The sequence below is a fragment of the Salvelinus fontinalis genome, chromosome 18, assembly GCF_029448725.1.
Source record: "Salvelinus fontinalis isolate EN_2023a chromosome 18, ASM2944872v1, whole genome shotgun sequence".
NCBI lineage: Eukaryota > Metazoa > Chordata > Actinopteri > Salmoniformes > Salmonidae > Salvelinus > Salvelinus fontinalis.
The window spans coordinates 20,791,015-20,863,103 of record NC_074682.1 but is presented as its reverse complement, the minus strand read 5'-3'; the positions used below and the strand labels follow the sequence as shown (position 1 = coordinate 20,863,103).

Sequence of the window (72,089 nt, the reverse complement as noted above, 5' to 3'; positions counted from 1 at the left end):
GCAGTCTTGCAGCGTCACTACAGCCTGGGGTTTGATCCCTGGCTGTGTCATTACCGGCCGTGACTGGGAGTCCCATAGGGCGGCGCACAATTGGTCCAGCATCATCCGGGTTAGGGAAGGGTTTGGCCGGGGGGCTTTACTTGGCTCATCACGCTTTAGCGATTCCTTGTGGTGTGCCTGACTTTGGTCATCAGTTGAACATTGTTTCCTCCGACACATTAGTGCGGCTGGCTTCCGGGTTAAGCGAGTGGGTGTTAAGAAGCGCGGTTTGGCGGGTCATGTTTTTGAGGACACATGACTCGACCTTCGCCTCTCCTGAGCCTGTTGTGGAGTTGCAGCGATGAGACAAGATCGTAATCATGAAATTGGGGAGAAAAAGGAGTGTAAAACGTACAAAAAAGACATAAACAAAATAGAAAAGGAGCATTGGCCCAATGTGGGCGGCCTACAGTACATACAAGAGGGACATTATTTTCTGTATTTGGCCCACATCGTACCAATGTGGGCATGTTTGCTGGGAAAAGATGGTCTTATTTAGGCAAAGTGAGGGCCGCTCTCACCAGAGCATCATCGGACTGAGCTGGTTGTCAGTGCAGGCAATCTCAACGCTGGCGTTACAGGGAAGACATCCTCATCCCTCATGTTGTACCCTTCCTGCAGGCTCATCCTGACGTGACCCTCCAACATGACAATGCCACCAGCCATACTGCTCGTTCTGTGCGTGATTTCCTGCCAGACAGGAATGTCAGTGTTCTGCCATGGCCAGCGAAGAGCCCGGATCTCAATCCCATTGAGCAAGTCTGGGACCTGTTGGATCGGAGGGTGAGGGCTAGGGCCATTCCCCCCAGAAATGTCCGGGAACTTGCAGGTGCCTTGGTGGAAGAGTGGGTTAACGTGGTCCCGTGTAGCTCAGTTGGTAGAGCATGGCGCTTGCAACGCCAGGGTTGTGGGTTCGTTTCCCACGGGGGGCCAGTACAAAAAAGTAATAATGTATGTACTTGTAAGTCACTCTGGATAAGAGCGTCTGCTAAATTACTTAAATGTAAATGTTAACATCTCACAGCAAGAACTGTGAAATCTGGTGCAGTCCATGAGGAGGAGATGCACTGCAGTACTTAATGCAGCTTGTGGCCACACCAGATACTGACTGTAAGTTTTGATTTTGACCACCCCCTTTGTTCAGGGACACATTATTCCATTTCTGTTAGTCACATGTCTGTGGAACTTGTTCATGTCGCAGTTGTTGAATCTTGTTCTGTTCATACAAATGTTTACACATGTTAAGTTTGCTGAAAATAAACGCAGTTGACAGTGAGAGGACGTTTCTTGTTTTGCTGAGTTTATATAGGTCCTGGATGAAAGGAACCTCAGTCCCGGTGATGTACTGGGCCACACGCACTACCCTCTGTAGCGCCATGCGGTCAGATGCCGAACACTTGCCGTACCAGGCGGTGATGGAACTGGTCAGGATGCTGTCGATGGTGCATCTGTAAAACTTTTTGAGGATCTGAGGACCCATGCTAAATCTTTTCAGTCTCCTGAGGGGGAAAAGGTGTTGTCGTGCCCTCTTCACGACTGTCTCTGTGTGTTTGGACCGTAATAGTTTGTTGGTGATGTGGACATCAAGGAACTTGAAACTCTCGACCCGCTCCACTACAGCCCAGTCGATGTTAATGGGGGCCTGTTCGGTTTGCCTTGTCCTGTTGTCCACGGCCAGCTCCGTGGTCAGCTCCTTTATCTTGCTCACATTGAGAGAGAGATCTCCTCCCTATAGGTTGTCTCGTTGTTGTCGGTGATCAGGCCTGCCACTGTTGTGTTATTATCAAACTTAATGATGGTGTTGGAGTCGTGTTCGTCCACGCAGTCGTGGGTGAACAGGGAGTACTAAGCACACACCCCTGAGGGGCCCCAGTGTTGAGGATCAGCGTGGCAGACGTGTTGTTGCCTCCCCTTTTCACCTGGGGGCGGATTCTCAGGAAGTCCAGGATCCAGTTGCAGAGGGAGGTGTTTAGTCCCAGGGTCCTTAGCTTAGTGATAAGCTTTGTGGGCACTATGGTGTTGAACAGTGTGCTGTAGTCAATGAACAACATTCTCACACAGGTATTTATTTTGTCCAGGTGGGAAAGGGCAGTGTGGAGTGCGATTGAGATGCGTCATCTGTGGATCTGTTGGGGTGGTATGAGAACTGTAGTGGGTTTAGGGTATCCAGGAGGAGGCTGTTGATGTGAGCCATGACCAAGAATTTCAAAGCACTACATGGCTACTGACGTGAGTGCTACGGGGCGGAAATCATTTAGGCAGGTTACCTTTGCTTCCTTGGGCACAGGGACTATGGTGGTCTGCTTGAAACATGTACACTACCCTTCAAAAATTTGGGGTCACTAAGAAATGTCCTTGTTTTTTTAAAGAAAAGCACAAACAATTCGGTGGTGAATGTATTACAGACTCGGTCAGGGAGAGGTTGAAAACATCAGTGAAGACACTTGCCAGTTGGTCCACGCATGCTTTGAGTAAACGTCCTGGTAATCCATCTGGCCCCGCGGCTTTGTGAATGTTGACCTGTTTAAAGGTCTTGCTCACATCGGCTACCAAGAGCGTTATCACACAGTCGTCCAGAACAGATGGTTCTCTCATCCACGCTTCAGTGTTTCTTGCCTCGATGCTAGCATGAAAGGCATTTAGCTTGTCTGGTAGGCTCACGTCACTGGGCATCTCGCGTCTGGGTTTCCCTTTGTAGTCTGTAACAATTTTCAAGCCCTACCACATCCGACGAGCGTCAGAGCCTGTGTAGTAGGATTCAATCTTAATCTGGTATTGACGCTTTGCTTATTTGATGGTTTGTCTGAGGGCATAACGGAATTTCTTATAAACGGACGAATTAGTGTCCTGCTCCCTGAAAGCGGCAGCTCTAGCCTTTAGCTCGATGTGGATGTTGCCTGTAATCCATGGCATCTGGTTGGGATATGTACATACTGTCCCTGTGGGGATGACGTCATCGATGCACTTACTGATGAAGCCGATGACTGAGGTGATATACTCCTCAATGCCATTGGATGAATCCCGGAACATATTCCAGTCTGTGCTAGCAAAACAGTCCTGTATTGTAGCATCCTCATCTGACCACTTCCATATTGAGCGAGTCACTGGTAGTTCCTGCTTCAGTTTTTGCTTGTAAGCAGGAATCAGGAGGATAGAGTTATGGTCAAATGGAGGGCGGGGGAGAGCTTTGTATGCATCTCTGTGTGTTGAGTAAAGGTGGTCTAGAGTTTTTCTGGTTGCACATGTGACATGCTGGAAGAAATGAGGTAAAACTGATTTATGTTTGCCTGCATTAAAGTCTCCGGCTACTAGGAGTGTCGCATATGGATGAGCATTTTCTTGTTTGCTTATGGCCTTATACTGCTGGTTGAGTGCGGTCATAGTGCCAGCATCGGTTTGTGGTGGTAAATAGACGGTTACGAATAATATAGATGAGAACTCTCTTGGTAGATAGTGTTGTGTACAGTTTATCTAACTCAGGCAAGCAATACCTCGAGACTTCTTCAATATTAGACACCAGCTGTTATTGACAAATAGACACACACCCCCGCCCCTCGTTTTACCAGACGTAGCTTCTCTACCCTGCCGGTGCAAAAATGTGTCGTTCTGCATCTGAACAAGGCAGTTAACCCGCTGTTCCCCGGTAAGCCATCATTGTAAATAAGAATTTGCTCTTAACTGACTTTCCTATTTAAATAAAATAAATATCTTGGGGGCAGCAGCATGCTGTGGGTATGTTATTAAACGGGAAGACTAGTCAGGATCGAGGGAAAGATGAAGGGAGCTAAGTACAGAGAGATCCTTCATGAAAACCTGCTCCAGAGAGCTCAGAACCTCAGACTGGGGGCGAAGGTTCACCTTCCAACAGGACAACGGCTCTAAGCAAACAGCCAAGACAACGCAGGAGTGGCTTCGGGACAAGTCTCTGAATGTCCTTGAGTGACCCAGCCAGAGCCTTGATTTGAACTCGATCGAACATCTCTGGAGAGATCTGAAAATAGCCGTGCAGCAACGCTCCCCATCCAACCTGACAGAGCTTGATAGGATCTGCATAGGAGAATGGGAGAAACTCCCCAAATACAGGTGTGCCAAGTTTGTAACGTCATACCCAACTAGACCTGAGGCTGTAATAGCTGCCAAAGGTGCTTCAACAAAGTACTGAGTAAAGTGTATGAGTACTTACAGTACGTATATGTGATGTTTCCATTTAAAAATGTTCATAAATTTGCTAAAATTTCTACAAATCTGTTTTTGCTTTATCATTATGAAGTATCGTATGTAGATTAAATGTTCAATCAATTTGAGAAGAAGGCTGTAGCAGAACAAAATGTGGAATAAAAATAAATGGGTCTGATTACTTTCCGAATGCACTGAATTATACTAAAAGGAGTGTCCCCGATAAACGTCCAGAATAATATAAAATGCTCTGAGACAAGGTTGCAACAAACGATGGGGAATAATGGCCTGCCTGCTCGTCGTTCTGCAGCTTGCCTGCCAATGCATGTTTTTCCCAACCCACGTTTAAACATCTTAATGGGACCTTGCCCGCCCTCCCATTTGATAGATGCCAAATACATTTGATTGACAACCAAGGGTGGGTTCATACATTGACTGCAGTGTGTCACAGGGCGCTCTGGGTCGTTAATAAATTCAGACCTTTGTCAGATAGTCTGTTTGTAATTTCAGAGCGCACACTACACTATTGAACGTGCTGGTTGAGGAGTAGGGTTGATCCGAGCGTCTTTCACAAAGGTAGTCAAGCACCCAAGCTAACTGGCTAAAGTTGTCTCGCTTGCTAACTACTTCTAGACACAAATGAGAGAACACCTCAAATCAAATCTTATTGGTCACATACACATGGTTAGCAAATGTTTTTGTGAGTGTAGTGAAATGCTTGTGCTTCTCGTTCCGACAGTGCAGCAATATCTAACAAGTAATATCTAACAATTCCACAACAAATACCTAATACATACAAATCTAAGTAAAGGAATAAGAATATATAAATATAAATATATAGATGAGCAATGTCAGAGCGGCATATGCTAAGATGCAAAAGATAGTATAGAATACAGTATATACATATGAGATGAGTAATGCAAGATATGTAAACATTATTAAAGTGGCATTATTAAAGTGACTAGTGTTCCATTTATTAAAGTGGCCAATGATTTCAAGTCTGTACGTAGGAAGCAGCCTCTCTGTGCTAGTGATGGCTGTTTAACAGTCTGATGGCCTTGGGATAGAAGCTGTTTTTCAGTCTCTCTGTCCCAGCTTTGATGCACCTGTACTGACCGGTGGTGCAGTTGCCATACCAGGCGGTGATACAGCCCGGCAGGATGCTCTCTGACCATTTTACTCACCCTAGCAGAGCTGGTTAGGCTGTTTACTTGTTATCTAGAACGTAATTATACAACGGGTGGGTCTAATTCTGAATGCTGATTGGTTAAAAGTGTATTCCAGCCAGTGTCTATTCGACAAGTTACCACCGGCTAAATCTATGATGTTAAAATGCCTATTTACCCTGTTCCATCTGACTGCGCAATCCACTGTCTCATCATCCCAGGCAGGGATGTACACACTTGATCTCCACTATAAAAAGCATCTAGACATTATCTCACATTTCTTTAAGACTAACATTTAGTTTTCAACAGCAGATATTTATATAGACCTTGCTGTCTGTCTCTGAAATTTGCAGCATTGTTTCAATATTCAAATTCGATCTCCAACTGTCCCATGGTAATGAATGTGTAGGGGTCGGGAGTCGCGACGAGAGAGAGGCAGGCAGTCTTTTCTCAGCCAGTCAAAATCATGAATCAGCTGGCATATCTTTATATTTTAAATTGTATATAAGGCTGCTGCCCTTTATACAGTACCAGTCAAACGTTTGGACATACCTACTCATTCAAGGGATTTTCTTTATTTTTAATATTTTCTACATTGTAAAATAATAGTGAAGACGTCAAAACTATGAAATAACACCTATGGATTCATGTAGTAACCAGAAAAGTGATAAACAAATCAAAATCAATTTTATATTTGAGATTCTTCAAAGAAGCCACCCGTTGATTAAGGCAGCCCCCCGCACCTCTCTAATTCAGAGGGGTTTGGATAAATGCGGAAGACACATTTCAGTTGAATACATTCAGTTGGACAACTGACTAGGTATCCCCTTTGCCCTTTCCCTTTGCCTTGATGACAGCTTTGCACACTCTTGGTATTCTCTCAACCAGATTCATGATGTAGTCTCCCAGAGGAAGGCCCTAAAAATTGTCAAAGACTCCAGCCACCCAAGTCATAGACTGTTCTCTCTGCTACCGCATGGCAAGTGGTACCAGAGCGCGAAGTCTGGGACCAAAAGGCTCCTTATCAGCTTCTACCCCCAAGGCATAAGAGAGCTGAACAGTTAATAAAATGGCTACAAGGACTATTTACATTGACCCCCTTATTTTATTATTTATTGTTATTTTTTGCACTGACTCTCTTGCACAGGCTTGATGTACACTCACTGGACTCTGACCACTCACTCGCCTTTCAAAGTGTGTTGCATTATGGGTAAAAGTATTGTCTGACTTTCGACTATATGTCGACTGCATGAACTTTACAAAAATCATGCTGTTTTTGATGAAATCACCTTAAAGCTTTAGTTGCTTTTCACCACCTGCACCATGCAGCCATCACCTGAATTGTGGGAGGCATTGTTAGTCAAACAATCATTAGGGTGTTTTTGTTTGACCCACCCGAACTTGGCCAAAGACGTGACTGAAACATGAACCAACTTTGCTGCGATTGTAAAGCTACAAATGAAAGTGACATTTGAGAGAGATCTAACCAATTAATTGTTCACACGTTATGTTTTCAGTTTGTGAGTATGTGAAATGCGAGTATAGAAACGTTTATTTAGACATATATAAAGAAAAACTTATATAAACAATAGCAGCTATGTTGATCACAGATGCAACACCCCGACTTCACTCACTGACTTTCGTCTACAGTCGGCTTTGTTAGGCTTACAGCTCGAACACACCCACAGTTAGGGCTACGGCTAGATTCAATCAGATCCGCTTGAGCCAACATCCGAATAGCAGTTGTTTTGGTGGTGTCTGAGGTGGAACTGCATTAGAGCTGTCAAATCCACAAGTGGCTCCCGGCATTACACCTAAAGCAGACATTGCCATTTGCTGCACGGAGTTACATTAACAGAAATCCCATGCAGCCTTGTTCACAAGTTTGAACACTGGAATGAGAGATGTAATGTACACCTCGATTAAGATGATAGAAATCCTCATTATTTAGTTTGAATGATTTTTACATTTGAGCATAAATATTTCTATATAGCCTACACATTATCGTTCTGAACTACTAACGCAAGTGGAGCTTCGTGACAATAATCACAAGAGCAGCTGCTCACAGATTTCTCACCTCCAATGCAGTTCCACCACCAACACCGCTTGATCTGATTGAATCTAGGCCCTAGACTTTTGCTCAGCAGTCTACACAAAGTCGGTCACCGCCTTCCAAACTGTGTTGCACTGGGGGAAAAAATTGTCCATCTTGTGTCTACATGACAACTACATGAACTTTACAAAAGTTTTGACTGCAGTTGACTGCAAGTTTCTGCTGTTGCTCTACATTAACCTTTCACGAGTATCTACCCCGGGTCCGGGAGCACCCCCACCCCCCCCCCACACTGAGTAGCATCGCTAGCATAGCGTCACAATTAAATAGTAGCATCTAAATATCATTAAATCACAAGTCCAAGACACCTAATGAAAGATACAGATCTTGTGAATAAAGCCACCTTTTCAGATTTTTTTTATGTTTTACAGGGAAGACAAAATATGTAAATCTATTAGCTAACCACGTTAGCAAAAGACACCACTTTTCTAACTCCATCAGTTTCTTACTCCATCAGGTGCTATCACCAATTCGGCTAAACTAAGATATTGATAGCCACTAACCAAGAAAAAACCTCATCAGATGACAGTCTGATAACATATTTATGGTATAGGATAGGTTTTGTTAGAAAAATGTGCATATTTCAGGTAGATATCATAGTTTACAATTGCACCCACCGTCACAAATGGACTAGAATAAATACATAGAGCAACGTGTTTACCTAATTACTAATCATCAAACATTTCGTAAAAATAAACAGCATACACTAATCGAAAGACACAGATCCTGTGAATACAGACAATATTTCAGATTTTCTAAGTGTCTTACAGCGAAAACACAATAAATCGTTATATTAGCATAGCACATGTGCAAACATTACCCCAGCATTGATTCTAGCCAAAGAGAGCGATAACGTAAACATCGCCAAAATATATACATTTTTTCACTAACCTTCTCAGAATTCTTCCGATGACACTCCTGTAACATCATATTACAACATACATATACAGTTTGTTCGAAAATGTGCATATTTAGCCACCAAAATCATGGTTAGACAATGACAAAAGTTGCCCAGCTGGTCAGACAATGTCGTGCGCCATATTAGACAGTGATCTAGTCGTGTACATAAATACTCATAAACGTGACTAAAAAATATAGGGTGGACAGCGATTGATAGACAATTTAATTCTTAATACAATCGCTGATTTACATTTTTTTAATTATCCTTACTTTTCAATACAGTTTGCGCCAAGCGAAGCTACGTCTAATAAGATGGCGTCATAAGCATTAACATTTTTCGACAGAAACACGATTTATCATAATAAATTGTTCCTACTTTGAGCTGTTCTTCCATCAGAATCTTGGGCAAAGAATCCTTTCTTGGGTCTAATCGTCTTTTGGTCGAAAGCTGTCCTCTTGCCATGTGGAAATGCCAACTGCGTTCGGCATGAACTGGAAACCTGCCCGGCTCTTCAAAAAGTCTCAGAAATAAATGTCCCAAAATGCGCACTAAACGGATATAAATTGCTATAAAACGGTTTAAATTAACTACCTTATGATGTTTTTAACTCCTATAACGAGTAAAAACATGACCTGAGAAATATTACTGGCTCCACTAATGCTTGGAAAAAGAACGGGTCGGTGTCCACCGTGCGTCCGGCGCAGCTGGAAAGGAGTTCCTACCTACACGTGTTTTTGTTTTATAGTGGCTGTGATTGGGCAATCGATACCATTCAAAGCGTCATCACGTAAAGGCATCCAGGGCAAGACGTAAGCAGTGTCCGTATCCTTATAGCATTCACAGTGGCCTTTAAACTGACTCCAGATCAGGGGCCAAAATGTGTGAAATCTGACTCCATGTCAGGGAAATTGCTGTAGAATGAGTTCTGTTCCACTCAGAGACAAAATTCCAACGGCTATAGAAACTAGAGACTGTTTTCTATCCAATAATAGTAATAATATGTATATTGTACGATAAAGTAGGAGAGTAGGAAGCCGTTTAATCTGAAATGTAAATATGCTAATGAGTAAACAGCACCCCCTGTAGTCGCAAGAAGTTAACTTCCTCCTCAGCCAGCGCCAGCATTGTGGAAGGCTCTATATAAAAAAAAAATTGTAGCCCCTTTTCTCCCCAATTTTCATGGTATCCAATCGCGTAATTACTATCTTGTCTCATCGCTACAACTCCCGTACGGGCTCGGGAGAGACGAAGGTCGAAAGCCATGCGTCCTCCGAAGCACAACCCAACCAAGCCGCACTGCTTCTTAACACAGAGCGCCTCCAACCCAGAAGCCAGCCGCACCAATGTGTCGGAGGAAACACCGTGCACCTGGCCCCCTCGGTTAGCGCGCACTGCGCCCGGCCCGCCACAGGAGTCGCTGGAACGCGATGAGACAAGGACCTAACCCGGACGACGCTATGCCAATTGTGCGTCGCCCCACGGACCTCCCGGTCGCGGCCGGCTGCGACAGAGGCTGGGAGCGAACCCAGAGACTCTGTTGGCGCAGCTAGCACTGCGATGCAGTGCCCTAGACCACTGCGCCACCCAGGAGGCCTATATAGGGTGTTTTTGTTTGACCCACGCGAGCTTGACCAAGACTTGACTGAAACGGGAACCAGCTTTGCCGCGATTCATGTGTAGACTTCAATCTACAAATTAATGTGATGTGTGAAGCTCGCTCAACAATTGAATTCATAGTACAATGTACACACATATATTAAGAGTTTGTGAGTGTGTAATATGGGAGTTTCAACATTAAAACGAAAACACTTTTATAAACAACGGCAATGTTGCATTTTTCCTGATGCAGATGCACCTCCCCCGACATTACTCTTCGACTCTCGTCTGCAGTCGGTTGCTTCAGTCTTACCACTCAAACGAGCCCAATGTTTGTGGTGCATAGGAGACCTTGGTTTGAACCCAGTCAGTCACATTGATCCATTGGTTTTTCTGGAGCCATAACAAAATAAAGTTTACTTTTGCTTTGTGACATTGAGCATGAAAAGATCCTGCAGGACAATAAGATTACTTAGAAAACAAATGTGCTACGGTCCATATTACTATCTAGCTCATGGGATTTTTATTTTATTTTTATTTAACCTTTATTTAACTAGGCAAGTCAGTTAAGAACAAATTCTTATTTACAAGGATTAATACCCTACTCACTAAAGCAGAGGGCTAACAATAGCTCCAGCAGTTTACATTCTAGAAAATCAAGGTACGTTTTGTCTGTCCTGTTGGTTTTTCTGGTGTTCCTTTTTTCTCAGACCTCCATTCTTACAACCCCTCTCCCATTCCTTTCCCAAGCCCAGCTCTCGACTTGATCAATTTTCCGACTCGCTGGAGCGTTTCTTCTCCCACGGTATAGCTGACAGACCTCCATACTTCCCTGCCTGGCTTCTCCTAACAACATCTCACCAGGGACAGGTAGGAACAGTGTCAGAACACAGTGTCTGGTGTCCATACTGTAGTTCTCCCTGATAGCCTTGTATGGACCAGCCCAGCCACCCCTTGTCAACATGCTTTCACTGAGTTGCTAGAGCTGGGGAGGACAATGGACAGGTGCAGATAGAATTAGATTCACATGCAGTTTCTCTCTCCTAGTAGGAAAATGAATTTCTACTGTGAAAAAGTGATCTCTTACATGCATGGAATGAAGATTACATGCATGTATTGTTTTGGATAGTAATTCTATCTAATCAGTAATCTGTGAGGTTCCTTTCTGGGCCATGGTTCTAAGCATGGTTTCATATTTTGCCTGAGGTTTCATATTTTACCTGAGGAGGGAAGCAGAATCTTGATATACACAGATAGTTCAGATTTACAAATTTGTCAAAAAGGCCCTTTGTCTTCCCAGGTGTACAGATGGTGCATTCTATATTGCACAGCTTACATAGCTGTTTCCATTGATCTCTTCATGTGAAATAATATTGCGTCACACTTAATAGCACATCTTTTCATTTCCCCAATCTATGTTGGTAATGTCTTGGACAGCAAGTATACAAAAGATATCGAACAACAATTGATTAAAATATGCATTTATTGAGATATTTACACAGACATTTCTAAAGTAGGCCTGCCTATATATTTCTAAATCAGTAAGTTGGATATTTAAATACAGGTAATACAGGTCAGGGATAATTCCCTATAATATTTGACTTGGGAGTAGGCACATTACAAAGAAATATTGTAAAATTAGTTGTAAATGGTAAAAGCATTTTGTTTGCAAATCTTCAAGAAGTACATTGTCAAAATATTATACAAATATTTTGCATTGCTCCACATAATATAATTTAGTATATCAACTTCAATTACTTCTCATAGTTCAAGTTTTACCACTCTTAACTGTCAAAGTAGGAAATATTTCCTTTGGACAATTCATGGCTTATAAAGAACTGTACCTATGCAGTTTAAGATCTATGATTCTACGAAGATAACTTGCAAAATAAATGAAGTACTGAGCACCATTCTTACGAAGCACCAATATGAAGGTAGGCAATTATATGATTCTTTAACTAATATAACAAGTGTTAGCGGTTTTTTGTTAAAAATCAAGAAATACTGTGTAACAAATTTTAGGAAGATTCACAAATCATAAATCAAATGGTTTGACAAAGCAGAGAGACCTTGGAATTCTATATTTCCAGTAGTTAAAGTTCTTATAATTCCACCCATCCCAAAAGATAATGATTAATAAAGTGGAATATTTGGCCTTGCATTTTGTCATTCGTTATAGATAAGACCCATGCATCTAATGTCTGTCTGCTGCAGCTCTCCTGGCGTTGGCCTGATGATGCTACAGTATATCCCAGGACTACATCCCTGAGCCTTCCTCCACCGTAGCCTCACTACCAGGACTCTGAAAATAAGAACCAGAAATAAGAACATGTTATGGGCTGTGTGCACCTTGTTTTCCATAAAAACGTGGAAAACTTGGAACTTACCGAGTTCACCCCTGCCCCAGTGCCGCCATTCAACAGCATCTTTGAACTGTCCTTCTGCGAATTCAGAAAGTTATGTAATCCTCACAAATTGTGATACACATAGATGGCTTTATGGTTTTACAAAATATAAAGTATTGCATATTATTTATGTCTGTTGGTGAGTTAGTCAGAGTTGTTCAAGTTCAGGACTAGTAACAGTTCTCATTCTAGAAATGTGATATTTCAAGTTGGTGCAAATGAAACTGATGTCAGGGTCAACGTCCTGACCTGTCTTTGTTCTCTTGTATGTTAGAGTGCAGTAGTGGTAGATGTACCACTGCCCTGGAGGATCAACTTACAGAGCCGTGTTTCTCAGTCTGTGGCCCGTATATAGTGATACAATATTTTTTTTCAGGAGAGACCCAGTTAGCTGAAACAGATTTAATCAGTTCTAGCTTTGATTTAGCCATCCTAAAAGGAGGAACACTGTAGCATGAATTTGAGTAAGACTATAATATTGGGTGACCCATATTTACTGTCTATACTCCAGTGTGTCTGCCAGCCTGAACTCACGTAGTGTGAGTTGGCCTCCAGTAGCTCCTCAGCTTCACTGTCCTCCATACTGCAGCCTGCAGGGAAACATTCTGCAGCACGCTTCTCTCTTACTGGTCTTAGGAAGTCAGCCGCTGTGGATTTCCTCAGCAGAGCTACAAAAACAACAATATTTGCACCAACACACAGTACTTAATGTACATAGGAATAATGTCCCAAGTAACTAAAAAATCTGTCAAATGTAGTACCGGATGACAATAGTGATAATAGTGATAGAACCAAGTCAAATAATATCAAATCAAATATGAGCCCATTTTTACTCCATATATTTGTTTTTCTTTTCTTTTGTCCTTGCAACACCATCACTTTGATATGGATCACCAACTCTGAGTCTTACAGAGAGACAGATGTTAAAATAACTTACTTGTATAGCCATTATAAGGTGCATTGAAACCCTCATGTGGCAATTAAATTACAAATTCCATTATTTGTTCATGAAACACCTGCAACTGAGCTGTTTTCAGTTTAGGGGTTTAAAGATACTTATAATGCAGATACTATATGGACTCTTACCTGCTTCACAGATGTAGGTCATGTGCACCATAGCCAGCAGTGGCACAGCAATATCCATACACAGCCTCATTGCCTCTCAACAAGCAAAGTGCAATGCCCCTAAAAGCCCTAGCTCTTTGTATGTTACCTGAGAAAACACCACGCCCCCCCAAGCACCTCAACAACATCGTTCATCGTGTGTGTGTGTGTGTGTGAGCATGTATATGTGTGTGTCTGTGTAGACTCTAGACAGGTGGAACAAGGCCAAAGAGGGTGCTCTATTTCTAAGCATTTACTTGTGGATGTGCCACGGGCAGCTTAATTTCAGGTCAAATTAGCTTGTTCAATAAGGAAAAATATATAAACAATCACACATTACTGCACTAGTCAAACTGAAGAGCAGACACAAATGTAACTAACATGGTGTGTATCCATGTAAATCCCCATCGCTACAACAGTTATGACACAGACTAGTTGTAAGTAACATATTTCCGTCTTTGCATTTAAAAAGTAGAACTTGCTTATCTGGCTGAACATATCGGTAGTTATCGGTTTCTATAGTATAATCTAAAACAGGATACTTCCACTGCTGTATTTAGCCGCTTTGTAAAGAATAGCAAATTCTATTACTCAGCTATTACTCAGGAGTCAGGACTGAATGTGGGCACTTTCATTGTAGGTCTTCCGTTCGCTGTACCCTCCAGTTCAGGTTCACCAAGGCAACATTGAAACAATTTGGCTCCTGTGTAGCGGAGCACTACAAATCGGATCCTGAAGATTCTTTAGGATTAAGCACACAGGAGGGTGATAGTGGTATGAGGACAAAGAGTCTTCTTGTGATGCAGAGTGTCGCATTACTCTACCCCCATAATTATGGGGCCAAAGAATTTAGTGAGGGCACAAGGGACTATGTCTAATGGTGTCTCGCAATGCTGAGCAAAACACCTAGAGTCGATGTCCTCACCCCCGCGGAAATATAATTAGCATAATTGTAAAAAATCACCATAAAAATTATTTTCAAATGAGATATTCTGTCTGTATTACTCATAGCCATCAAGTATTCTTAGGTCAGGGACTGATTCTGAATCATTCTCTCGTGCATTTCACTATTCTCTCAGGGCAAAAATCCTACTCATGAAACCATTCCATTGAATACCTTCGAGAATTTGTATGGTTGGTCAAAGTTGGGATATTACATTGAGGGCTCAAACCCAAACAAAAATGTCACAGATGGACACATCTTTAGAATTTCAGTGACAATGTACTTTGTACTGCCACAATCTTCCTATCTTAATGAAGGCTTAGCAGAGTTGCCACTCACTCTCTCCCAGGCTTGTTTACCTGTTCAGGTGTCACCGGTCCAGAATTCCAGCCTTGACGATGTTGCTCAGCATCTTACTTTCTGGTTTGTAACATTCCATGGGAAGTGGCACTGTAGTGAGTGCCTTGTGTTCTGGTTGTTGGGCACAAGAGACAGCTTCCTGGCTCTGCCTAAATGGACCCAATAGGGACATTAAACTTGATACCCTGTTGCGAACTTACTGATGGAACTTTGTTTTCTAGAACTTTCAGCCATGATGGTAGAAGGCTGGATCAGTGGTGTGTTTCTCTCTCTAATGTAGCTCACCAAATATTCATCTCTTCTTCAACAGCATTCAATAAACTACCAATGAGTCTAGACATTCTCCATCCAAATGAATGGTCACAGTAATACTAACAATGCAGTGTTTGTCCTTTATTTATTTTCTTAGAAAGAAAAGCAATCTTACTTAAGCTCTTTGTACCTCCCTTCTCAGATATGTAGTAATTTGAAGTTTTATTGTTATTCATAACAATCATTGTGCTATTGTAAAAGCTATTGAAATAATCATACATTAATAGAGTCATACTTTTATGCAATGAAGAGACTGAAAAATAAATGGGAAGTAATGTCTTCATGTTTATACCATTAAACATTGTAAGTGGCTTCAGTAGTCAGTAAAGGCAGAGAACAATATGTGGTGCAAAAAACACAAAAATACAAATATACACAATCAGGATAAAAACAAATTCAAACTTAATCATTGGATTTTAAAAAGACAGGATTTAAAAAATGACTAATTCATAATTGATCACTAAAATTCATATTCAGATACATAATTTCATTTTCTAAAGTGCCTTATTTAAATAAAATTATTCAACTGATTGCATTTAATTGTGTATCGCTACATAATACTATTTAAAAAGAGATGGGAGAATATCTACCTTGTCTCACACCTTTAGCACAAAACATAAATATAACTTTCCAAAACATGTAAATGTTACGAAAAAAAAGGTGAGATGTGGTTGGAGGTAATATAAATATCTGTGCCTCTTGTGTCTCTTCAACATCACACCAACACTCACATTCACCTACATACAGTACTCTATATGATGCCCAGGTGACATTAAATGATTGATAGTATACAGTTTCATAATGATAGCTTTTCTTGTTTTTAACTTTTTGATTAGGATGACATGCAACTAGGAAGGCACTGTTAGGGATAGAAACTTTCTCTGTGAGAGATTTCACATTGAGATGCGTGACCTTAAATTGCATGAGAAGATTATGAGTGTGCCATGAAGTTAATTGGATTGTTTCCTGTTAACAATCTGTATTGATTGTATGTGCAGGTACAGTGTGCTTCTTATACTGTATCCTAGAGAATGACTCTTGGATATACACAGCTTAAAATGAAAAGTAACCACTGCTCTGACACACTGTAGAAGAACACCCACCATGGCTTTATTTCTAGAGTCAATTCAATACGGAACACTATGTCCACTAGTGAATAGCTGCTCCCCTCTTTGACCCTCACACTCATGCCAGTTTCTCTGGATTGAGATGTCACAGCTATAGTTTGGCCTATGCTACTGACTGTAACACTAGTCCAATGCAGAGTCAACCTTCCTTCTCTGTCTCTCTCTCTGTGTCTCTGCTCTGAGTAGGATTGTGAAGGCATTGTGTCATGGCTTGTCGACCAGTCCCTGTAACAGGTAGAAGTTCCTTGCTGTTGTCTGAGTTGTGCAGTCAGAGCAACACAACACAGCACTTCTTTGTCCATTCACACTTATAATACACACATGTGTGCAAACTCCAGCAGATTCCAACTAAATTGTATACCTGGACCGATTTGTCTCTACACCTCTTTCTCTCCATTACTGTGAAAGGACGTCCGTCTCAAGTTCTCCTTGACCTTGACAAACTCTGGGGCTTTCACTGTCTCCTCTTGTTTTTCCTGCTCCTTCTCCAATTGAATCAGAAACAAAAGGGAGTTTATTCAAACAATTTGTGACTGATGCCTTTGTAAAATGTTCTATAGCAATATAATTGTATTGACCGATTGATGATTCCTACCTCTTCTAGCTTATCCTTCCTCTTGAGGAGCTCTTGTTCCAGAGGAGAGATCTTCTTTCTGGCCTCATCTTCTTCCTTCCTTTGCTTTATAATTTTTTCCCTCTTCCTGGCCTCTAACACGCGCTGCAGCTCCGGCTTAGACTCCACACCAACAACACCACCCCTATGAGCCGGAGGGAGAGAAGGTATTTACTAAGGTCATATGCATTTGAATTTAACTTCAATGTTTTCATCTTGTCTCCAGCAGAGGTCCCTCTTATCATGCTAAATGCTAAGTTCTGATTTTGCTCTGTCATCTGATATCCTGTCCTCACCCATTGATTTCTTCATGATTCTATTATAATAATTTAACAAAAATAGCCAAATGTGTAAGGATTATGTTGCAGTTTAGCAAACAACAATTGCATAGAAGTAGTCTAAAGCAAATGTTCCTGCTGATAAAGGTTCCTGTAGTCCTAACATGAACGGGCTAGGGACTGGTGATCCACGAGCTGTGTTTCTGTGTGTGTCTCTGAATCTCTATGGTGATGCCAATCCATTCATATTGGCAGCCTCTTTTCAAATTAGATAGAAAAAGTCAACAGGAAGCACACTGCTGAGGCTTGGTGGTGGGACTTTTGTTCCATCAGGATGGTAAAAAAAACATCCTTCTCAATTGTTAATATACTTTGAATTTATTCAATCACTGCATGTGGCCTCTAAAACTGATAAAGAATAAATTCAATATCTACCCTTGATATCTCACATCAGCTAACTTCAGAGTGACACGCTATTACACTCAGGATAAGATAGGTGTTGAACTCACCACTGGGCAAAAACTGGTTGAATCAATGTTGTTTCCATGTCATTTCACCCCAAAAAATGATACATGACTACGTTGAATCAATGTGAAAAACGTATTGGATTTGCAAAAATCCACCTAAATCCAACTTTAAGGTGGATTTAACTTTGAACCTAAATCCAATGACATGGTGACATTTTGGTTGATTTCACTTTGAACTCATGTTAGTTGACAACTGAACCAAATGTAAATCAAAACAGTGGGTCTCTTGGCAATCCTCCTCTCAGTTCTCCTCTGTGAGACGGCTAATTAAATCAATGTAGTGCCTTCTTCTTCCTTAGGGAGGTGCAGTCACAGGTTTGTATTACGTGGCAGATAGAGGGAGGGCTGCTATGGGAGGTGTGATTAGTGTTTTCATTAATTTGGTCTGTGCTCATCGAATGAGTCGGAGAGGTGTACACAAACAAACATGGAGGTGATTAAAATAGAGTGATTCTGTGTTCATCAGCATTCACCCGCTTCTCTGCACACAAAACAAATAAAAATCAAATCACATTTTATTGGTCACATACACATATTTAGCAGATGTTATTGCGGGCGTAGCGAAATGCTAGCTCCAACAGTGCAGTAGTATCTAAACGCACACACGCACACGCACACTCTCACGCACACACTACTAGACTGCTGTGTCGATGCAGCCTGTTTATGAAAGGAACACACTACCAGTGTTGACTACAATCTATTTTCCGCAAGAAATCTATGGAAGGTATAGTTCGCTTGCCAACCACAGGACAAGAATAGCACATTAAAAGGGCTGATATCTGAGCCCACTATATTACTTTCTGGTTTCTGTTGTCCATACGCATGACCCTGGGACCACTGACTCCTCTATACCTCCTCACTGCTTAGAAATCCATAGATAGGCTCCTGTTTCCTTCCTAGCTACACAGCATTGTGAACTGGAGTGACATTTGAACCCAAACATGTTTTCTCTCTCTGTGTGTTGTTGTCAATGCTTTTTAGTCCCTCTTTTCTCTTCCATCCGCACCCTCAGATCTCCCAGCCATCAATGCCACTCAATGATACAAAAAGCCTTATCTACAGCGAGAGAGCGAATGAGAGGAGGAGAGAAAAAGCAATCAGAGAAAAGAGAGTGGAGACCAATCAGTTAGAGAGAGAGACTGTTCAGTTTGATGACCTAATTCCTGCACCCCCACCTCAGTGATGTGGCTTATCTCCCAGCGTTGTTAGGGCTCTCTCTGTCATGGTGCCCAACACAGATTGCCTCTTCTGGGCTTTGACTCTCACAGCCATACCCCTGTTAGCACCAGTAGCAGTGCCAACCCAAGCCCTGCAGATAAATGCTTAATTGAAAGCATGGTGCCATGCCAGCTTACCTCTGAGTATCTGCCTGCCTGCCTGCCTGTAGAAAAGCAGACGCTAATGCATGTGTGTGCATCTCAAGGGAAATATAATAATCTGCTGATCACGGCCAAATGGGTCCCTCAATGTGGTGTCTGTTTGTTCTAGATGAACATTGACAGAAGCACCAAAGCAGGCTCAGTGAAAGATAACCTAACATAACCCCAAGGACATATATGGAATCAGGTTTAGTGCACTGGTTTTTCCTCTCTCTGTCATATCAACACTGGAAGGTGGACATATTTAATAATGGTCATATTACTAGAATAGAGGCTGCAGGTGAGACATGCATGTCCTTTCATTTACTTCTTATGGCTGCAGGGAAAGTATTGAGTAGCTTGGATGAAAAGGTGCCCAGAGTAAACTGCCTGCTCCTCAGGCCCAGATGCTAATATATGCGTATTATTATTATTATTGGATAGAAAACACACTGAAGTTTCTAAAACTGTTTGAATGATGTATGTGAGTATAACAGAACTCATATGGCAGGCAAAAACCTGAGAAAAAAATCCAAACAGGAAGTGGGAAATCTGAGGTTTGTAGGTTTTCAACTCATCGCCTATCGAATACACAGTGGGATATTGGTCAGTTTGCACTTCCTACGGCTTCCACTATATGTCAACGGTCTTTAGAACCTTGTCTGATGCTTCTACTGTGAAGTGGGGCCGAAGGAGACGGGAATGAGTAAGGTCTATCATGAGCTGACCATGCGCATTCACATGAGAGGGAGCTCTGTTCCATCGTACTTCTGAAGACAATGGAATTCTCCGGTTGGAACTTTGTTGAAGATTTATGTTAAAAACATGCTAAAGATTGATTCAATACATCGTTTGACATGTTTCTACTGACTGTTACGGAACTTTTGTGACATTTCTGCTTTTAGTGAACGCGCTTCCTGACTTTGGATTTGTTTACCAAACACGCTAACAAAAATAGCTATTTGGACATAAATGATGGACATTACCGAACAAAACAAACATTTCTTGTGGAAGTGGGAGTCCTGAGAGTGCATTCTGACAAAGATCAGCAAAGGTAAGTGAAGATTTATAATGCTATTTATAACTTTTGTTGACTTCACAATTTGGCGGGTAACTGTATGGCTTCCTTTTGTGGTTGAACGCTGTTCTCAGATGATTGAATATTGTGCTTTTGCCATAAAGCTTTTTTGAAATCCTACACAGCGGTTGCACTAAGAACAAGTGTATATTTATTTCTATGTAAAACATGTATCTTTCATCAAAGTTTATGATGAGAATTTCTGTTATTTGATGTGGCTCTGCAATTTCTCCGGATGTTTTGGAGGCATTTCTGAACATGGCGCCAATGTAAACTGAGGTTTTTGGATATAAATATGAACTTTATCGAACAAAACATATATGTATTGTGTAATATATGTACGTGATCTTCCTATCTGGGTTGGCGCCCCCCCTTGGGTTGTGCCGTGGCGGAGATCTTGTGGGCTATACTCGGCCTTGTCTCAGGATGGTAAGTTGGTGGTTGAAAGTATCCCTCTAGTGGTGTGGGGGCTGTGCTTTGGCAAAGTGGGTGGGGTTATATCCTTCCTGTTTGGCCCTGTCCGGGGGTATCATCGGATGGGGCCACAGTGTCTCCTGATCCCTCCTATCTCAGCCTCCAGTATTTATGCTGCAGTAGTTTATATGTCGGGGGGCTAGGTTCAGTTTGTTATATCTGGAGTACTTCTCCTGTCTTATCCGGTGTCCTGTGTGAATTTAAGTATGCTCTCTCTAATTCTCTCTTTCTTTCTTTCTCTCTCTCGGAGGACCTGAGCCCTAGGACCATGCCTCAGGACTACCTGGCATGATGACTCCTTGCTGTCCCCAGTCCACCTGGCCATGCTGCTGCTCCAGTTTCAACTGTTCTGCCTGCGGCTATGGAACCCTGACCTGTTCACCGGACGTGCTACCTGTCCCAGACCTGCTGTTTTCAACTCTCTAGAGACAGCAGGAGTGGTAGAGATACTCTTAATGATCAGCTATGAAAAGCCAACTGATATTTACTCCTGAGGTGCTGACTTGCTGCACCCTCGACAACTACTGTGATTATTATTATTTGACCATGCTGGTCATTTATGAACATTTGAACATCTTGGCCATGTTCTGTTATAATCTCCACCCGGCACAGCCAGAAGAGGACTGGCCACCCCTCATAGCCTGGTTCCTCTCTAGGTTTCTTCCTAGGTTTTGACCTTCCTAGGGAGTTTTTCCTAGCCACCGTGCTTCTACACCTGCATTGCTTGCTCTTTGGGGTTTTAGGCTGGGTTTCTGTACACCACTTTGAGATATCAGCTGATGTAAGAAGGGCTATATAAATACATTCGATTTGATTTGATTTGTAACATGAAGTCCTATGAGTGTAATCTGATGAAGATCATCAAAGGTTAATGATTAATTTGATCTCTATTTCTGCTTTTTGTTAATCCTGTGTTTGGCTGGAAAAATGGCTGGGTTTTTCTGTGATTTGCGGTGCTTTCGCTGTAAAGCCTTTTTGAAATCGGACACTGGTGCGATTAACAAGAAGTGTATCTTTAAAATGGTGTGAAATACTTGTATGCTTGAGGAATTTTAATTATGAGATTTCTGTTGTTTGAATTTGGCGCCCTGCACTTTCACTGGCTGTTGTCATATCGATCCCGTTAACGGGATTGCAGCCCTAAGAAGTTTTAACAGATTTTTTTTAGAGTGAATTATGTATTACTAGACTTGTGGGCTATAAATGATTGGTCTGGCTCTCCTGTATGATGATGTTGTTCTTATAACCTATTTAGCACCTGATTGATTAACTGACTAACTACAGTGTAATCAAGTTCAGATACACCATGAAAATGTATTAACATACTGTAGATTGATTACAGAAAGGGAAGAGCAGATAGGGTAGGCATTTCACCACTATGTACTGCATTCTATCTTCCTGGGAATGGGGTTTCCGGGCCATTCTGTGGCATTATATAATTGTATTCTTCTTGCATGTTGGAAAAGGTTTGGATTCATGTTTATGATCACTGAATACCATGACTATAAATACAAATCCAACTGCATAATGAAACAAACAAGAGGAACACTAGAAAACAGCAGGGCTGGAGGGGCATAAAAGGCCCTCTGTTGCCCACTCTCTTAAAGGTTTGAGTTCCCACTGTCCCCTCAAGGATGGTTGGAGTGCTTGAGCCATGGGGATTTGCCCAGTTCCCAACAATTCAGCGATTGGGACAGTATCTTGGTGGGTTGTCAACTGGCTTCTAATTGGCCTGCTAATTAAAGAGATCTGAATGTTGAGAGAAAGAGAGAGAGACAGACGACAGGTTTCAATGGAAAGAAAACACTGCTCTGTTTGGTTAGTTTCTATTTTATATGCCTTAAGGCAAGGTTGTGCATATTATGACAACATTTTGTGACGTTTTTGCTCGTTTTGGTCTTCGACAAGGTTTTTTTTGGCTGTTCGTGCACACAAAAATTGTCCTTGCTCAGTCATTGGTCAACAATAGGGATTCTTCAAAGAAGTGTTTGTTGACATACAATGACAGACGACTCATTTTTATGCAAATTTCACTAGAGAATTACTGCAACAAACACATTAGATGTAAAATTGCGCGACCATGATCTCCTCTGCAATAACGTCCAAATTAATGACAGATTTCTTTAGTTATTTTTTGTTAATTCTGACTATTTTGAGGAAGTGTATACTGGCTACTGCGTCTCAAGATGAACAAACAGAACTATTGTCGATTTTTCTGTTTTTCAAGCAAAAATCGTTTCATATTTTTCATCCCAAGATCCAAACACAGCTGATTCTCTGTAGTCATTTAGAATTCCTATTTGAGACCCTTTAAATAGTGGGTGGGGGGGATTAACATCCATCTCCCCCAAACTCTTTTAGAGAAAAAGGTGCTATCTAGAACCTTAAAGGGTTATTCGACTGTCCCCATGGGAGAAGCCTTTGAAGAACCCTTTTTGGTTATAGGGTTCTACATGGAAGCAAAACGGGTTCTACCTTGAAACAAAAAGGGTTATCTGAATAACCCTTTTGGAACCCTTTTTTTTATAAGAGTGTACCCAACCTGGCATGTTGAAAATATTCTGCTTCCTGGGAACTAAATATTTTGGGAACTTTTAAGTGTAGTTACTAGCATATGTTGTGAGTGGATCTCCAAGACCCCTTTCAGAAAGCCGTTTGGAGGGGCAGTTTATGGGGTTCTAGTCAGGAGAGGGAGAGAGGGGAAATGGGAATGTTGCCTATGCTGTTACACTTTGTTTCAATAATTTTGACCATTTTTAAACCCAATCCTTTCTGTTTGTTATGTTTTTACAATAAAGTACCTTTGGCTTATATAATTGAGAAGTGGGATTACACCATTGTAGCATTACGATCAGTTGTCATCTGACCTTTCGTGACTAATGATGTCTATGTTTTAGAATGTACTTCTCCTTTTATGTAAATCCGTACATGTTTAGGTACATATAGTGATTATGAGTAATCCTGGATCTCTTTATTTTTGTAATGCCTTGATATGGGTATGTGCCTTTAATGTCATCATATGGATCTGTAATGGGGCATGACTGTAGGGAAATCCATCCTCTCATACAAAATGAGTATTAGTGATGCAAAACATTACAGAGGGCTTGGCTTAGAATGCTGAATGCCTTGTCAGGTTGACCTGTGTGTACACACAGATGTACACACAGAAGAGCTGAAAAACACTGATAGCTAGATTGCTGGATAATAACCTCAGTCAGCTGTTCCATACAAGATTTTGGGACTCTGTTGGGTGGGAGTTGTACCTTTTCTGGCTCATTAGCAGCTCTCGTTGGAGGTCCTGGTGGCTTTTGGAGGCTTTCACTGGATTGAGGAGCTTTTTGGGCTTGATGAGATCATGATCTCCCTCCATGTAATTGGGCTGGGGGATGTAACCAGCCACTGGGGGCTGGTCCCTGTGAGGGTAGTCCTGAGGTGGGTGGCTCCCATCCTGCCTGGGCTGCTGCTCCCACTGCGGGTTCGCATAGGCCGATGCTGTAGGACAGAGAGTAGAAGAGATGGTGGGACAGGATGAATGAACAGAGAAAGATACCAGTGTTAATGATTGTGAAAGGAAACAGGGTAATAATATACTAGCAATTGAGGCTTGAGCGAGGGAAACAGGAAGGTGGCCATAGGTTCCACATTTCCATAAAGTGTCAATAGCAGCTGCATCCACAGAACATGAGATGGGAAAATATTCCTGCTCATTGACACACTAGCAACAGCTGAGCAACGGCAGGTGATCTGCAAGGCACTTGGCTCTGTTTGGGCTCTTTGGAGCTGTGGGTTGAGATGCTGAAACGCTAGTTTACACCCTCTTCGCTAACTGTTAAACAAACAGTCGTGGCCAAAAGTTTTGAGAATGACACAAATATTAATTTTCACAAAGTTTGCTGCCTCAGTTTGTATGATGGCAATTTGCATATACTCCAGAATGTTATGAAGAGTGATCAGATAAATTGCAATTAATTGCAACATCCCTATTTGCCTTGCAAATGAGCTGTATCCCCCAAAAACATTTCCACTGCATTTCAGCCCTGCCCCAAAAGGACCTGCTGACATCATGTCAGTGATTCTCTCGTTAACACAGGTGTGAGTGTTGACGAGGACAATGTTGAAGATCACTCTGTCATGCGGATTGAGTTCGAATAACAGACTGGAAGCTTCAAAAGGAGGGTGGTGCTTGGAATCATTGTTCTTCCTCTGTCAACCATGGTTGCCTGCAAGGAAACACGTGCCATCATCATTGCTTTGCACAAAAAGGGCTTCACAAGCAAGGATATTGCTGCCAGTAAGATTGCACCTAAATCAATCATTTATCGGATCATCAAGAACTTCAAGGAGAGCGCTTCAATTGTCTTGAAGAAGGCTTCAGGGCGCCCAAGAAAGTCCAGCAAGCGCCAGGACCGTCTCCGAAAGTTTATTCAGCTGCGGGATCGGGGCACCACCAGTACAGAGCTTGCTCGGGAATGGCAGCAGGCAGGTGTGAGTGCATCTGCATGCACAGTGAGGTGAAGACTTTTGGAGGATGGCCTGGTGTCAAGAAGGGCAGCAAAGAAGCCACTTCTCTCCAGGAAAAACATCAGGGACAGACTGATATTCTGCAAAAGGTACAGAGATTGGACTGCTGTGGACTGGGGTAAAGTCATTTTCTCTGATGAATCCCCTTTCCGATTGTTTGGGGCATCCGGAAAAAAGTTTGTCCGGAGAAGACAAGGTGAGCGCAACCATCAGTCCTGTGTTATGCCAACAGTAAAGCATCCTGAGACCATTCATGTGTGGGGTTTCTTCTCAGCCAAGGCAGTGGGCTCACTCACAATTTTGCCTAAGAACACAGCCATGAATAAAGAATGGTACCAACACATCCTCCGAGAGCAACTTCTCCCAACCATCCAGGAACAGTTTGGTGATGAACAATGCCTTTGGCAGCATGATGGAGCCACTTGCCATAAGGCAAAAGTGATAACTATGTGGCTCGGGGAACAAAACATTGCTATTTTGGGTCCATGGCCAGGAAACTCCCCAGATCTTAATCCCATTGAGAACTTGGGGTCAATCCTCAAGAGGCGGGTGGACAAACAAAAACCCACCAATTCTGACAAACTCCAAGCATTGATTATGCAAGAATGGGCTGCCATCAGTCAGGATGTGGCCCAGAAGTTAATTGACAGCATGCCAGGGCAGATTGCAGAGGTCTTGAAAAAGAAGGGTCAACACTGCAAATATTGACTCATTGCATTAACTTCATGTAATTGTCAGTAAAAGCCTTTGATACTTATGAAATTCTTGTAATTTTACTTCAGTATTCCATAGTAACATCTGACAAAAATATCTTAAGACACTGAAGCAGCAAACTTTGTGGAAAATAATATGTGTCATTCTCAAAACGTTTGGTCACGACTGTACACACAAGCAAACTCCAGAGGGAATGCCAGGTTCACCGAGCTTTGACTTTCTTTTTTCTTTTTAATTAATTAATAAAGATGGGGTGAATAAAACTCACTCCTAAGTGACATGGGAAGTGCATGGGATTTAGTCACTCCCCAGTGCTCTCAATGGAAGTTATAGAATCATTCATAGAATGTTGGTTCCAATGTTAGGATGTAAATGGTCCCATCAGAACATACACAGATACACTCAATTACCAAACGTATGTAATCACCTGCTTGTCGAACATCTCATTCCAAAATCATAGACATTAATATAGAGTTTGCTGCTATTGCAGCCTCCACTCTTCTGGGAAGGCTTTCCACTAGATGTTTGAACATTGTTGCGGGGACTTGCTTCCATTCAGCCACAACAGCATTAGTGAGGTCAGTCACTGATGTTGGGTGATTAGGCCTGGCTTGCAGTCAGCGTTCCAATTCATCGCAAAGGTGTTTGATGGGGTTGAAGTCAGGGCTCTGTGCAGGCCAGTCAAGTTCTTCCACACCAATCTCGACAAACCATTTCTATATGGATCTCACTTTGTACACGGGGGCATTGTGATACTGAAACAGGAAAAGGCCTACCCCAAACTGTTGACACAAAGCACAGAATCGTCTAGAATGTTGTTATACGTTGCAGCATTAAGATTTTTCCTTCACTGGATCTAAGTGGCCTAGCCAAAAACATGAAAAACAGCCCCAGACCATTATTCCTCCTCCACTAAACTTTACAGTTGGCACTATGCATTGGGGCAGGTAGCGTTCTCCTGGCATCCGCCAAACGCAGATTCGTCCGTCGGACTGCCAGATGGTGAAGTGTGATTCATCACTCCAGAGAACGCGTTTCCACTGCTCCAGAGTCCAATGGTGGTGAGCTCACACCACTCCAGGCAATGCTTGGCATTGCGCATGATGATCTTAGGCTTGTGTGCGGCTGCTCGGCCATGGAAACCCATTTCATGAAGCTCCCGACGAACAGTTCTTGTGCTGACAATGCTTCCAGAGGCAGTTTGGAACTCGGTAGTGAGTGTTGCAATCGAGGACAGACGATTTTTACGCGCTACGTGCTTCAGCACTTGGCAGTCCCGTTCTGGGAGGTTGTGTGGCCTACCACTTCGCGGCTGAGCCAGTGTTGCTCCTAGACGTTTCCACTTCACAATGACAGCACTTACAGTTGACTGGGGCAGCTCTAGCAGGGCCAACATTTGAAGAAGTGACTTGTTGAAAAGGTTGCATCTTATGACGGTGCCAAGTTGAAAGTTACTGAGCTCTTCAGTAAGGCCATTCTTATGCTAATGTTTTCCTGTGGAGATTGCATGGCTGTGTGCTCAATTTTATACACCTGTCAGCAATGGGTGTGGCTTTAATAGCTGAATCCACTCATTTGCCAGCAGCATACCACCCTGCATACCACTACTGGCTTGCTTCTGAAGCTAAGCAGGGTTGGTCCTGGTCAGTCCCTGGATGGGAGACCAGATGCTGCTGGAAGTGGTGTTGGAGGGCCAGTAGGAGGCACTCTTTCCTCTGGTCTAAAAAATATCCCAATGCCCCAGGGCAGTGATTGGGGACACTGCCCTGTGTAGGGTGCCGTCTTTCGGATGGGACGTTAAACGGGTGTCCTGACTCTCTGAGGTCATTAAAGATCCCATGGCACTTATCGTAAGAGTAGGGGTGTTAACCCCGGTGTCCTGGCTAAATTCCCAATCTGGCCCTCAAACCATCATGGTCACCTAATAATCCCCAGTTTACAATTGGCTCATTCATCCCCCTCCTCTCCCCTGTAACTATTCCCCAGGTCGTTGCTGCAAATGAGAACGTGTTCTCAGTCAACTTACCTGGTAAAATAACGGTGAATAAATAAATAAATAAATTTGAATGGGTGTCCACATACTTTTGTATTTACAGTACCAGTCAAAAGTCCCGTATTTATTCAAGGGTTTTTCTTTATTTTTCTATTTTCTACATTGTAGAATAATAGTGAAGACATCAACACTATGAAATAACATACGAAATCACGGAGTAACCAAATAAGTGTTAAACAAATAAAATATACTTAATATTTGAGATTGTTCAAAGTAGCCACCCCTTGCCTTGATGACAGCTTTGCACAATCTGGCATTCTCTCAACCAGCTTCACATGGAATGCATTTCCAACAGTCTTGAAGGAGTTCCCACCAATGCTAAGCCCTTGTTGGCTGCTTTTCCTTCACTCTGCGGTCCAACTCATCCCAAACCATCTCAATTGGGTTGAGGTCGGGTGATTCTGGAGGCCAGGTCATCTGATGCAGCACTCCATTACTCTCCTGCTTGGTCAAATAGCCCTTACACAGCCTGGAGGTGTGGTGGGTCATTGTCCTGTTGAAAAACAAATGATAGTTCCACTAAGAGCAAACCAGATGGGATGGCGTATCGATGCTGTGGTAGCCATTCTGGTTAAGTGTGCCTTGAATTCTAAATAAATCACAGACAGTGTCACCAGCAAAGCACCCCCACACCATTACACCTCTTCCTCCATGCTTCACGGTGGGAACCACACATTTTGACATCATCTGTTCACCTACTCTACGTCTCCCAAAGACACGGTTGTTTGAACCAAAAAGACACGCGGTTGGAACCAAAAATCTCAAATTTGGACTGATCAGACCGAAGGACAGATTTACACTGGTCTAAAGTCCATGTTTCTTGGCCCAAGCAAGTCTCTTCTTATTATTGGTGTCCTTTAGTAGTGGTTTCTTTTCAGCAATTGAACCATGAAGGCATGATTCACGCAGTCTCCTCTGAACAGTTGATGTTGAGATGTGTCTGTTACTTGAACTCTGTGAAGCATTTATTTGGACTTCAATCTGAGGTGCAGTTAACTCTAATGAACTTATCCTCTGCAGCAGAGGTAACTCTGGGTCTTCCTTTCCTGTGGCGGTCCTCATGAGAGCCAGTTTCATCATAGCTCTTGGTGGTTTTTGCAACTGTGCTTGAAGAAACTTTCAAAGTTCTTGACATTTTCGGAATTGACTTTCATGTCGTAAAGTAATGATAGACTGTAATTTCTCTTTGCTTATTTGAGCTGTTCTTGGCATAATATGGACTTGGTATTTTACCGAATAGGGCTATCTTCTGTATACCACAACTACCTTGTCACAACACAACTGATTGGCTCAAACGCATTAAGAAGGAAAGAAATTCCACAAATTGACTTTGAAGAAGGCACACCTGTTAATTGAAATGCATTCTAGGTGACTACCTCATGAAGCTGGTTGAGAGAATGCCAAGTGTGCAAAGCTGTCTTCAAGGCAAAGGGTGGCTACGTTGAACAAGCTCAAATATAAAATATATTTTGATGTGTTTAACAGTTTTTTGGTACCTACGTGATTCCATATGTGTTATTTCATACTTTTGATGTCTTCACTATTATTCTACAATGTAGAATAGTAGTAAAAATAACGAAAAACCCTTGAATTAGAAGTGTCCAAACTTTTGACTGGTACTGTATATAGTGTACATAAAGCAAAGACATGGGTTTATACTGTCTGTACCTAATGTCCCAGCCCTTTGTTTTTCCCACATATTTTTTTTCTCCATCAGAACAGACAGATTAAGAGGCACCTGATCCGTGCCAGACTGTTTCTGGAGAGAGATCAGGTGTCATACGCAAGTATGCTCGCTCAGAACAATGACTCTCTTTCGCAAGTGCAAGTAGACACCATCTCTGCTACTTAATATTTCAGAAAATTAAATGAGCTGTGGTTGTCTTGTCTCAGTATTTCCCAATCAGAGCTAGTGACAGGATGTTGATGGACTGGGACCAACAGGAGATGATGTTGGGGTTTGAAAACAGTAAGATATACATCAACTCATTTTAGATGGAGAAATAAATGTGTCTCTTGGGTTGCTGTGGAAATACAGGTCATTGAATTCAGGCCATTGTTTGAAATGCTAGTTAGGGTCATTTTGTTCATCTACCTCATTCTCATTTGGACAGAATGCCACTAACAGCAGGATGACAAGTACCTTGCCAGTCTTGCATTTGAGCTATGTACAGTGCAGTAACCTGCAGTAACTTGTAAGGAACAACAGCATAAGTATATGACCGAGGAGGTCCAGTTTGTCTGAGGATTATAAGGGCATTATTAATCACTGAACAGAGTGGGCCTGTCAGTCTACAGAGATGAGAGGGAGAGCACAGGTAAAATGCAATTCACGAGAGGGAAAGATAGAAAGTAATAGAAAGAGAGAAAACAATAGAGAGAAGGAGAAGATGAGAGATATAGTATTCAAAAGAAAGAGAGCAGTACAGAAAGAGCTGGAGATAACAGAAGTATTAAAATGAGAGAGAGGCAAGTACAGTAGGGAGAGAGATGTGGGATAAACAAATTAATAGAAAGTAAGTGAGCAACACAGGAAAGGAGGGAGGGATGCATGGAAAGTAATACAAAGAGATACAGAAAGAGAAAACCAGAGTCATTGTTTTTTATGAGTGCGGGTCCAGCAATGCAGACTCGCTGTAATCACAGATGCCTTCTATAGTGAGCCTTGGTGCTAAATGGAGGGAGCATTTTCCAGAGTTGTGGACACTAGTCCACAAGTCACAAATTTGATGAAAATAAAATAACATGAGACTTTACTTGGACTCGGAGCCTCAAGACTCAGGACTCGACATTGACTTGAGACTGATGACTTGAACTTATCTGGCCAGGTTTTGTAATGTTTTGTCACTGCTTTTGTGGCACAGAGTCTAGTTGGATTACTCTTCATGCAGCCAGAGACAGTAGCCGCAGTACATTTGCAGCTCCAAAAATGGTTTGGTATTCAAGAATATTAACTGTTTACTTTGCAAGCTCATCAGCAATGTGGCAACAATTACTAATATAGGCCTACTGGTATTATAATTTTTTTGTACTTATGAAGCTTGCATTTGGAATTTGTTTAAAATGAATTATTACTGTGGCGAAGACACATCATAGGCACGGCTCTTCACTTGCACACTCCAAACTCCCGCCAATGGGGAGTGCTACTTTTCTCTTGTTGAAATGTGTGTTCTTGCTTTCACACGTTTGCATCGGCCCTATGTGATAAATCTATATTCCATCTAATACTACAATCATTTCTAGCGTTTCATCATTCCATCCCTGTGCCTTGCATTGCAACACGTAGACATTTATGTTTCATGTTTGATAGACCAACAATACATTTTAATTTAGCTAACCATTTCTTACCCACTGAGTGGGCGCAACGTTTATTGTGCACATGAACGTTCACAAGACTCATGAGGTAGAAGTTATGTTTATTTAACTCAATGTATGGTTTCCTTTGTTTATATTTTCCGGGTAATATCGGAGTTCCGTGTGTCTGTGTCCTATGTCGCTTGTCATTCATGGTTGTGTGTAATAGGAGCGCGTGCACCTCAGTGGGTATAGAAATAGGCTATGTGGCCTGCGCTCCACGCTTTGCAGTCAGAATGTTGACTAAGAGAAACTGATTGTTCCATGTATGCATTGTGTTGAAGTATCATTAATAATCATTAAGTATGATTAAGATGGACATACCAATGTAACAAAGGATCTGTAAATTGCCTTTTACATTGTAGAACCAGTTTATTGGTTGTAATTGTTATAATGGCACCAGAGGAGATGGCTGCCGTTTTATGGGCTCCTAACCAATTGTGCTATTGTTTGTGTCTTTTCGCGTTATTCGTAACTCATTTTGTACATAATGTTTCTGCCACCGTCTCCTATGACCAAAAATAGATTCTGGATATCTTAAAACCTTTCAAGGACACACGTTCCGCTAACAGAACCCCCCCCCAACATTCCTCTGAAAAGGCAGCGTGCGAAATTCAAAGATATTTTTTAGAAATATGTAACTTTCACACATTAACAAGTCCAATACAGCAAATGAAAGATAAACATCTTGTTAATCTACCCATCGTGTCCGATTCTTAAAATGTTTTACAGCGAAAACACAACATATATTTATGTTAGATCAATACCAAATCCAAAAAACACACAGCCATTTTTCTCAGCCAAAGATAGTCACACAAAAGCAGAAATAGAAATAAAATGAATCACTAACCTTTGGTAATCTTCATCAGATGACACTCATAGGACATCATGTTACACAATACATTTATGTTTTGTTTGATAATGTGCATATTTATATCCACAAATCTAGGTTTACATTGGCGCCATGTTCAGAAATGCCTCAAAAATATCCGGAGTAATTACAGAGAGCCATGTCAAATAACAGAAATACTCATCATAAACTTTGATGAATGATACATGTTTTACATATAATTAAAGATACAGTTGTTCTTAATGCAACCGCTGTGTCAGATTTTTAAAAAACTTTAGTAAAAAGCACACCATGCAATAATCTGAGATGGCGCTCAGATTTAACAAAATTTCTCCGCCATGTTGGAGTCAACAGAAATACGAAATTACATCATAAATATTCCCTTACCTTTGATTATCTTCATCAGAATTGAATGCCAGGAATCCTAGTTCCACAATACATTGTTGTTTTGTTCGATAATGTCCATTACTTATGTCCAATTCGCAACTTTTGCTAGCATGTGTAGTACACGTGTCCAAACGCTGGCGGAGATGCAGGCAAACGTCGGACAAAAACTTCAAAAAGTTATATTACAAGTCGAATAAACTGGTCAAACTTAGTAGAGAATCAATCTTCAGGATGTTGTTATCATATATATCCAATAACGTTCCAACCGGAGCCTTTCTTCATGTCTGTATAAGTAATGGCACACATGGTCATTCCATGACTAGCGCGCGTGACCAGGAACTAGCATTCTGCCAGACCACTGACTCAAATAGCTGCCATCCGGCCCCAAATCACACTAGAGGCTTCATTCCACGTTCTACAGACTGTTGAAATCTAGTGGAAGGCGTAGCAAGTGCAAACATATCCATATATTACAGGGAATTGAATAGGCGATGACTTTCACATCGACCCTTCTCAGAATTCTCACTTCCTGTTTGGAAGTTTGCCTGCCATATGAGTTCTGTTATACTCACAGACATAATTCAAACAGTTTTAGAAACTTCAGAGTGTTTTCTATCCAATAGTAATAATAATATGCATATATTATCATCTGGGACAGAGTAGGAGGCAGTTCACTATGGGCACCAATTCATCCAAAAGTGAAAATGCTGCCCCCTATCCTTAACAGCGATTACTCACCTCATACTGGTATGAAGATTTTTTCTTTAACGAGTCGGACGCAAAGGATTTACTTCAGACACTGGACAAGACCCAAATCCCCATGAAGAAGAGACAGGGATATAGGGGTCGTAGGTCAGGAGGCTGTCGGCGAGTGTGTAACCTGCTTCTACCATCAGTCCTATTAGCCAACGTGCAATCATTGGATAATAAACTGGATGAGCTCCGATCAAGACTATCCTACCAACAGGACATTAAAAACTGTAATATCTTATGTTTCACCGAGTCGTTGCTGAATGACGACATGGATAACATACGGCTGGCTGGGTTTTCCATGCATTGGCAAGATACAACAGCTGCCTCCGGTAAGACGAAGGGTGGCGGTCTGTGTCTATTTGTCAATAACAGCTGGTGCACGATATCTAATATTGATGAAGTCTCGTGGTTTTGCTCAGATGAGTATCTCATGATAAGCTGTAGACCACACTATTTACCAAGATTGTTTTCATCTATATATTTTTGTGCAACCAGAGGAAAAAAAACTCTCGACCACCTTAACTCCACACACAGAGAAACGTACAAAGCTCTCCCTTGCCCTCCATTTGTAATTTTTTTGCCCATAACTCTATCCTCCTGATTCCTGCTTACTAGCAAACACTAAAGCAGGAAGTACCAGTGACTCGCTCAATACATAAGTGGTCAGATGACGCAGATGCTAAGCTACAGGGATGCTGACGCCATCCCCACAGTACATACCCCAACCAGAAGCCATGGATAACAAGCAACATCCCCACTGAGCTAAAGGGTAGAGCTGCCGCTTTCAAGGTGCGAGACTCTAACCTGGACGCTTATAAGGAATGCCTCCAACGAACCATCAAACAGCCAAATTGTCAATACAGGACTAAGATTGAATCCTACTACACCGGCTCCGACGCTCGTCAGATGTGGCACGGCTTGCAAACTATTACGGACTACAAAGGGATGCACAATGAGCTGGCCAGTGACACGAGCCTACCAGACAAGCTAAAGGACTTTTTTGCATGCTTCGAGTCAAGCAACGCTGAAGCATGCATGAGAGCACCAGCTGTTCCAGACGACTGTGTGATTATGCTCTCTGTAGCCGATGTGAGTAAGACCTTTAAACAGGTCAACACTCACAAGGCCACAGTGCTAGGTAGATTACCAGGACGTGCACTCTGAGCATATGCTGACCAACTGGCAAGTGTCTTCACTGACATTTTCAACCTGTCCCTGAATGAGTATTTAATACCAACATGTTTCAAGCAGACCACCATAGTCCCTGTGCCAAAGGACAAGGTAGCCTGCCTAAATGACTATTGACCCGTAGCACTAACGTATGTAGTCATGAAGTGCTTTGAAACGTTGGTCATGGCTCACATCAACACCATTTTCCCACCCACTCCAATTTGCTTACAACCCAAACAGATCCACAGATGACGCAATCTCTATTGCACTCCACATTGCCTTTTCCCACCTGGACAAAAGGAACACCTATGTGATAATGCTCTTCATTGACTACAGCTCAGCGTTCATCACCATTGTTCCCTCAAAGCTCATCACTAAGCTAAGGACCCCGGGAATAAACACCTCCCTCTGCAACTGGATCCTGAACTTCCTGATGGGCCACCCCCAGGTGTTAAGTGTAGGTAACAACACATCTGCCATGCTGATCCTCAACACAGGGACCCCTCAAGGGTGCGTGATCAGTCACCCCGTGTACTCCCTGTTCACCCATGACTGCATGGCCAAGCACGACTCCGACACCATCATTAAGTTTGCCAATGATACAACAGTGGTAGGCCTGATCACCGACAATGATGAGACAGCCTATAGGGAGGAAGTCAGAGACATGGCAGTGTGGTGCCAGGATAACAACCTCTCTCTCAACCTGATCAAGACTACAGGAAAAGGAGGGCCGAGCATGCCCCCATTCTCATCGACGAGGCTGTAGTGGAGCAAGTTGAGAGCTTCAAGTTCCTTGGTGTCCACATCACCAACACACCAAGACAGTCATGAAGAGGGGACGACAACACCTATTGCCCTTCAGGAGACTGAAACTATTTGGGTCCTCAGATCCTCAAAAAGTTATACACCTGCACCATCGAGACCATCCTGACTGGTTGCATCACCGCCTGGTATGGCAACTGCTCGGCCTCTGACCGCAAGGCACTACAGAGGGTAGAGCGTACGGCCCAGTATATCACTGGGGCCAAGCTTCCTGCCATCCAGGACCTCTATACCAGGCGGTGTCAGAAGAAGGCCCTAAACATTTCCAAAGACTCCAGCCACCCTAGTCATAGACTGTTCTCTCTGCTACCACATGGCAAGCGGTACCGGAACACCAAGTCAAGGTTCAAAAGGCTTGCGTACTGATGGCTTTTTAATCAGTACGCGGAAGCCGCGTACAGATGGCTTTTTAATAGTCTGATGGCCTTGAGATAGAAGCTGTTTTTCAGTCTCTCGGCCCCAGCTTTGCTCCTGTACTGACCTCACTTTCTGGATGATAGCGGGGTGAACAGGCAGTGGCTCGGGTGATTGTTTTCCGTGATTATCTTTTTGGCCTTCCTGTGACATCGGGTGCTGTAGGTGTCCTGGAGGGCAGGTAGTTTGCCCCCGGTGATGCGTTGGTCAGACCGCACCACCCTCTGAACAGCCCTGCGGTTGCGGGTGGTGCAGTTGCCATACCTGGCGGTGATACAGCCCGACAGGATGCTCTCAATTATGCATCTGTAAAAGTTTGTAAGGGTTTTAGGTGCCAAGCCAAATTTCTTCGGCCTCCTGAAGTTGAAGAGGCACTGTTGCACCTTCTTCACCACACTGTCTGTGTGGGTGGATCATTTCAGATCTTCAGTGATGTGTACGTCAAGGAACTTGAAGCTTTCCACCTGCTCCACTGCTGTCCCGTCGATGTGGGCAGGGGCGTGCTCCCTCTGCTGTTTCCTTAAGTCCACGATCAGCTCCTTTGTTTTGTCGACATTAAGTGACAGGTTATTTTCCTGGCACCACACTCCCACGGACCTCACCTCCTCTCGGTAGGCTGTCTCGTCATTGTTGGTAATCAAGCCTACTACTGTTATGTTGTCTGCAAACTTGATGATTGAGTTGGAGGCATGCATGGCCACGCAGTCATGGGTGAACAGGGAGTATAGGACGGGGCTGAGGACGCACCCTTGTGGGGCCCCTGTGTTGAGATTCAGCAAAATGGAGGTGTTGTTTCCTACCTTCACCACCTGGGACTCAACTTGAGACTCGGACCTTGTGACTTGAGACTTGCTTCTGACTCAAGTAATAATGACTTGGTCCCACCTCTGGCTGTTTCTAAAGCAGTAGCGATTTCTAAAGAAGCTTGCTGTACTCCAATTCTCTGCTGGATCTCTACACAACCACTCATACAGTGAGAGGAATGTGCTCTCTATGGGTGTACTGTGTATGTACTGTGTGTGTGTACAATAGACAAGACTCTCTCGAAAGATCAAGAGAGAGATGCAGAGTGTCACGTGGGAGACGGACACGTAGGTGAATTCAGTAGCTCTTCAGTCATATAATCCTGACTTTGGTTGTATTGATTTGACATTTAGACCAAACTAGATGTCATCTCAATGCACCCTGGGTAAGTTAATTGTACCTCTGTGCCCTGAGTCCATCATCCAGTTGCATTGGGACAATGTGTTTAGAGTGTTCTCTGATTACCCTTGAAGAGCATGGGAAATAATATTTTCCTCTTGGTGTCTGTAGCAGGAGAGTAGGCTCAGGCTACAGTGGCTAGAGAAACATGAGCCCTTTCAGTCCCCATCCTCCCACAATCTACAGCAAACCATTTTATGGCAATGTAGTTTGAGTCGCTGTTTGTTCTTTTAAATGCTTTCTTTGCCACTATTAAGTTATGTTATCCTGAGGAATTGGTTATTGCAGTGAAGGCAGGCTACGCATTGTTTGATTATATATTACTTTGGGAAATTAAGGTGAAATGGCTTGGCCTGTCAATCAATTATTTCCTTATGATTTTAAACCAAGGCACATTCTAATGTTTTTCAGTGAGATTTACTTCCCTGGTATTCTAGGAAGTGTATGCAGATGGCTTGGGTAGGGAATTTATTCGTTCTGACGCTACGCACCTTGGGAGGAAAAATCAGAGCGAAAGAGTTCTCAGATTGTATACAAACAGAACACTGGTTGTCGTCGTGGCAACGCGGGCTCCCACGGGGCAGGGTGGGAGAGTTGTTTTCCCAGAATACACTGTGAATACAGATTGACGACACACCATGAAATTCAGACTGAGGCTCCATGAAGTCATTATCATTAAAAAAGGCAGGGGTCTAACCTCGTATCAGCAGCAGCCAAGGAAGACGGATGTTAACCCTAACCAGGCAGGCCATCAGAATCATACAGTACACTACTTAGAATTGTGACTGTAGAGTTGAATTAAGCAAATTATTCACTCAGGGTCACTAGATGAATTAGTGATACAGACAGAACGGTACGCACATTCTGCTTGAATAATGGACCCAAGTACATGGTGTGTATGTTTAAGTAGAGTATGTTACTGTTTCCATACTCATGCAGGGCAGTCGGTCACACACCCTCTGATAACATGCCCGGCAGGCAGTACAGTTTATTTGACTTGATCACAACTCAGCCATTATACCACAGAGGTGAACCCAGTGTTATTCTACTTAAATAAACAAGACATCCAGATACTGCAAGTGAAATCACAGAAAAATAGGTTGCGAAAGGTGGAAGTCTCATACAGTTTGAGCAATATATGACAACAGAGCAACCATTGATCAGTTTAAAGTGCACATAGGAGGCCCTGCACTGTCCAAATGACGGACATTGGACGTAAGGATTTTCTGCACAGAGCACATGTTAATGTCCCAAGACTCTCAAGGGTACAGAACATGAAAATTCTGCTTGGACATTATCTGAATTAATCTATCTGAAATAAACAGCATCCCCAAAGCCAACTCCTCATTTGGCCACCTTTCCTTCCAGTTCTCTGCTGCCAATGACTGGAACGAATTGCAAAAATCACTGAAGCTGGAGACTTCTATCTCCCTCACTAACTAAGCATCAGCTGTCAGAGCAGCTTACATATCATTCCACCTGTACACAGCCCATCTGTAAATAGCCCACCCAACTACCTCATCTCCATATTGTCATTTATTTTTTCTCTGTTGCACCCCAGTATCTCTACTTACACATCATCATCTGCACGTCTATCACTCCAGTGTTAATTCTAAATTGTAATTATTTCGCCTCAATGGCCTATTTATAGCCTTACCTCCCTAATCTTCTACATTTGCACATACTGTACATAGCTTTTCTGTTATCGACTGTACGTTTGTTTATGTGTAACTCTGTGCTGTTGTTTTTGTCACACTGGTTTGCTTTATTTTGGCCAGGTCGCAGTTGTAAATGAGAACTTGTTCTAAACTGGCCTACCTGGTTAAACAAAGTTGAATTTTTAAATATTTTTTTAAAATACTTTATTCAAGGATTACGGATGAGAAAATAATCAAATTGGGTGATTACAAATGCTATGCTGTCATCATCTTGCCATGTGAAGTCAGAGAGCTTTGTGGCACCTTGGTATGTCCAGCACATCGTTCCCAAACTGTTAACATGACAATCTGTGCTGCTGTGCAAATGCATCAGTCATAGATATAAGATCGCTGTCCACAAGGGATTTTCTGTGAAACTGATCTAATGCTTTTTATGTCACAACTTCGAGTATATTTTTTCGCTCCATGTTTGTCTGTTCTAGGCACTGCCAATGAACACTCTTAGGTTTGTCTGAAACACATTCTCACCCATAAATAGAAACCAACAACAACATCTATATAGTATCTACAAAGTTCCCACCAGCTAACCTCAATAATACATCCCACTGTCCTTGCGAAACCATGTTGTATTATCAGCATACTGTACAGATCTCACTACCTTCTCTGTACTTGCACAATTTCCCTTTCCCCTAAATAAACAAAGTCTATAACATGGAAAACACTGTCCTGCAAAATCTGGCTTCTGCTGATTCCTCTGTGTCAGCCCTGCTGTTCTGCCATAGTGACAGAGTGGAGTCTGGCTCTGCATGGGTCTTACCTGACTTGACCAGCACGTCCCTGGGCCTCCCAGACTGGCCAGGAGGGAACAGGCTGTGGCTGTGGGTGACTCTCTGTGCCATGCCTCTCTCTGTGTCTGTCTCTCTCTCTCTCTGTCCGGGTGTCTCTGTGTGTCCTGTCTCTGAAACCTAAATGTATCTGTGTAGAAGCCCGTCAGAGGCAGGGCTGGTGCAGCACTCCTTTAAACTTCTGTGCCCAGGCTAGAGTAAACAGTCACATGACCCTGGGCATTCCACTGCCCCGCCCCTCCCTCCCTCCCTCTCTCCTCCCCTCCCCTCCCCTCTGTGCCCTCTCACTCTCCCTCTAATATTATTACTCTCTCTTTTGCCTCTCCCTTCCCTCTCTAACATGCTGTTAGATACTCTCGCTCCCCCTCTCACCCAATGCTCATATTAACCATAAATCATCTGGGTGCTTTCATACTCAGCAGAGTGTAGTACAGTAGACAGGCTGGCTGTACTGCGAGAGCACACTGGGCTGTTCATCTCCACATGACTTTTCCAATGCCTCTGCTTTAAGGGGATGTATAATGTATACAGCATTAGCTAGGCTACACAGAGATGATGAGCTAGCCTGCCATCACCCATAGGGTTATCAGTATCACTGTGATATTTTTCTCCTGACAAAGAATGGGTTACTTACCACTATGGAAAAGATAACTGGGTGACAAGTTGTTCACTGACTTATTTGTTACAGTTATGAATATTGCTTTTCATTAAACATATCCTTGGTTTTTCAACAAAGTGAGACATGGGATTAGAATGAAAAATAAATCTCTTTAGCACTCTGAAGAAAACTCTCCAAAACATGTTGACTTAATGTTGGACTCTTAAGTCTCTGTTGAGTACCACATAGGTAATTTTATTTCACAAAATCGACGTAATCAGAGTTTATCATGTTAGTACAGGTCCTGAATTCTAAGACTCTTGTAAGACTCTTAAGGTTCTTGCTGGATGATTTGGACCCTTTAAAACATGTTTTCATGCATAACACAAACACTGTAACCAGACCAGTAAACAGTCCAATGTGCCAAGTGTGTGGAAGACAGGTGAGCGGAGGCCCAGGTCCATTACTCTTCCATGTACATGGAAAGGCTGATAACACAGGATGGTAACTCAGAGGTGCTTGGCTTTACTTCCCAGACCTGTTATTGTTTCATGACACTTAGAAGGCCAGACGTACCTGTGCCATTCCGGTGCTTTCCGCTTTTCACACGCTGCTGCTGTTGGTTGATGTTGTACGCCTTCTGCAGAGAGAGGGGGGGGGGGGGGGGGGGTGGCAGAAAACGGTTCAGACGATACATCAGACCCTGATAATTTGATCATATCCGCCCACCATGCTTGTGACGTCATTAGTGTCTCTCCTCCTTGATTTTAAATGGACATTACCGGTCTGGGGTCTATAAACAGATGAAGGCCACTGTCACAGTGACAACAGAACTGAAACACTCCTCCATTGGTGTCCTGTCCCTATCTCCCCTCCATTCCTCCTCCATCCCTCTCACTTCTACTCCTCTTACTCAATTTACTCCTATCCATTCCTCTCTTCATCTTCCTCCTTCATCCTCCTCACCTTTATCCCTGTTCTTCCCCATACCTCTACTCCATCCTGTAACTGCTTCATCCTTCTCCTCCCCACATCCCCTCCTATTGCCCCTCCCTCCCTCCCTCCCTCCCTCCCTCCCTCCCTCCCTCCCTCCCTCCCTCCCTCTGGCAGGGCTCCAGAGGCATGGTTGTTCATAATGAAGCATTACAGAACAGCCTCTTCACAGGGGTGAAATGAGCTCCGTTCAAAAGGGCCTTTTGGACGTCCTGTTGGCTGTGTGAAAGGTTATTGTGTTGCCGTATACGGTTGCTAGGTGAGGCCTACTAAGTCTTGGTGTGGTGAAAAGGCCCTTTCTGTCTTGAGTCCCCCCACCAACCCACAACCTGGCATTACTGGGGTGGGGGCTTTTCTGTTAATCCACTGGTGGGGTATGGGGTGAATTCTGTGTCTTGCATGGAAATGGAGAGTTGGGGGGGATGGAGGTTTTGAGGTTTCTCCTAAATCTGAACACAGGGTTTTCCTCATGTACTCTCAACTCTAAAATGTTCTGTGAATATGAAAAAGTATAAATAATACATGTCCTCACATGGAAAATACATAATATCTGTTGATTGTATAATGTACTATGATACATATTTTTTTTTGTGACGTGATCATAATAGAGGCTTCAGTCATGATAATGTCTAAAGATGTTTATTTTTTTCATGGTAAATGGAATACATTTTTGTAAAATTGAATAGTTATAATAGAAAATAATCACTTTTTTGCAATACATTGCTCTTTATATTAATGCTTTCTCTCATTTCTTTGAAGTACAACAGAGTTGCTCTAAGCAGTATTACAATTACCAGGGGGCTCTCTAAGAAGGTATAAGAAGAAAAGCCTGTGCCAATAACAATAGAGTCAAGTTTTAAATGAGCTTAGCGTGGAATAAAATCCCTCTATAGTTACAGCCACACACTGCATAAGCCCCTCTCTCATTGATGAGTCAACTCATACTGTCTGAATAACCCACAGTAAGCTCTGTATTAATCTCCAGTGCTTATGAGTGTCCATAACTTTATCCTCTTAATTTTCCTGCCCCAGGAGTGTATCGAGGATCATGCCTTGCCTCTATAAGTGGACAATCAAATCCAAGCAGGCTCAACCTGTCCTATAACAGGTCTGTCTCAGTATTAGGGTTGCAAAATTCTGGTACCTTTCCCAAAATGACCACGTTATCCAGAAATCCCAGTTACAGTAGAGGATTCCTGGGCCAAATCCCTTCTGTAAGCACTGGACCTAGCCCCTACTTAAAAAAAAAAAAAAAAAATCACCTTTATTTAACCAGGTAGGCCAGTTGAGAACAAGTTCTCATTTACAACTGCGACCTGGCCAAGATAAAGCAAAGCAGTGCGACAAAAAAACAACAAAACAGAATTACATATGAGATAAACAAAAGTACAGTCAATAACACAATAGAAAATGATATATACAGTGTGTGCAAATGGCATAAGGAGGTAAGGCAATAAATAGGCCATAGTAGCGAAGTAATTACAAATTAGCAAATTAACACTGGAGTGATAGATGTGCAGATGATGATGTGCAAGTAGAAATACTGGTGTGCAAAAGAGCAAAAAAGTAAATAAAAACAATATGGGGATGAGGTAGGTAGTTGGATGGGCTATTTATAGATGGGCTGTGTACAGCTGCAGCGATCGGTAAGATGCTCAGATAGTTGATGCTTAAAGTTAGTGAGGGAGATATAAGTCTCCAACTTCAGCGATTTTTGCAATTCATTCCAGTCATTGGCAGCAGAGAACTGGAAGGAAAGGCGGCCAAATGAGGTGTTGGCTTTGGGGATGACCAGTGAGATATACCTGCTGGAACGTGTGCTACGGGTGGGTGTTGTTATCATGACCAGTGAACTGAGATAAGGCGGAGCTTTACCTAGCATAGACTTATAGATGACCTGGAGCCGGTGGGTCTGGCGACGAATATGTAGCGAGGGCCAGCCGACAAGAGCATACAGGTCGCAGTGGTGGGTGGTATATGGGGATTTAGTGACAAAATTAATGGCACTGTGATAGACTGCATCCAGTTTGCTGAGTAGAGTGTTGGAGGCTATTTTGTAAATTACATCGCCGAAGTCGAGGATCGGTAGGATAGTCAGTTTTACTAAAGTGTGTTTGGCAGCGTGAGTGAAGGAGGCTTTGTTGCGAAAAAGGAAGCCGATTCTAGATTTAATTTAGGATTGGAGATGCTTAATGTAAGTCTGGAAGGAGAGTTTACAGTCTAGCCAGACACCTAGGTATTTGTAGTTGTCCACATATTCTAAGCCAGAACCGTCCAGAGAAGTGATGCTAGTCGGGCGAGCGGGTGCGGGCAGCGATCAGTTAAAAAGCATGCATTTAGTTTTACTAGCGTTTAAGAGCAGTAGGAGGCCACAGAAGGAGTGTTGTATGGCATTGAAGCTCGTTTGGGGGTTTGTTAACACAGTGTCCAAAGAAGGGCCAGATGCATACAGTACGGTGTCGTCTGCTTAGAGGTGGATCAAGGAATCACCCGCAGCAAGATCGACATCATTAATATATACAGAGAAAAGAGTCGGCCCAAGAATTTAACCCTGTGGTACCCCCATCGAGATGGCCAGAGGTCCGGACAACAGGCCCTCCGATTTGACACACTGAACTTTATCTGAGAAGTAGTTGGTGAACAAGGCGAGGCAGTCATTTGAGAAACCAAGGCTGTTGATTCTGCCGATAAGAATACGATGTGTGACAGAGTCGAAAGCCTTGGCCAGGTCGATGAAGACAGCTGCACAGTTTTTTTTAATCGATGGCGGTTATGATATCATTCAGTACCTTGAGCATGACTGAGGTGCACCTGTGACCAGCTCGGAAACTGGATTGCACAGTGGAAAAGTGGAGAAGGTACGGTGGGGTTCGAAATGGTCAGTGATTTGTTTGTTAACTTGGCTTTCGAAGACTTTAGAAAGGCAGGGCAGGATGGATATAAGTCTGTAAGAGTTTGGGTCTAGAGTGTCACCCCCTTTGAAGAGGGGGATGACCGCAGCAGCTTTCCAATCTTTAGGAATATCAGACAATATGAAAGAGAGGTTGAACAGGCTAGTAATAGGGGTTGAAAAAATGTTGGCGTGTAATTTTAGAAAGAGAGGGTCCAGATTGTCTAGCCCAGCTGATTTGTATGGGTCCAGGTTTTGCAGCTCTTACAAAACATCTGCTATCTGGATTTGGGTGAGGGGAAGCTGGGGAGGCTTGGGCAAGTAGCTGCGGGGGGTGCGGAGCTGTTGACCGGGTTTGGGGTAGACAAGTGGAAAGCATGGCCAGCCATAGAGAAATGCTTATTGAAATTCTCGATTATCGTGGATTTATCAGTAGTGACAGTGCTTCCTAGCCTCAGTGCAGTGGGCAGCTGGGAGGTGCTCTTTTTCTCTGTAGACTTTACAGTGTCCCAAAACTTTTTGGAGTTAGAGCTACAGGATGCAAATTTCTGTTTGAAAAAACGAGTCTTTGCTTTCCTAACTGACTGTGTGTATTGGTTCCTGACTTCCCTGAAAAGTTGCATATCGCAGGGACTATTTGATGCTAGTGCAGTATGCCACAGGATGTTTTTGTGCTGGTCGAGGGCAGTCAGGTCTGGAGTGAACCAAGAGCTATATCTGTTCTTAGTTCTATATTTTTTGCAAGGGGCATGCTTACTTAAGATGGTGAGGAATTTACTTTTAAAGAACAACCAGGCATCCTCTACTGACGGGATGAGGTCAATATCCTTCCAGGATACCCGGGCCAGGTCGATTAGAAAGGCCTGCTCGCAGAAGTGTTTTAGGGAGCGTTTGACAGTGATGAGGGGTGGTCGTTTGACCCCGGCTCATTACGGATGCAGGCAATGAGACAGTGATCGCTGAGATCCTGAATGAAAATAGGATAGGTGTATTTGGAGGGCAAGGATAACATATTAGGTGCCCATGTTTACGGATTTGGGGTTGTACATGGTGCGTTCCTTGATCATTTTTGTGAGATTGAGGGCATCTAGCTTAGATTGTAGGACGGCCGGGGTGTTAATCATATCCCAGTTTAAGTTACCTAACAGAACGAACTCTGCAGATAGATGGGGGGCAATCAATTCACATATGGTGTCCAGGGCACAGCTGGGAGCTGAGGGGGGTCTATAACATGAGGCAACAGTGAGACACTTATTTTTGCAGAGATTATTTTTTAAATTTGAAGCACTTTTCGGGCATAGCCCTGGAAAGTATGACAGAACTTTGCAGGCTATCTCTGCAGTAGATTGCAACTCATCCCCCTTTGGCAGTTCTATCTTGATGGAAAATGTTGGAAATCTCTGAATATTTGGTGGCCTTCCTAAGCCAGGATTCAGACACGACAAGGACATCAGGGTTGGCGGAGTGAGTTAAACAAAGCAGTGAGTAACACAAACTTAGGGAGTAGGCTTCTGATGTTAACATGCATGAAACTAAGGCTTTTACGGTTACAGAAGTCAACAAAAGAGAGCACCTGGGGACACACAGGGCCTGGATTAACCTCTGCATCACCCGAGGAACAGAGGAAGAGTAGGATGAGGGTACGGCTAAAGGCTATCAAAACTAGTTGTCTAGTGCGTTGGGGACAGAGAATAGAAGGAGAAGATTTCTGAGCGTGGTAGGATAGATTCAGGGCATAATGTACAGACAAGGATATGGTAGGGTGTGTGTACAGTGGAGGTAAACCCAGGCATTGAGTGACGATAAGAGAGGTTGCATCTCTGGAGGCACTAGTTGTACTAGGTGAGGTCACCTCATGTGTGGGAGGTGGGAAAAAAGAGCTATCTGAGACACGTTGAGTGGGACCAGGGGCTCCGCAGTAAAATAAAACAATGATAACTACCCTAAACAACAGTATACAAGGCATATTGACATTAGAGATAGACATAAAGCGAGGCAGAAAACAATCACAGGTGTTGATTGGGAGAGCTAGCTAAGACAACAATGGGTAAGACAGCAACTAATCAGCTTAAGACAACAACAGGTACAATGTCGATGAATGGACAGAGAGGGTCAGTTAACTACACACAAGGCCTGAGTTTGAGGCTGGTGCCGACAGATAAACAAAATAAACAAAATGGAGTACCGTGATTAATGAACAGTCCAGCAGGCATCAGCTATGTAGCCAAGTAATCATAGGGTCCAGTGAACAGCAATAGATAGCGGGAAACACGGCGTTCATAAAGCATCCTACTATATGCCTACATGCTGGCTGACCTGGGTTTAGAATGTTATGTTGTGTTTTGCCCTGGCCAAGTGTCTCCTTACCACCAGTGGTCATTTGACCTTTCCATTCAGAGTCCTGTTTGATTTTCCTCAGGTTTTATTAAGCATCCTGAGAAAGTGCCTCTATGCCTCTACCCCATAATAAGGTTTGAGACAAAGAGGTTGGACTTTTTTTTGTCAAATCGATTTGGACCCTGGTCCGGTGATCTGGTGCTCTGGTTTCACACCTCAGGGTGCTCAGGTTACCCAGACGACACAGGCTGTTAGCAGAGGCTCCGGACGGGAGAGCAGGGTTGCTAGGAAGTACACAACCATGGCACCTTCTAACCACTAATTCTAAAACTAACCCAAGCGCCTAACCCTGACCGAATTCTAACCCAAACACTAAATCTAACCTTAACCCTAAACCCCCTAGAAATAGCATTTGACCTTGTTGGGACTAACAAAATGTCCCCAGTTGGTGAAATGTTTATTTGTTGTGTTTTTGTTAAACACGTCCACACCCACATTGTGAGTATATCATGATAATTACACACCGCTATAATTATGTTTGCATTATACCCTCTGAATAGTATTACTACATATTTCAATATTGAAAGGACGCAGTGTCATCATTGGCCATTTAAAACATGTATATAAATATATATATCTTACACAATCAAGTCTTGTGGCTGACACATTTCCTCAGTGCAGTACCCTATATGAGTCCCTTAACACACTGCTTTCTAGAGAAGATGAAAGAGCAGTAAAAACAGAAAGATTGTCAGAGGTATTCAGGACTAGTTCATTGGAAGAGACAGAGGGAACTACCCAAGAGAGTGTGCATATTTAAAACCTGTAATGTTGATTTAGAACCCGACACATGTAGTAGGACAGCCACATGCTGGTGACAGGCCCTTCAGCATTGCCCCTTGATAATGGATAACGACACAGTCAGTGTTGCTGTTAACCCACTGTCGACTCCCTTGAGGACTTGGAAAAGTTGAGGTAGTTCCTTGATAAGTCAGGATCCTGACTAGACAGTTGTTTTTGTTTACTGAAAGTAAACAAATATGATAACCACTCCATGAACCTGATCCTAGATCAGTGCTCAGGGGCAGTGTACACCTCAGGACAGTACATTCATACAAATTCTGATTTATGCATTATCAGATTGAACTCTGTTGAGACTACTGATTCTGCCCCCTAGTGGAGAAACACATCTACTGTACACTGAGTGTACAAAACATTAAGAACACCTCTTTCCATGACAGAGTGACCAGGTGAATCCAGGTGAAAGATATGATCCCTTATGAGACAATTGAGACATGGATTGTGTATATGTGCCTTTCAGAGGGTGAATGGGTAAGACAAATATTTAAGTTCCTTTGAATGGGATTTGGTTGTAGGTGCCAGGCACACCGGTTTTTGTCAAGAACTGCAATGCTGCTGGGTTTTTCATGCTCAACAGTTTCCTGTGTGTATCAAGAATCGTCCACCACCCAGAGGTCATCCAGCCAATTTGACACAATTGTGGGAAGCATTGGAGTCAACAGGGGCCAGCATCCCTGTGGAATGCTTTCAACACCTTGTAGAGTCCATTCCCTGACACATTTAGGATGTTCTGAGGGCTAGCTCAATAGTAGGAAGGTTTTCTTAATGTTTTGTACATTCAGCATATATGTGCCACAACAGATTGTGATAGCAGCACCTTCAGAGCTAGTCCAAGTCATGCCCTCTACTCTCATTACAGCTACAGTACAATTTCAGGTCCATGTTGCAGCTTTGGTGAATAAACCGATATCTGAGGGATTTTAACTGTTGGATGATATAGTATTTTAAGTATAACTGCCAGGTCGCAGTTGTAAATGAGAATGTGTTCTCAACTGGCCTACCTGGTTAAATAAAGGTGAAATAAAATACAAATAAAATAATGTCCTATATGGTGGAGCCAGAAGAGCTTGTAATGAGGACAGGACCATGCAGGTAAACACAAACACCATCTGGTCATATAGATCTGCAGCTGGGCGACTGTAGGTCACATGCCAGCAACAGGGACAGATGTCTGACAGCATGTCACACAAGGACGGACGACATAGAGCAGGTTGTAGTTCCATCATAGGCTGCACTGACACCAGCGTCAGCCTGGCATGGCCTGGGATCAAAATGTGCACACAGGTGAGAGACCAGGCCTGGCTGGTATGATGTTGTGACTGGGTTTTCTGCTTTGCCAGCTTGTTATTGATTGCCTGTCCAGCAGGGTTGGGCTCAAGTGGATTGACAATTGGAATTTGTGAGTACTCCACATGTTTTGATATCTTATCATTATTGCCATGATACAGACATTATTGTGTAAACTTCTCTCTCTGCTGCTGTTGGTGCATTTTCTCAAATTCTAGAATGACTGAAATGTTCTCAAGGACAAACCATCATTGTAATGTTTACAATGGAAATGTGTTTTAATCAGCAGCACTGTCATAATGCAGTACTGTTTCCATAACATATTGTAGAGTACCATTTAGTTTATTACAAAACATAGATGATGACAGTTTTCTTGATAACAATAATAGTCATGATAGTTTATTGAAGAAGTATGTAATCATAGGAGCTTAGGTTACATGAACCTATAGGAGCTTTAAAATATGTAATAGAAAGACACAGCTACAGCACATTCCGTCCAGCCCAGTTCTTCTCAGATATGGGAATGAAGCTACATTATGGTTCTCTCTGTTTTCTCTCCCTGTGATAAGTGTTTTTAATGTTCTCTCTCCTGCTTGGAGTGTATATTTTTTGTCTAAATACAGCATCACACTGGCTTCATGGTTGAGGGAGTGACCGGCGATTGGAGGATTGGAGGCCCTGGGATTGTTACAGCTCAAAATGTATCAAAGGCATGAGGCTAAATGTCATGGCCCAGAGAGCAATGGTCAATCCTTCCTTTTAAACATTCAGTGAACCTTAACAATAACAACAGATACAGACATCCACATCGCTCCTCATTCACTTTTGGCAAGTGTATACTAATGTATAACTTTATTTTCCACATTGCCTTATATCGAAATTTGCAGGACACAAACTGCGGTTTTGGGCATATTTAAACCCATTATCCACAGACGTCTCTGTACTCACTGAGACTGATCCTGAATTCCTCCTGTTTAATGAAGTCTTACGGATACTGCCAGGGCAAGCTGTGTCTGCAACGTGGTCTCAGGACAATTTGTATTAATCTGAATGTAAATATGTGGCAATCCATTTAGTATGATATGTTCATTTACGTTAGGTTACATAATGAATGGATACAATATCAATATCATACAAATCAGAGAACGTATAGTATCATACATCTTACCCGGTCGTACAATAGCATACGAATTGGATGAAGTAACTTATCATTCCTCTTGGAGGATGTATAGTATTGCACATCTTTATCTGAGACCAGGTTGCTTGTTGCGCCATAACAAAGGAGAATTACAGGGAGAATTTACATTGGCGGTTAGGAAAACTAAAATGACAATTTACATAGCATGGGTTAAGTTCTGAATAAGGGTTAGGGGAAGGGTTAGCTAAAATGCTACAGTTGTCCCCGACGCAACTCGAACATTCAACCTTTGGATTGCTAGACCGTCACGGATTACGCCTACCCATCCTCCCTCACCAACCTCCCTACTTTCATTTCTGGCTAAAGTAACTAGACCATTATTAGGTGTCATATGTCTTGGAGGTGCTCAGAAATATGTAAAGTATATTTTGTATGGCTCTGAGGCCAGGCTGGTGTCTGAGGTGCTTTCCTTCCTCACCACAACATGTCCAACAGCACACAATCAACACCATGGGCACAACTTTGGTTTTATAAGTGGGGGGAGGACTTCCCCCCCCGCCGTCCCCAGTGAAAGTTGCGCCCCTGCTCAAACCATCAAACCATCAAGGGGGCTGAGTCCTGTAGATGCCCTAAAGAGATTTGAACACATTTGAACTTCCGCCCCCTGCTGTATCACAACGGGTCATGGATACTCCCCGAGCACCTGTTGATACGTAAGGAACCTTTAAACGCAGACCGGAGCGGAATTCACTTATTTTTTTTTTTGCTGAAAGACGATGCCCACTTCTTTGATTGGTTCAGCTAGAATCCACAATTGTGTATCCTATAATGGAAAGGCATCCGCGAAAGAAGATTCCACAAACTTGTGTGCTGTTGTTACATTTGTATTGGTGTTTCATTACATGTCCGATGAGCTCACAGTGTTGTTACATGTAATTTGCGGCGTGCATCATGAGCAAAGTCATTGTAGCCTATCATTTCATTTCCCCTCGCTGTGAGAACCATGGTATGAGCACTGACTGACTTAGCATTTGTTCTGGACCTGTTAGTTGCTTAGCACCCTAAGGGCTACTGTACATTTAGCGAGTCCAGTATAGCATTGCAGGCGAATATCCTGCCAGCAGCCTACCAAAGGTTGCTCTGTGTCAATTACAATGTAGAAACACGTGTCTCTAGTCCAAACCGTTCAGTAGTTAGGCTATGCATATTACCGGAGCTTCATTTTATACCTTCTATTTCTATGGCATATTTGCATCAAATTTGGAGATAACAATAGTTGCTGGTTTCCCCTATCCATCTGTGGCGAAGTTTTCCCTAAATGCATATGACAAATCCTGCTCCAGAACCAGCTATCCCACATACAAAATACTACAGTTTACTAGAGAATACTACAGTACTTACTATAGAATTCTAGAGTAATCTTGAATGCTGATTGGTTAAAACTGCATTCCCGACGGTGTCTATTCCAAAAGTTACCACCGGCTAAATCTATGACGTTAAAATTCCTATTTACTCTGTTCCATCTGACTGCGCAATCCACTGTCTCATCAGCCTAGCCAGGTATTTATAAACTTGATATCCACAATAAAATACATATAGACATTATCACACATTTATTTTAGACTAACATTTAGTTTTCAACAGCGGAGATTTGCATAAACCTTGCTCTCTGTCTTTTCGGCATTTGCAACATTGTTTAAATATTCAAATTCAATCTCCAGCTGTCCCAGTAATGAACATGTCGGGAGTCGGGACGAGACAGACAAGCAGGCAACCTTTCTCATCCAGTCGAAATCATGAATCAGCTGGCATCATTTTTATGAATATATACAACGTATAAATGTAAATTGAAGAAGGTTAAACGAAATGGTGCAGCTAGTTTTTTAGACTTTCAAGCTTTAGTTTGAATTGATTGTGTGAGCTGTGTTGTTGGCTAGCTCCCCTGAACAACAGCATCCTGACGAGAGAGCACATTTTCTATGCCAGGCAAAATAACGCCTCATTAGCTCATTGTTATGGATGTATCCAAATAAATGTCACTAGAAAACAGCTTAAACAAATGCAGCTACTTTTGTTATTCTGGCTGCACTATTTGACCTGACTGTAAGTTAGCTGTCGTTGGCTTGCTAGCAAGCAATGGATGAGAACGTTGCCAGCCAGTATGGCAATGGTACATTTAGAACGAACGACTGAACGTCCATAGATACAGAACAAAAAGACTAAATGACTGGGTCGCGTCTCTGGCAACTGAACCAATAGAACGAACGACCACCCGGCTTGGGTAGCAACCCTAGATTTGTGTCAGGTCTATATCTTGTGGAAGGATGAAATAATATGAATAAATTCATCAAAATATTTTTTTTTATTCAAATATATAAATCATTATTTGAAAATGTTGGTAACCCGTTGTGATAATGCCCGAGACACCGGTGTTTGGAGGATATATTTGCACGGTTTGCCCAACATCCGTGCCAATATGTCCTTCAAACACCCGCTTCTCGGACATTATCACTTAAGTAGAATACTATACTACACACTGTAGTAGGCTATCCCTCAACCATGTGTAGTAATTAGTATAGAATTGTGTAGTATACTGTAGAATACTATAGTAAATACTAAAGTATTATCCACCCAAAATATTTCATAAATGTCCGCAAAAACACTACAGTCCGCAAAAACATATATTTTTTAACTATAGTAAATACTACAGCATTTAATTAGCATATACCCTACCAATTCCTCTCCCCCATATCCTAATATTTGCCACCCGTAAGTGAGAAACCTACATGCCAAGTATAGGCCATATAGTGTTCCCTACAGTTATGTAAGACAGCTGAAGCGCTGAATGTACAGACCCCAGTCCTTCCTTCCTGCCTGCCTGCCTGCCTGCCTGCCTGCCAGCCAACATTTGTTCTTTTAGTATTTATCCAGTAGGTTTTCTCAAGGAGAAAGCCCCCCACGTATATATTAAAGATAATAACAAAACACTCGAAAGCCATGCGTCCTCCGAAGCACAACCCAACCAAGCCGCACTGCTTCTTTAACACAGCGCGCCTCCAACCCGGAAGCCAGCCGCACCAATGTGTCGGAGGAAACACCGTGTACCTGTCCCCCTTGGTTCACGCGCACTGCGCCCAGCCCGCCACAGGAGTCGCTGGAGCGCGATGAGACAAGGAAATCCCTACCAGCCAAACCCTCCCTAACCCGGACGACACTGGCCCAATTGTGCGTCGCCCCACGGACCTCCCAGTCGCATCCGGCTGCGACAGAGCCTGGGGGCGAACCCAGAGACTCTGGTGGCGCAGTTAGCACTGCGATGCAGTGCCCTAGACCACTGCCCCACCCGGGAGGCGAGGTAGCTAATCTTTTGAATATGGTGTAGTAAAAACAAGAGAAACAGATAGCATTAGCTTGCTATATATGCTAGCTAGCTACACTGACAGCTATCAATGTCCTACTTGTTGTTATTTCTCCACTCCATGTGGAAATCACCACAACGTTCCAACCCTCAATTCGTGAATAAGTATTAGCAGTCTGCGTCATTCTTCAGAGGTTGAACCTAAACAAGAATTTCCGCTCTAGGACAGGAATTAAGCATTGCCCTCTGGTGGGGACCTTTAGTAAGCATTTGCAGAAAGTCAGGGAAAGGTTCGTATGTGGCTTACTCTTTAACCTTAATCTTGAGTGGCCTTTTTGGCTTGTGTTCAGTTTAAATAGCAAGTGCTAGTCTTCTGTCTCACAGTTTTAAACATATAACTCATGTGACTTGGTTTTCAGGCATGGAATTTGTCCTGCCCAGAGCTTGGTCTTTGGAGCATCTTGAACATTAGGGCGTTACAGTAAACCATTACATTACAGTTTCTAAGTTTATTGTCAGTCTTAACGGTTTTAGTCAGAAGTCCTATCATCATTACAACCTCTGTGTGTTTAATAAGTAAGCAGTACATCTGGTTGGCATAGGGGCCCACAAATCAACAAACATCAACAAACATAGCTAATGGATGTTTCCTATTCCAATGTAGCCATCTACCTAAGATACCCTACCCTCACCCTCTCACTACAGCCATATCATTAAAGATACAGTGCGTTGTAAAAGTATTAATACCCCTTCGCATTATTCCCAAAAAATGTTCTTCCTAAATTATGCCAGGATTCTATCCTATCATGGGCCTTAGGCATTGCAGCTGGTAAAGGGAATTTCTGATTGAGCCAACATATACAGCCTTTAACCATGAATGGAAACATTTCTTTAATAACATTCATGCCTACAGTGCCTTGCAAAAGTATTCATCCCACTTGGCATGTTTCCTATTTTGTTGCATTACAACCTGTAATTTAAATAGATTTTTATTTGGATTTCATGTAACTGACATACACAAAATAGTCCAAATTGGTGAAGTGAAATAAAAAAAGAACTTGTTTCAAAAATTGTAAAATACATATATTATGGAAAAGTGGTGCGTGCATGTTACGGCTCTCGTTTGTTGAATGAAGAGTGGACCAAGACGCAGCGTGGAAAGTGTTCATGATGTTAATATTCAAAAACACTCAAACAAAATAACCAACGTGAACGCGCACAGTTCTGTCAGGCAGAAACACTAAACAGAAAACCATATCCCACAAAACCCAAACGGAAAATGACAACTTATATATGATCCCCAATCAGAGACAACGATAGACAGCTGCCTCTGATTGGGAACCACACATGGCCAAAACAAAGAAATAGAAAACATAGACTTTCCCACCCGAGTCACACCCTGACCTAACCAAACATAGAGAATAACGTGACAGTGCATATGTATTCACCCCCTTTGTTATGAAGCCCCTAAATAAGATCTGGTGCAACCAGTTACCTTCAGAAGTCACATAATTAGTTAAATAAAGTCCACCTGTGTGCAATCGAAGTGTCACATGATCTCAGGATACTTACACCTGTTCTGAAACGCCCCAGAGTCTGCAACACCACTAAGCAGGGGCACCACCAAGCAAGTGGCACCATGAAGACCAAGGAACTCTCCAAACAGGCCAGGGACAAAGTTGTGGAGAAGTACAGATCAGGGTTGGGTTATAAAAAAATATCAGAAACTTTGAATATCCCACGGAGCACCATTAAATCCTTTATTCAAAAATGTAAAAAATATGGCACCACAAAAAACCTGCCAATGTAACAGTTTAACTTTAGTCCGTCCCCTCGCCCCGACCCGGGCGCGAACCAGGGACCCTCTGCACACATCAACAACATTTACCCATCGCTCCACAAAGGCTGCAGCCCTTGCAGAGCAAGGGGAACCACTACTTCAAGGTCTCAAAGCGAGTGACGTCACCGATTGAACCGCTAACTAGCTAGCCATTTCACATCGGTTACACCAAGAGATGGCAGTAACATTTAATAACGGACATATAACGAGACAGGAATTGCATCAGCATACAGAAAACAAAGACTAACAAACAATCAATGCAGCAGCGGGGAACAGAGCTGGGGAACTGACAAATATAGGGGAGGAAATAAACAGGTGATAAGTGAGTCCAGGTGAGTCCAATAATGCTGATGCGTGTGACAAGGGAAGGCAGGTGTGCGTGAAGGATGGCAGGAGTGCGTGATGCAGGGCAACCTGGCGCCCTCAAGCGCCAGGGGTAGGGAAGAGCGGGAGCAGACGTGACAAGGAGGGAATTAATCAGAGAGGCAACAAAGAGACCAAAGATAACCCTGAAGGAGCTGCAAAGCTCCACAGCGGAAATTGGTTTATCTGTCCATAGGACCAATTTAAGCCGTACACTCCACAGAGCAGGGCTTTACGGAAGAGTGGCCAGAAAAAAGCCATTGCTTAAAGAAAAAAATAAGCAAACACATTTGGTGTTCGCCAAAAGGCATGTGGGAGACTCCCCAAACATATGGAAGGTGGTCGTCGTCACCGTCCTACTAGCCGCCACCGATCCCTTTTTCGTTTGTCTGTTTGTTTTGTCTTATTAGTTTCACCTGTGTTTCAGTTGTTTTCGGTTAATGAGCTTCCCTATATTTAGTAGGTAGACCCGCCCTTGTTTTGTGCGGGATTGTCTTTATTTTGTTACGTGTTATAGGCTGAGGTGTATTTTTCTTTCTTTCACTTGACACCCTTTGGGTTGTCACGTTATATGTCCGCGCCCTGTATTTGTTGGGTTATATTTTGTGTGTGCCTTATTAAAGAGCACTATACCCCCAGTGGAACTCTCTCTGCGCCTGATTCCTGCACCCACCTAGTCCCGCGTGACATTCAGTCTTCCATAGATTTGAGAATGGGATGGAGGTTCGCCTTCCAACAGGACAATGACCCTAAGCATACTGCTAAAGCAACACTTGAGTGGTTTAAGGGGACACAATTAAATGTCTTGGAATGGCCTAGTCAAAGCTCAGACCTCAATCCAATTGAGAATCTGTGGTATGACTTAAAGATTGCTGTGCACCGGGGGGATTTCTTATGCACGCTCAAGTTCTGTTATTTTGTGTTATTTCTTTCACAATACAAAATATTTTGCATCTTCAAAATGGTAGGCATGTTGTGTAAATCAAATGATACACACTCCCCCCAAAATCTATTTTAATTCCAGATTGTAAGGCAACAAAAGAGGAATAATGCCAAGGGGGGTGAATACTTTCGCACCTACCGTGCCTCACCTCAACAATGACTTGATTTACTCTCAAAAACTCTCAAGGAGAATGTTGTGACTGTTTACTCAAAGCTCCACACCTGATCTAATGGTACTTATAGAAAATAACAAAAAGAGTACTGAGTACATTTCAAAATAGGTTGTTAATGTCTTCTTTAGTGCCCCAGTGTACTTCAATTCCATTGTGCATTCCCACTGGACACACACTGCTTGAATCAAGGTTGTTTCCATGACATTTCAATGAAATTAATAGATGTTGAATTGACGTCTGTGCCCAGTAATTGACTGTAAACTGTTTGGGGATTCAGAATGCTTTCCATTTTTTAAACACTCTTAGCACCTAATTAGCCATGACCTAGCACTTTGAGGACAGACCTGTTGGCCACTACCCATCAACTCTCACCTTCCTCCACCATCTTTCTCTTCCTTCCCTGATTTAGACACTGTTGGTGGGCACAGACAATAGTGACTAAAGAACCCCATCAATGAGACAGGCAGTTTAATAAAAAAGCATTCCAAATTTCTGCATGGGTCTGGTCTTATGTCTGAAAGTCTAATTAAACAATTATGCAAGAAATACCTACATATATATTCTGGGTTTGTAGGTAACAGACGAATGGTTTCTCAGCAGAATTCTTACAGTGCTGTTCTATCAAATATACTGAACAAAAATATAAACGCAACACACGGTCCCGTGTGGCTCAGTTGGTTGAGCATGGTGCTTGCAACGCCAGAGTTGTGGGTTCAATTCCCACGGGGGACCAGGGTTCAATTCCCACGGGGGGACAAGGATGAATATGTATGAACTTTCCAATTTGTAAGTCGCTCTGGATAAGAGCGTCTGCTAAATGACGTAAATGTAAACATGCAACAATTTAAAAGATTTTTCAGAGTTCCAGTTCACATGAGGAAATCAGTCAATTTCAATAAATAAATGAGGCCCTAATCTTTGGATTTCACATGACTGGGAATGCAGATTTGCATCTGTTGGTCACGGATACCTTTTTTTAAAGGTAGGGGCGTGGATCAGAAAACCAGTCAGTATCTGGTGTGGCTACCAATTGCCTCATGCAGCGCGACACATCTTCTTCGCATAGTTGATCAGGCTGTTGAATGTGGCCTGTGGAATGTTGTCCCACTTGTCCCATGGCTGTGAGAAGTTGCTGGATATTGGCGGGAACTGGAACACGCTGTCGTACACATCGATCCAGAAGTTCCCAAACATTCTTAATGGGGGAAATGTCTGGTGAGTATGCAGGCCATGGAAGAACTGGGACATTTTCAGCTTCCAGGAATGGTGTACAGATCCTTGCGACATGGGGACATGCATTATCATGCTGAAACATGAGGTGATGGCGGTGGATGAATGGCACGGCAATGTGCCTCAGGATCTCTTCACGGTATCTCTGTGCATTAAAATTGCCATCGCTAAAATGTGTTTGTTGTCCGTACCATAACCCCAACATTACCATGAGGCACTCTGTTCACAACTTTGACATCGCCCACACGACGCCATACACGTGGTCTGCGGTTGTGAGGCCACTTGGATGTACTGCCAAATTCTTATGTTAGAGATGGTAGAGAAATAAACATTAAATTATCTGGCAACAGCTCTGGTGGACATTCCTGCAGTCAGCATGTCAATTGCACTCTCCCTCAAAACTTGAGACATCTGCGGCATTGTGTTGTGTGAAAAAACGGCACATTTTAGAGTCCCCAGCATGTAAACACTTTTGTGCTCAAAATTTGAGAGAAATAAACTTTTTGTGCTTATAGGAAAAATGTGGGTATCTTTTATTTAAGCTCATGAAACATGGGACCAACAGTGTACATTACTGTGCAATAAAAATGGCAAGCTTTAGGATAACTTTAGACCTGTGAAAAAACATAGCACTGATACTGTAGTTTCTCTGCAAGCCTGAGTCCATAACACCAGTTCTTTCTAAAGAGGTAGCCAGTATTTTTAGTCTGTCCGTTGGGTAATGTGGATAGGGATTTTCTCTGATTGCCTTAATCTGCCTCGTTGTTTTTTTTGGCACAAGACAGTTTCAAGTCTACTCGATGTCCCAGATAGCAGTAGGGAAAATGCAATAATATCAATGAAGAAACTGAGAGCCATATCCATGCTCTGTCTCATCATGGTTGCAGTCAAATAAAAGACCCTGGTGTTACATGCATCTCTTCCCCTCTATGATTAATATGAGTTTAGTAAGGTCAACCTGATAAAGTTTCAACAATCTATAGTGCCTTCAGAAAGCATTCACTCCCCTTGACTTTTGTTGTGTTACAGGCGTCCTTCCTAATTCAGTTGCCAGGGAGGAAGGAAACTGTTCAGGGATTTCACCATGGGGCCAATGGTGAAATCAGTTACAGTTTATCAATGGCTTTGATAGGAGAAAACTGAGGATGGATCAACAATATTGTAGTTACTACACAATACTAACCTAATTGACAGAGTGAAAATAATGAAGCCTGTACAGAATAACAAATATTCTTGTCACGCCCTGGCCTTAGTATTCTTTGTTTTCTTTATGTTTTTTAGTTAGGTCAGGGTGTGACATGGGGAATGTATGTGTTTTGTAGTGTCTAGGGGTGTTGTATGTGTATGGGGCAGAGTAGAGTGTAGTTGTCTAGTTATGTCTATGGCTGCCTGGATTGGTTGTCAATCAGAGACAGCTGCCATTCATTGTCTCTGATTGGGAGACATATTTAAGGCAGCCATAGGCAGTAGGCTTTTGTGGGTAGTTGTCTATGTTGTATGTTTGTAGCTTGTGTTTGCACTTACGGCTTTAGCTTCACGATCGTTTGTTGTTTTGTTTCGTTTTGTAATAGTGTTCGTTGCGTGGTTTTCCCTTCTGTAAAATAAAATAGATGTATTTTGCACACGCTGCGCCTTGGTCCTCTCTCTCACCCGTAGACGATCGTGACAATTCTAAAATATGCATCCTGTTTGCAACAAGGCACTTAAGTAATACTGCAAAAAATGTGGCAAAGCAAATAACTTTTTGTCCTGAATAAAAATGTTATGTTTGGGGCAAATCCAATACAACACATTACTAAGTACCACTTTTCATATTTTCAAGCATAGTGGTGGCGGCATCATGTTATGGGTATGCTGTAATTGTCAAGCCTGGGGAGTTTTTTCGAATAAAAAATAAACGTTATGGAGCTAAGCACCATAAAAAACCTGAACCTGGTTCAGTCTGCTTTCCACCAGACATTGGGAGATGAATTCACCTTTTAGCAAGACAATAACTTAAAACACAAGGCCAAATCTAAACTGTAGTTGCTCTCCTGAGTGAACGAGTTACAGTTTTGACTTAAATCTACTTCTAAAACTATGGCAAGACTTGAAAATGGTTGTCTAGCAATGATCAAAAACCAATTTAACAATAAATTAGCTAACATTTCAAAAAACATGTTTTCACTTTGTTATTGTGGGGTATTGTGTCTAGATGGGTGAGAAAAAACGATTTAATAGATTTTGAATTAAGGCTGTAACAGCAAAAACTGGCTGTCACGACTCCTACCGAAGGTGGCTCCCCTTCCTGTTCGGGTGGCGCTCGGCGGTCGTCGTCACCGGCCTACTAGCTGCCACCCCTTCTCTTTTCCCCTTTTCTGTTTATTGGTTTCACCTGTGTTTGTTTTAGGCTGATTGGTTGGGCTTATTTTGTGCGGGATTGTTCGATGTACATGTGTACAGGTCTGTGTGCCACAGTTTTCCCATGTGTTTTTTTTTTTTGCTTGACTGTTTTAGTCCCCCGTGTTTGGGGAATTTGTTTTGGTTGACATATGTTCACCGTTATGGTGCATTATAAGTTAGCACTACCCTGAACGCTCTGCTTCCTGCGCCTGACTTCTCACCCACTACACCCCGGGCGTTACACTGGCTTCACTATAGCACATAAATAGATACTGTATGAATTAGTCAGACTTACGCCCATTAATCTGACTCGGTCATAAATTCCCCTCAGATATGACACAGGCCCCTCGGGTGATGAGAGAACACATGCATCCCATAATGCTCTAGTAACCCTCTGGGAACCCCAGCTGTCAGCTGTCATCCGCTGGCTCCATGGTAACACAACCTGATCCACACCCTCAAACAGGCGCGTCCCACCCCATAGTTCAAATGTTTGTGAATGCAGCCCTATGCATACACTATTGGACATGGTCTGCTTGCTCAATGGCCAACAATGAAGTTCCCTAGTTAATCAGAAACCTCTGGAGTATTCGCGGAATTTATATTCTCTATGCATGCCTTCATGCCCAGCATTATCCACAGTTACATTCATGCATGGATGTGTGACGGTTAACAATGGAAAGGTCAAGGTTGCTAATCCTGCCATTCAAACAGCTAATATCACATATATCAAGGCTGACTAGTAAAAGTTGCTTATGTTCTGTGTGATGTTCAGCCAAGTGATTCAATTAATTTGTTAGTCTGTAAAGTACACAGTTACTATACTGAACATGGTATTATAGCAAACAGACAGGTATTTCTGTCTCTTCTAAGCCATTAAAGAGATTGTCTGAAAAAGGCGTTCTTGGTTCTTTATAATGAGTATTCAAATAAATAATGTTTTCAGCAAATTATATACCATAGCTTTAGTTACAAGTAGTAGTCTAGCACAAAGGCCAACGAATGTGACTCACTCTCATACCTTCCCTACACCCCCAACAGGTAAATCAATAAATAAGCAACCAAACATATCTAGGGTTAGTTAACAAGATGTATTGAGGCAGTATAGTAAGACATATTAACAGTGTTGAACAGCAACTCCAGCCTGTCTTAGAAGAGGAAGCCTACTTACTTTCTTTGAATTAGATGCCCCCATGCTCCTGCATGTAGAGGTCTGCTAGCTCTGTATGCCCGGCCAGGTGTGGCTCTTTTGGGTCTCCCTCACCACAGTTCTCCCTACGTCTCTCTACTCCTCTGGGCAGGGCCAGGCTCCAGGCTCTCCCTCAGCTCTGCTCTGTCCACCCTGCCTACCTGCTCCAGGGAGGGGGCAGATGGACGGTAGAGAAGAGGGGCCTCCTAGCTTTCCCTCTGGCACGCTGACAACAACAGACAGGGGTGCTGTACTGTACTCCAGACAAGGCTAGTTCACAAGGTGCTCGTCAAGACTGGCTATCCTGGCTGGTTGAGGAGGGATCCATAACTCCACAAATCAAACCTCAACTATTGCAAGGTCATGCTATCAGTTAGACTGTATAAAGAGAGGGAGAGTAAGAATGAGGCTGGGTAGTGTGTGTGAGAGAGAGAGAGAAAGAGAGAGAGAGAGAGAGAGAGAGAGGATTGTATGTGTGTGAGTGAGCACGTGTCTGAGCATGGCCATTGTACAAGAGCGGACCCTTCTCAGCCACCTGTTGCTGGCTGACTCCCCATTCTTAGCAGACTTAAGGACAGTAAGGGGGATTATGTTAATTGGGCCTGACAGTGCAGGAACCCAGGGAGAAAGCACACTGTGGTACAGAAGCTCCAGCCTGGGTTGTCACTGTCGCTATGTCACCAGTCATCCCCCTGGCTACTACCAGGAGCTGGAAAACACTGGGCTGGATGGACCATGCCTAGGTGTGTGAGTGTGTGTGGGAGTTTATAACTGTTTGTTATGGTCTTTTCTGCTTCTCACCTCTTTAGGTTGACCTTCTCAGGCTCTGCTAGAGCTGCATTTAATTCCAGAAAGTTGTTCCCTCGCTTATACCCTTATTTACTCCCTCGTCTGTGGTTTACTGACTGAAATACAGTCCCAGGTTCTGAGTGTCGTCCCCTTCCCTGTCTGAGAATTTGGCCACTAGGAGGAGCTGCCACAAATCGGGCAAGTGTCCCAGGGAAAGCATTCTAACGTACTACTGGATTCAGTTTGGGCCCATATTGAACTTTTCTAAGATTGAGAACAGAAAGCTCCACTCCATTCTGTCGAATGCCTTCTCAGCATCCAGTGAAGCCAGCAAGGCAGGGGTCTTCTGTGCGTTTACTTGATCTATAAATTGAAAGAAAACGGTGAATGTTATCAGAAGAGTACTTGTCTCTAATAAATCCAGTTTGGTCCGCTTTTATTATTTTGGGAAGAAAAGTGTTTAGTCTTTTGGCGAGCAATTTGGTAATCATTTTTTAGTCAAAATCCAACAAGCTTATGGTCTGAAAGGACGAGCAGGATAGAGGGTTCTTGTGTTTTTTGAGCAACACTGTAACTCGGGCTGTGTACATTCGAGTCTGGGAGAGCTCAGCTTTTGCAAAATTCGTCCAGCATTGGAATGAAAATACGGCTAAGCTGGGGCCAAAAAGCTTTGTAAAACTCTCTGGGAAATCCGTCTGGGCCTGGGGACTTGTTAGGCGGCATGGAGATAATTGACACACTGAGCCTCTCGTTAGGTCTGTAGATTTGTCTTAATCGAAAGGCTATAAATGGTGATAAATAATCAAGGCTTATGTGAAAATGATAAATACAACAACAACAAAACAATTACAAAAAATTGTCTATAGGCCTAGTATAAATTCACAGTATCTGATCACTTTGTCTGCCAGCTAGTCAATCTGTTCTTCAGACAAGATAACAGGCTGTAAATGGCTCATTTTCTTACTTGACATAAAAGGGGAAATAAAAGTAGGCTAAAACGTTAGTAGGCCTATCCCTCTCCCAGCTAAAAGAAAATAAATATTAGATGGCTATAAAGACATTTAGCGGGGCGGATGGGTCATTGGATGGCGACTATATGTTCTTACCTCCATTGGTAATAACAGTAATCGCTTTTAGTCATTGGTCCATTTCTCAGTTGGCAGCACTGTCCTTCAAAAAATGTTTTGCCTCTTCGGGAGTTTTGAAGTGTCGCAGGGCTTCTTGGTGAAGAATCCTGAGCTCGTTTTGGTATTTGAATCCCCTGATGATGCCTCGGTCAATGGCGTGTTTCTTAACCTTGTCAAACTCTCAGTGCTTTCGGCATATTCAAGCTGACAGGTCCTGGGTGTAAATGAGTTTGGCTTTCCCACTGTAATGGTGTTGATTTTTGCCGCCTGTAGGACTCGTTCCTTTTCGGTGAATCTCAGGAAACGTATGGTGACTGTGCTCGGTGAGCTCTCTCGAGTTTTATGGGCTTGTCGTTGGACAGGTGGAGCCACTACGAAGTTTGTCTTGCAGGTAGCTGATCAGTGGCATGTTTCCTTCTTCTTTTTCAGCCAGGTTTAATAAAACACAATTATTCTTTCGCCCCTTATTTTCCAGGTCCTCTGTTTTCTCTTCCAGATGCTCTATTTTCTTTTTAGCAGATGCTATTGTTTCCATGGCGTCTGCCAGTGAGTTTTCCATGAATAGGATTCGCCCCCCCCCTTATCCAGGCGCCCCGTGTTGATGGTTATCTTGTTGTTGATATCAGGCAAGGCATTTTCTAGGGTTGTTACCTTGCTCCCTATCGCACTGAGCTGAGAGTTAATGACATCTCGTTTGATGTTGAGTTCTGTACGTTGGGATCTCAGCACAGAAAGGATGTCTTCGACAGAGGACGGTTGGCATTTGTTGGGCCTCAGGAAGGGATGGGTCCTCTTGCCCCTGGCTAATGGCACTAGCTTTTTCTGAAGGTAGCTGTTTCTTGGAGGCTTTTTCCATGGCTATTGCTCTGAGTCTGGGTAAAAATGTCACATGTAATTTCGCCTTTTGTAGCCGCCATGACTTTTTGACTAACTTGAAGTGGAGGTAAGATTAAGAATTGGAAATTACTTGTGCGGAGCTCTCAGTTCATGCAGTCATCTCGTTCAAGGGTCACGTGATCCCGTATTTTATTTTTTGATTATTTGTGCACTTGTTTGACGTTAATGTATTGTTAGGAGCTACTACCATCTGCATTTCGCTGCACCCGCTATAATATCTGCTAAACTGTTTACGAGACACAACATTTTTGATTTGAAGTCTGAAAGGATAGATAAACTGATACAGTTGAAGTAAACTGAAAAAAATAACTAAACATCAACATGGAATGTTTTACAAATTGAATAATGAGGACAGCTCTGGTAAGGAACTCTTCCATGGAGCCATCATATTCCCCTCTCTCTGTTCTCCCTCAGGATGCAGCCTCCCATCTCCACCACCCCTGGCTAGCCATCATATACATTTGTCTCAACATTGTGCCTCACTACCTACAGTATATGGAGGAATACAAAAACAAACTAAACACAAAGAAGAACATGTATGATTCCTTGAAGCAAAGTACACACATTATTTGATATTCTATAACCTTTATTGAAAAGTACATGCTTACTGTACTTTCTCAAGGGGCTTTGACCATTCATGTAACCTGCTCCAAAAAAGACCCAGTCATCTCTGGTCTCCAGTGACTTCGCCCCAGTGCTCCCCATACTGACAAACGTCTCCCTGAATGTGTCGGTCATCCTGAGAGATGGCATCAAACAGTTTTTGATTTTGTCTAGTCGGGTTTTTAATGGCATGCTAGACAGAAAAGTCTCCTTAGTATATCCCGTCCTAGAGTTGGAGCTACCATACAGGGCTGTATTCAGTTACGTTAATTCAGCTTCTTTTTATTGACAATTTACTTTGTAGCTGGATCATCTAATGAGGCCACAGGAAATACACCAAACATGTTTTTTATACTGTGTTTTACAGTCCACTATTTACCAGGTTGAGAATTGCAATGTGAAATGATAATTACCTATATATTATACAGTTGTCTCTTTGGGATGGTTGGAAATAGTACCAGGAAGTTAAATTGAAGTTATCTATCATGTTGCATTCCTGTTTTGTATGCAGGTACCACCCTTACAAAAAGATCACATGAAAAAATCATGTGGTTTTTGGTCACGTAAAAAAAAGTTGAGTTTCACATGGATCATTCACATGAAAAATCACATGTGGAGTTTTCGAACATGTGAAACTGCAAATGTTATTTTTACATGTGATGAGCAATCGGGCTCCAGAGTTCCTCTGTAGAGATAGGAGAACCTTCCAGAAGGACAACCATCTCTGCAGCACTCCACCAATCAGGCTTTTATGGTAGAGTGGACAGACGGGACACAACAGACGTCTCGCAAACACTGAGGAAGCCACTCCTCAGTAAAAGGCACATGACAGCCCACTTGGAGTTTGCCAAAAGGCACCTGAATGATTCTCAGATCATGAAAATCTCTGGTCTGATGAAACCAAGATTAAACTCTTTGGCCTGAATGCCAAGCATCACATCTGGAGGAAACCTTGCACCATCCCAAGGTTGAAGCATGGTGGTGACATCATGCTGTGGGGATGTTTTTCAGCGGCAGGGACTGGGAGACTAGTCAGGGTCGAGGGAAAGATAAACAGAGCAAAGTACTGAGAGATCCTTGATGACAACCTGCTCCAGATCTCAGACTGGGGCGATGGTTCACCTACCAACAGGACAACAACCCTAAGCACACAGCCAAGACAACACAGGAGTGGCTTTGGGAAAAGTCTCTGAATGTCCTTGATTGGCCCAGCCAGAGCACGGATTTGAACCCGATCGAACATCAATGGAGAAACCTGAAAATAGCTGTGCAGCGATGCTCCCCATCCAACCTGAAAGAACTTGAGAGGATCTGCAGAGAAGAATGGGAGAAACTCCCCAAATACAGGTGTAGCGTCATACCCAAGAAGACTCGAGGCTGTAATCGCTGCAAAAGGTGCTTCAACAAAGTACTGAGTAAAGGGTCTGAATACTTATGTAAATTTGATATAAATTAAATATTTTTTCAATAAAGGTGCAACATTTTTGCTAAAAACCTGTTTTTGCCTTGTCATTATGGACTATTTTGTGAAGATTGATGAGGGGGAAAAAGTCAAGGGGTCTGAATAATTTCCGAATGCACCGTATAAGTGAGGTTTTTTAACATGTGAAACTGCAAATTTGATTTTCACATGTGGAGTTTTGTAACATGTGAAACGTCACATGGGATTTTCAAATGTGATTGTGAAAATTGTGAAAACTTGCATTTTCACATGTGAATTTCACAATTCACGTGAAGTGAAAGCATGTCATTGTCCTCACATGTGTAAAGGTGGTTTCACATGTGAAAAAATTAAGCTCAACAACTGAACACAGCTATTTCACATGTGAATCAGCAAATTTCAAGTTTCTTTTTTTCATAAGGGCAGAGGCACTTATTTTCAGAATACATGTTGAAAGAACCAATCTTTTCAAACTCCCCCCTTTCACGTTGGAAGACAAAAGATATTTGAATGTACTTACTAAAATACTTAAAAGTTTGCATAGTGCCATAGTAAATGTTTTTATTACACAGTAGGGCTTCTCTAATGCAACTCACCATTCACAAGGATAATACTCAGCCCAACCCCGATGTTGTTGTAAATGCCACTCATGATGCTATAAAGATTAAAAGGTGTCATATTACACTATGACACACTATTTCATACTGTACAGTATACATTCCCTTGCTACGTCTCAATACTTTGGAATAGTATAATAATCCTCTTCTACTCCCTTCCTGAATGGGTAATTGACCTTGATCATGAATTTCTTTCGATTGTTTTATTCATTTTCAGATCAAGGGTCATGCAGAATGAGAGACGAGGAAAGTCAGGTAGTTAAAACTGTTAGGGAACAGACATTTATACAGAATTACACTTTCTATTAATTTGTAGTTAGCCCTAGCTCTAGGATCTCAGTACAACAAACTGGGCGACAATGACACAAATTTAGTTTCTACTGCCATCTGCAGCAGTTAAATTGAGATGTGTGCTCAGTTCCAAATGGACCTGTTCTCAGTACCTCACTCTCTCTACTCACGTCTTGCCATCGAAGCAGATCCTGGGTCCGACTATATTCGCCACACCACTTCTTACAAGAAAGACGAAGTTAGTTGGTGGACATTCACTTTGAAGACACATTTGGTTCGAGGTTGATCAACTTGCTCTGGTTATTGAGATGGACAATGAGTTTTTATACATCAAACATGCCATTTTAGGGAGGCAGTCATTGTAAATAAGAATTAGTTCTTAACTGACTTGCCTAGTTAAATAAAGATTAAATAAAGAAATAAAAACATTTAAACATGCAAAGCCATTCATATCCGGGCTGTTGCAGAAGTATTTAACTGTCTGGATAGCCGTGCCCTACCCATTCTGACTCTTTCGAAATCTAACGGCCTGCAGGCATTGGGCTATTTTCCCCACAGATAAAATGAATGATCAATAATGTATGAGAATGACAAAAGGATGTCTTACTTAAATTGTTTTGTCATGTCACCCTGAAGTATTGATGTATCAATTGAGATTCAATTAGCCATCTTTTCCATATTGACATAACAAAACTGCATTATTTACATTTATCAATAAGCGATGATTATGAGTTTAGGTCAATTTCTACTGTGAGGGAATTACTGTGCTCATTAGTGATAGATTAGGACAGCTGCTTGACATCACCTTGCCATTTATTTAGTTTTGTTTAATTAAATGTTCATTTAATAAATTATTTCTGTGTCATGATTAATGTGTTACCTTCACCGATGGGAGAGCATCAAAGTACTGAGCATATTGAAAAAAAAGAGGATGCCATTTAGTAATGGTTTTGTTATGAACCCCACTACATCCTTGAGGGTATTAATAGGACCCTGACTGAGCAAATTGATAGGTTGCATTACTGGAAAAGCACTGAAAGAGGGTAACTAATGGACAACCTAAAGCAACATTCTCAGTTAATTAACTGTTTGATTAGTTAATTTAAGAGTGAAATCACTCCAGTCAGGGCAAACATTTTTACTTTTTGGCCCACCAGCCACTAAAATAATCCTGTACCCAAATACCTTTGAAAGCCTTGGTCTTTGGCTGTACCATGGAGGGCTTGGACCAGATGAAGCACAGAAAAATTAGTGTGGACATTAGCACCCCAATATATGCAGCACCTTTGAACACTGGAAGACATTGGGATGGTCAACACATAGATAAAGCAATATCTGGCTGCATGACGGGTTAAATTGGGATTTTGTTGATGGTAGACAAATTCTAGGCATTCTATGCAGATTCCCTCTATGTGGAGTATAACCTTTTTCATTCACCCTGTCTGCTGAACAGCTAAATATGTACACATTCTAGAAGAAAAAGATACGCACACCTATTTAGGCGAGGTGCTGGCTAGCAGAGTAGAAAACCTAAAAATAAAGGAGAGCCGCACACTCTAGGAGCTCAGATGCAAAAATGTAATATCCAACGTTTCGACAGCCAAGCTATCTTCATCAGGGTTTATTTTTAAATATGTACACATTAACATACTCTAATAATGTTGCATCTCACCTTATAACATCATCTTGACTGTTTGGTCCTGTGAGAATGTTCTGTAGGGCCCCGTGTGGCTCAGTTGGTAGAGCATGGCGCTTGCAATGCCAGGGTTGTGGGTTTGTTTCCCACGGGGGGACAGTACAAAAAAAAGTATGAATGTATGTACTTGTAAGTCGCTCTGGATAAGACCGTCTGCTAAATGACTTAATTGTAAATGTTCTGACTAAGGGATCAAATAAACAGATGATGGTGAATTTAAGATGCGTAAACTACAAGCTGCCAGAGTATGCCCTGACTTATTTTAACTCACAAGAAAATACCCCATGACTGAAGCTGCCATCTAAAACTGCAACCGTGCAACCTACACACAGTTAAAAGCAGCTCTGCAAAAATGTATAAATTAAGTTTCCCTTATGCCCTATAGTAACTCTCATTTCTTTGCTTATCAATTACTCAGCTGTACAGTAAGTAATTGGATCATAATCCAATTTTAAACTGGAAAAATGCTTATTTACCTGTCCAGTGGGGAATGGTTATCCATTGCGGTCTGCCTGGAACTGAAGCCCTATCCAAGCTCAGCTATGATATGTAACTGAAACACTACTACAAACTACTACCCTGCCTGCCTGCCTGCCACACCCCCAGAACAGAGTATGTCCACAACTCATACTGCCCCTAAGGGTTTATTATGGAAATATGGCAGCTGTTGTTTTACTAGGGGTTTATGCATATTAAGAAAGTTACTTCAAATCCATACAATACCTTCCCTAAGACCGCCTTTAAACTTGTTGCAGAATATTTCCAAAGTTGGCTGGCAAATAATCTCTCGAGGACAGATCTAAGTAAACATAACTGGTACCTTAAATTCTGTGTGGAAGAAATGGGATGCATGGGATAACAAGCAGCAGTAGTTGTGGTGTTTGGCTTTTTTTGTCACTAGTGATTTGGACAAATCACGGTTTCGCAGGTGTTAGCATCTTTACAATTCCGGTAGGGGAGGGAGGGGACATTCGGCCCATAGATTTGTTCTGGTTCCACTTCTTATTCTAGCATCTCTCAATCCCCTCTCTTAACAGGTATGGACCCAGAATTTAATCAAGCAGCTGACCAATTCCGAAAGACTTGAGGTCCTGTCTGAGCCAGTGGTTAAGATGACAAGAGGTAACCACACACTCACACACACTACATGTTAATGTTTTTAAGTGTATGTAAATTGTAAAGCAAGTTTTTGTTTGTAATGTCTTTTCGTTATGTGTCGGACCCCAGTAAGACTAGCTGTCGCCATTGGCGCTGTATATGTGAGATGTGTCATGGTATAGTGAGATTACTGCTGAGCGATTACTGCTTTTTGAGGTCAGTTGGGTTTCAATTTGATTAATAAAAAATAATGGTTTTCGATTTCGGTTTCGGTTTCGATTATTTGGGTTGAATGCTGCAACAACAAAATAAAACAATTAATAAAAGATGGTAGTGATGGTAGTGACTGCCCATTACTGCTTAACCATTTATTCACTTTACTTTTATAAAATATTTCAGTTGTTGTGTATATTAAATTTGTTTTATTTGATTACTTTATTATTTCATTCCAAGTAATCATCTCATCTCTATAGAGCTGCTGACTACGCTGTCTGACAAAATCACAATTTTGTAGTTCTTCAAAATAAATAAGGCATTATTTTATGACTACTGAATACCAACTATCAATCACTTAGATCATGTATTTTCAGGTAGAGATACCTTACGAAGCAACAGCTGGTCTCTATATCTCCTGACGATCACACACATTCTTCTGTCTCTTCCGCAGGCATAAAAGAATCTGTCTCTTCCGCAGGCATAAAAGAAACAGTTCGGAAAAAAAGATGTGCAATGTATTATGGTCATTGTAGTTTTATGCGCTAAACTATGTCAAATTTTGGCCTATTGAAAACACAACTCCCTACCACATCGCACATTTCAGGCTGGTTCTGATTTATCTCTAGAAAACTGACATTGGTCAATTAGTTGTTTACAAATATTTTTTATACACAAATTTTGGTTAATCGCTCAGCACTAAGTGAGATACATGGTGTTGTGTAACCAGGGCTCTAAAAGAATATATAATTGGTAGCATTGGTGCTCCCATTTTTTTTAAAGTTAGCGTTGTCCGGGTTAGGCCGTCATTGTAAATAAGAATTTGTTCTTAACTGACTTGCCTAGTTAAATAAAGGTTAAATAAATGTTTTTTAATGAAGTGATGCAGTCAGTCTTTCCTCAACTCTTAGCCAACTGAGTCTGGCATACATAGTATTTATATTAGCCTTCTGATTACAATGAAGAGCAAGATGTGCCACACTGTTCTGGGCCAGCTGCAGCTTAACTAAGTTTTTCTGTGCAGCACTCAACAACACGACTGGACCATAATCAAGATAAGACAAAACTATAGATTGCAGGACAGAGATGGTGTAGTACGACTCGATCTTAGTCCTGTATTGATGCTTTGCCTGTTTGATGGTTTGTCGGAGGGCATAGCAGGATTTCTTATAAGCCTCCGGGTTAGAGTCCCGCTCCTTGAAAGCGGCAGCTCTAGCCTTTAGCTCAGTGCGGATGCTGGGTGTAATCCATGGCTTATGGTTGGAGTATGTACGCATGATCACTGTGGGGACGACGTTATCGATGCACTTATTGATGAAGCCAATGACAGATGTGGTGTACTCCTCAATACCATTGTAGGAGTCCCGGAACATATTCCAGTCTGTGCTAGCAAAACAGTCCTGTAACTTAGCATCTGCTTCATCTGAACACTTTTTTGTTGATCTAGTCACTGGTGCTTCTTGCTTAAATTTTTGCTTGTAAGCAGGAATCAGGAGAACGGAATTATGGTCAGATTAGCCAAATGGAGGGCGTTATCTGATGTTAGCAAGTTATTGATTTCATGAACCTTATTTCTAAGGCTACATATATTAATATGAGCTATTTTCAACCCTTTTCTGGGTAGCTTATCAGAGATAGACATACTATGGAAAAGAGCAAACAAAGCAAGATAACAAATATACATTCAGCAGTCAATTAATCAGTTGGTGTGTGTAAGTGTGTGTGTACTGTCTCTTTAAAAATGTAAAGTTTGTGAACAGGCAAAGGATCTGTCTTTATTTTCCTTTCTTTCCGTGCCGCCCAAATGTTTGTACTGGTAAAGTGACCAGATTGTTAGCTAGCTTAGGAGGTGAAGTGACTAAACAAGGTATAAACAAATGGTTATGGCCTGCGATTAGTTTAGAACGGCCTGCGACATGGTTTATGAATGTAAAATGGGGCCAATGCGCAATATATGGGAGAAAAACGTAGCAGCGTTGATATGGGTGGATCTTTGGAATTGTTTGGGCTAAAGACAAGTAGTTTTCTCTGTATTAATAGCGCAATTACAACGATCACGGATCTGCGCTGACTTTCTTGAAACATTTCAACAATTATTATCTGGCATACTTTTTTAAAGGCACACTGGCTCTCCCAAATACAAATGTCAGGTCGCAAGGCAAAATATTGAGGCTCATATAAGACCAAACCCTTTCCCGAAAAATCAGCTTCTGTTAAATTGTTCTGGCAAATCTGCGGGAAACTCATAGTTTCACATGCAAATTAGTTTTGGGGCAAATTTGCTGCAACTTGTGAACTTCTGACAAACAATTCTGGGAAACTTGTGGCAAACATTCTACTGTTGCTGCAAATTTATATTTTAAATGCAAATTAGATCAGGTTTTTGATGACTTTGTGTACTTACAATATTGAAATGTCTCAT

The 72,089-nt window shown here is 42.4% G+C and overlaps 1 protein-coding gene and 1 non-coding gene across 3 annotated transcripts; one reads left to right on the top strand and one right to left on the bottom strand.

The window, feature by feature from the left end:
- Positions 1–15,183: 15,183 nt before the first annotated feature.
- On the bottom strand, positions 15,184–39,526 carry LOC129815125 (protein FAM107B-like). 2 transcript variants are annotated; one of them, XM_055868519.1, is made up of 4 exons: positions 39,287–39,526; positions 23,834–24,062; positions 16,838–17,000; positions 15,184–16,724 (listed from the first exon to the last, which is right to left on the bottom strand). In XM_055868519.1, exons 1-4 carry the CDS (start codon positions 39,366–39,368, stop codon positions 16,620–16,622), a joined length of 579 nt encoding a protein of 192 aa, XP_055724494.1. In that variant the 5' UTR covers positions 39,369–39,526; the 3' UTR covers positions 15,184–16,619. The 2 variants fall into 2 exon arrangements, with proteins under 2 accessions (XP_055724494.1, XP_055724493.1); XM_055868518.1 differs by having other exon boundaries at positions 15,184–16,727; positions 39,287–39,524.
- Positions 39,527–52,320: 12,794 nt separating this feature from the next.
- On the top strand, positions 52,321–52,375 carry LOC129816085 (U7 small nuclear RNA). Its single transcript, XR_008753527.1, has one exon. It is a non-coding gene; the product is annotated as a U7 small nuclear RNA (small nuclear RNA).
- Positions 52,376–72,089: the final 19,714 nt, after the last annotated feature.

Excerpts from the sequence above, each read along its gene's own strand:
- LOC129815125 (XM_055868518.1), bottom strand. The coding sequence starts at position 39,368 with ATGGCACAGAGAGTCACCCACAGCCACAGCCTGTTCCCTCCTGGCCAG. Across the intron at positions 24,063-39,286 it reads GGACGTGCTGGTCAAGTCAG|CATCGGCCTATGCGAACCCG; the intron begins GTAAGACCCATG and ends TCTGTCCTACAG. Across the intron at positions 16,728-16,837 it reads GGAAGGATAAGCTAGAAGAG|AAGGAGCAGGAAAAACAAGA; the intron begins GTAGGAATCATC and ends ATTCAATTGGAG.